The 72,089-nt window shown below is 40.1% G+C and overlaps 1 protein-coding gene across 1 annotated transcript; it reads left to right on the top strand.

Annotated features, from left to right (window-relative positions):
- The first annotated feature begins 38,103 nt into the window (after positions 1-38,103).
- LOC140226766 (protein-cysteine N-palmitoyltransferase HHAT-like) lies at positions 38,104-57,063 on the top strand. The gene is made up of 11 exons (XM_072307227.1): positions 38,104-38,335; positions 40,091-40,164; positions 45,165-45,281; positions 45,565-45,759; positions 46,817-47,074; positions 50,591-50,762; positions 51,975-52,125; positions 52,955-52,990; positions 53,186-53,384; positions 55,552-55,699; positions 56,759-57,063. The coding sequence occupies exons 1-11, from the start codon at positions 38,104-38,106 to the stop codon at positions 56,947-56,949; spliced, it is 1,773 nt and encodes a 590-aa protein (XP_072163328.1). The 3' UTR covers positions 56,950-57,063.
- Positions 57,064-72,089: the final 15,026 nt, after the last annotated feature.

The following is a 72,089-nucleotide window of genomic DNA, read 5'->3' as shown; positions in this document are numbered from 1 at the left end:
TGTAATTACGAGAGATCTTTTTGAGCCTCTCTATTTATATCTAACCAGGCACTAAATGCCCACGGAGGGAAGATGGTGAGCACTCGCAAAGGAAACAAGGACTGCTCGGCGAGATCGCTCTGGCTGCGATATTTCCCACCGAACGGTGAGTGACAGTTTCTAGACACTCGCATTCTGCAAACCCGACAGCACTCGAAGCACCATCGTTCAGGCGCTGGGTTTTGAGTTGGAAAAGTCGGCCACTGATTGAGCTGGCAGGTCTTGCATCCTCTAGACCTTCTAAGGTTACCCACCGCCACCGCTTGGGTGATGGTGAGTGAATATGGGGTGCTGAAGAATGCATTCATGATCACATATAATCTAAGATGCTACTGAAAATATTTCTTTGATAATTCAACATTGACGCTGCCATTATAGCATTTTAGTGGAATGGACAATGTGGCAGTGTGTGTATAAGTGATAAAAGGTAATGGAAGCCATGAAAAAAATCAAAAACAAACAAACAAAAAAAGCTAAGCAGCATTATCTCTAATATTGGAAAGTATTCATCATTTCTTCTGATATTCACAAGCCATCTTTACAGTGCCTGAACATTTAATATTTTTTATTCAGTTAATATGTTCCTGCATGTCTAACAATATTAAAGGCTAAGATCTCCCCCCTCAAAAAAAAAAAAAAAAAAAAAAAAAAAAAAAAAAAAAAACAAGGAAAAGAAAAAATAACTTTCCCAAAATATATGAATTTAGGTCATACGTCCTAAATAAAAAAAATGAATAAAAACATCTCTATGACAGGGATACATCATCAAGGAAACTTGGGCAGGGTATGCATAGTCAAACAAAGGTCCATCTATTCAGGGAGGGATGGCCAATCTCAAAATACAAAGTTCTTCATTCATGAGGGTAAATATTATATACACACTCTGTATTTGGGAGGGAGTGGGGTGGGGTACAGGGAAGAAAGGGTGGTAAGAGGACGCTGTCCCGAAGTGGTGAGATGTAAACGAGGAAAACAGAACATACAGTGTATACCAACTTCAAACCCTCATTACTGTGAACGGCAGGATTGTATCAAACTACATCACTATTTGTCTCTACCGGAATACAGGAAATTCACTGAAAAGTTACCAACTGCAAACCTGGGCCCTGTTTTATGAAGAGTTATAATTGATTATTAGTTGATTTCAACTGTAAGTCAATGGCAGCCTGTGTGGTGAGGATATTTAAATCAATTTTATCTTTTGATAAAATGGGGCCAAGGGAGTGTTTGCATTTTTAGTCTATTTGAAACTGACAGCACACAACTATGTTGACAGACACATCAATGTTGTAATCTTGATGTGTGCAAACAAATAATCTCTAAATCATATAATCATTTCGGATGTATTATTTCATTCTTTATCAGATTAGATCATAAAAGTATCATTTTGGATGTATAATTTTATTTTTTATCAGATATATATGAATATCATTCATCAAATTATATTTTATCACATGTTACATTAAATCATGTCATATTATCAAAAGATCTATATTAAATATTCAATTTCTTGTTTACCATAAACTTATCGATTAGACAAAAAATCTTTCCAATATGATGAGACATGATGATTCATCAAGGGTCATTACAGATGTTACAAGATTCTTCCGAAAAAACATGACTGTCCTGACGAAGTATAGCTGCTAGAAGATGATGATTTTTGCAGCCAAATTCCCAAGGACTTCAGTGGGTTAAGGGAAAGTTGTTAGAGTTCCACACCGACACAGATTCTTTTCTCCACAGTAAATTTTAACCATAAATTTTCTAGCACAACCTACATGCACCTTGTAAAAAACTGATTTATGTCTTTATAAATGACTTTATAATCATCAGCAAAATTACCGGGTCATTTTTTTAATGCAGAATACATCCATGCTTGCTGGATGGCTTTTAATCATTATCATTTGAGACATGTTTTGTAAAAAGCATGATGATAAAGCTTTCACGTCCTGTCAATATATTTAACACCATGTGACAGGATACTGCAGTGTACCCCCCCCCCCCCCCACACACACACACGCCATTGCTTCCTGGTCAAATAATGTCAAGGAATCTAGCTAGATGTATTACAGTTCCCAGAAGGCTTCTTTTCATCATATTTTCACATCATTCTCACATTTTGTCGAATGACTTCAGTGTTTGTGCAAATGGACTACAAACTACTGATAATCAAAGGTATTCAAGACTGTAAGGATTCACCACCATCAAGCACAATAGTCACATCTTTTGTGATGATTGCAAATAATGCATCGCTTTTGTAGGTTTGCGTAAAAAATTTACTTCAGGAAGCCTCCACCCACATTTACCATAAGTAATAGGGGATTGATGCAATTTAGTGTGGTTGGGGGAGGGGGAATAAAGACGTCTTGAATCTGATGATATCACAGACTAAAACTGCATTACAAAGAAAGCAGAATTGATGCAAAACTTTAAGAGTCTTGTATAGAGATTGCTGATCCTGTTTTGATATCCGCCAAACTGAAAGTATCCTTAATCTGACTAATCGTCATTCATGTTATTTGTTGCAAGAGAGTGAACTCAAAGCTTGATATTCTATTGTGTGAGGATAAAAAAAAAAAAAAAATCAGACAAATACATAATTACACAAGATATGTTTAATGCATGCAATTACTGGAATACTTCAGGAAGTTGTACAATATGCAGAATCCCACTGTGCACTATACTGCATTACACAATACATGTACTGCTATAAATAGATGCTAAACTACAGTGTAAGTATGAAGGGACTGCATGCATAAAGAGACTAAATGACAATTCATGAGGGGGAAAAACATCTGCCTGAACTCCACATTTTTTATTTCCATGTAAAACCAACAAAGAGAAATCTTGTGAGTTAGACTGCAAATTCTACTTCAGTTTTACCCACCTGATAATGCTCTTTGTTATTCTAGTTTACAAATACACAATAAACCACAAGGTGCAATGTTGCACAGTTTGTATGACAGTCATAACCCTCTAGTTGTGAACTATTGTGAACTATGCAACAACATTTAAAAAAATCGAATGAATTTATGACAAAGATAAAATTCAGTGTATTTTTTTTTTTTTTTTTTGGGGGGGGGGGCATTTTTAAAGGTGACTTCCCAAGTGTGCAGAAAATATGTACAAGCATAATTCAGTTCCTCCTGTACAAAGGAAACTTTTCTTGTTCACAATCAAGTAAAACTCTCAAGGGGATTTTATTTTTAAGCTCTACGAGTAGATTCCATTGAAAAGCAAGGGGGTTCTGCATTGTTTTAATGCTTTAAATACTGTGATCATGTTGGGTTTGGCAATAACATTAGCATGGTCTGGAGGTCTTCCATTTTGGGGGGAAATTCCAGGCGTAGAGTACAAGGAAGTTCTTGTTGGAAATGTCTCTACAGCCCAACCAATGTACAATTTTGTAACTCTTTGTACATGTACATTACATTCAGGGAAAGAAAAAGCAAGTAAACTATCAAATAGGTTACAAATATTTACATATCTCGGTAATGATTCATCCTCACTGTGAGATGTCAAAAAAAAAAAATGAACAGAGGATGAAATTATTGGCTTTGACTTCAGTGAGAATTGATTGCAATGACGGCCAAGCATTATCACTCACATCAGAGCACACATGAATATTGGGTGCCAAACATTCACTGACAGCGCCTGCAGCGTACCGAAAAAACCAGAAACATTTGTGGCATGAAACTATCATGATTGAATCTGACAGAATTTTTCTCAGTATGAAACTTTCACAAACGGGCAACTGACATTCAATGCATTGTGCACTGTTGACAACTTTTCTGTGCATTCAACTTTCACAAATTTTGACACCTCAAGAAACTTGAGGAAGTTTTATGCACGCAAAAATTTCTGCTTTTACAGCATATCCTTCCTCTTCAACAGTTAGCTCAGTTTTCCTTGCTGATTTAAAGAGACTGTACAGTTCTGGTTGAGGTGTGGATTTAGCTTTAACGTTTAGCGTGATATTCAGAAATCACTCTATGAGATGTCAAAGAGCATGCAATTCTAAGGGGAATCAAAAGTTCATTTGATGAAAATTGGAACCTTTTGAAATGGCTGAGATATCAAAAAACAAGGTGAAACAAAGAGATCCTAAGAAAAGGTGTGGCCTGTCGCCTTTTATTATACCACTTTTTTTTTTGATATCTCAGCCATTTGAAAACCAATTTTCATCATATAAATTTTGAATCCTTTTAAAAATTATATACTCTTTCATATTTCATAAGAGGTTTCTCATTATCTCTCCTAGGAATGTTATAAACCTGAATCCTCATCTCAACCAGTACTGTACAGTCCCTTTAACCACTCAGGTTGTTAACATCAAATTCACTTGGGAGAAAAAAAAAATCAGAACCATTGTGAGCTCACTCCTAAATTACACAGAGAAGGGGGGGGGGGGGGGGGGGAGACGTACCGGAAGAGGTAGTTGTGGTACAGTAAATGAACCTTGATATTCTTGCACGTTCATGTCACCACTGTAATGAATTTCATATTTTCTTTCCTACCAGCTCTGCCAATTTGCCAAAAATGAATTATACCCTGATACTATGCTGATCTGAACATATCAAATGAAAACTGAATTAATAAATAAACTGACTTGAAAATTTCATGAAACAAATTCCATCTCTTAACATCCAAGATAATAGGGCAGTGGGGTTGGGAGAAGACCCCTTGTAGCATAACCTTCCCACAGTATAACAATTTAACACAAACTGGTCTACTTCTGGGAGAATTGAAATATTGAAACAATGATTCAAACAATTAATGAAATGTTACAAAAACAGTTGGTTTTGAATTTTTCATCTCATCCAACATGAAAATCATGATGTACTACAAAGCACAACAAGCATAAAAAAAAAAACCAACAGACCTGCAGTCACAATGTAGTCTGCTAAAATGCCATAAAGTGAAACTTGTTTTACTAAGGACAGCAAAAGACAAACTAGTATTTTTTTCCCCTTCCAGCATCTCTCTGTCTCTCTAAATGGTGAAGTACTGTATGTGAGTAGTACTAGCTAACAACATTGTACATTCTACTGTCACCTGAAAACCAAACATGTAACCCCTAAAGACAAACACTGAACCAAAGGGAAAGGGTACCAAAGTGTGCGGCATGGGTGCTTCATTTTTGTTTTTGTTTAGAACTTTATTAATTTATACTGTTTTGCATATGTTTCCATTTTTGTAAACACTCTGAGCCTCATGGGAATAGTGTATTAAAATAGTAATCGTATTGCATCGTATCACAACCTCTAAAGATAAAAGGTCTGGTTTGGAATGCAATGTATGGCAAATTCATAGTACCAAATTGATGCCTACTCCAAAAGTTTACAACTGTGCATTGTAAATGCTGATGGAGCTGTAGTGACTTTCCACACTGTTACCTGATATTATTCTTCCTTCACATTAACACAAGTAACTACAAACTGGCACGTTGATATCCCATGGAGAATTGAAAGAACGGATGTATCACTTCACTGCAGTATATCATTTCTGCAAGACAGTATATTGGAGCAAATATTGATTTATCTGTCCATTGTGCATTATTAATCATGACAAACTACCTACTGTGCTTGGAGTGAAAAAAATGTATTCTCTGTTTCTTATTCATCACTTTGTTCTCATTCATTTTTCATCAACTGTTCTTGCATGCATCTACATGTATCTATCTCTTACTAACACAGCACTGTGACCTCCAGACAACCCCAGGCTAAACAGTTTTCAGTGCTGTTCTCTCAGACTAGGAAGTAATCCCACAGTCACCCTCTGCCAGAACCAAGGCTTTTCTAGTTTACTCCAGCCAGCAGGTGAAAGGGGCACCATGCTTGTGTTGTTGTAGCAAGCAGGTATATAACTTATGAGAATACATCCTTGGTTGTAGCAAGAATGATTAGCATCACACACTAGGGTACAAACAGAGATACACTACCCTAATCATTACAGGGCTCAATGTTTAAACTATAGGCCTCTCTCAACCATTTGTTGATTTGCAAGTGGCAGGGGGTTGTGAAAATGATTGCAGAATTAACATGCTGGGGGCCTGATTAGGTTTAACAGTGACTGAAAATAACTGGCCAGTTAATAATGACCACAATGATCACAGAGGACCCAACTTCCCTGCTGTGACCTCAATCAGTTACCTATCTGCCGCAGACTCTGTCATCTCTGGGTTGCCTTGGCTACCAGCACTTTGCAGCCAATAAGAAAATGGTGATTCCGCATCCTGGTGTTCGAAGTGAGGGGGTAGGGCAATTGCGTGCCTCTTGTTGCGGGGTGAGCGGAGTACACCTGCTAGGCACGAATGGGTAGCTGCAATAGAATCATCATCATCATCATCATCATCATCTTCATCAGCTTCATCATTATCATCATCATCCCCACCATCATCACGTAGGTGAAAGCGTGGGTGTCCAGAAGTCCATGCTCTACCACAGGGTGCTTCAACCATGGATGGCAGAGAGGCATTCCCGTATCGCTTGCTCTGATCAAGGGGCACGCCCTGGGTCAGGGGTTGCTCAGGTGTCAACTTCACTTGGTACCTCATGTTCTGGTCCTGTGCACAGCGATCTTCTCCTCCAGGAGAGGATGTGGGTGAGTGACTGGAGGCTGGAGGAGAGTGTCTGTGATTACCACTCAGGTGGCGGTGACGTTCCGGCTCTACGGCAGGCGCAGACTGAGGCATGAAGGTGAAGAGGGTATTTTCGTACAGTCTCTCACCGACCTCAAGTTTGTGCTGTGACGGTGGACTTTCGGGACAAGAAGGCATAGACAGCGAATTGTCAGTCACCATATTTTGAAGGGCAGGACCCTCCACTCTTGGGCACATGGAGTACAGTGCAGGCTCCATGGCCAGTGGGTACCCGGGTCTACTGTCGTCTACGTCATTCTCTGCTCGGGACACCCTGCAGGACGACTGATGCAAGGGCGCAGCGGAGGTGTTCAGCCAGTCGGAGCTGCCGCAGCTCACACCGGAGCTGCTGCAATCGACAATGCTTCCTCCCCCGCCACCTCGTCGTCCCTCCACCATCTCCATGATGCGCCCGGATTGCAGCATGCCCTCCCGCAAACCTCCGATCTTCAGCGAGATTGATATCTCGGCTGTCCAGCCTGACATTGCTCACTGCTGTAGGATGGTACACACATGGATTTCAACCACACCTTTAAGATCAACACTGCTGGCTAAATCAATCACAAATCCACTTTCCGAACAAAAAGCTCAAGGTACCTCCAATATGCCCACAACCTCAAAATGTTAATGCAACGGCATGAATGCGCACAACTTTTCTCTCCTGGCTCTACCCCCCTCCTGGGAATAGCACGTAGGATAGGATTGAAGCATGCAAACAACGCAGAAAACAATACTGTGCTCATCCCTCCTGGCACAAGAGTGCAAAGGAAGTGATTATTAGAAGCTTACCCCTAGATCCTGATACACTGCCAGTTCTGCCAGAATGCGTCCTTCCTCCCGTCCCGGCAAGAAGGGGGCAGGAACCTGAGGGGGGCAGGAGGGGGGAATCGAAGGCCTGGCTGCCGACTACTCATGACATGGTCATCTGTGCTCACATGATAGAGATATCAGGATCTTCACATCTGTGAGACAGGGGTTCCCAAGAGGCAGCTCAAGATTGAACAACTCATAAAGTACTGTAAGTGTAAAATGTATATTCGCGGCATGAAGTTTTCGCGAATTGGAGCCGACAGCCTCTTTTGTGGCATGAAATTTTCGCAAATTGCCACTGGCATGCAATGCATACAGTGTAGACAAAAACTTTCGCGTGCATTTTATTTTCGCGAATCTTGGCGCTCGCGAAATTCGCAAAATTAAAATGCACGTAAACATTCCTCGCTTTACAGTCTACAAACATGACTGATACAATGGTAATTCCTTCCCTCCTCCCTACCCTCCCCCCCCCCTTCTTTTCTTTTTTTCTTTTGGGGGGGGGGGGCGGGGGGAGAAATCCAACTCTACATGGTATGGCCTATCTCTCCAATCACACAGATGTGATTGGATAGAGAGTTTACAATGCTTATCAAGGTGCCAAGATAGGCTTGTTCACACACATGAATAAAATGTTGTTAGGATCGAAATTTAAAAATTGGTTTTATTCACTGCTCTTCTACACACATTTGAAATTGAAATCACTAATAGCTGAGAGCAAAACATTCTGAATCTCCAAAATGTGCATGCCTATACAATAAATAGAGCATGACCTTCTATATATTGCATACCCTCACTCGTGCCAAGTGTGAGGAGTTGAACCATGAACAGTGAAACATTGATCTTGTTTCGTATGATGTTTACACACATTGCTCATTGCAAATTACGAGGGTTTTTAAACAAAAACCATGACAGACCAATGCTTGCATTGTGATGAGGATAGCTAAAAATGAGTGAATTTGTGTGTGTGTGTGTGTGTGTGTGCATGCATGTATACACAAAATTTACTAGTTTTTGTATCGTGTTGCAAAAACCAGTTTTGGAAAACCCTTTTCTTTTTAGGTGTGTGCGAATGAGCCTGATGGGAGCACTTCTTCCAAACTTGTCAAGAAGCAAAACAACATTGTCCAGGTTATTTTCTCATACATGTGATGAAACACACATGGATACATTTCATTCCAAATCAATTGTCACTTTCACGTGTGAAGGTACTTTTGTGTTTGACTGACGAGATTCAAATGACATTTAGAACAGCAATTTGTAGCAAAATACCTGCACACAACTTACAGCACATCAACGATAGCATGAAAGTGCTTCAGAAGAAGAGCACTATCAAAAGCAGGATGAATACTTTCAGGTGTACATCAAATTAATCGTACACCACTTTCATGTGTGAGGGCACTTTTGTATTAGACTGACGTGATTCATATGACATGCAACACAGCAAGTTGTAGCAAAATACCTGCACACAATTTACAGCATATCAAAAATAGCACAAAAGTGTTTTACAGAAGAAGAGAACTATCAAAAGCAGGACGCATACACTTGTACTTTCAGGAGTACATCAAGGAGATATTAAGTAATTAATGTGTGTTGTTAAAGGGTCTTCTACTCTGGTAATAGAAAGTGAGTAAAGTGTAGTATGGATTTACATGTACATTGTATGTTCCTTGTGTGAAGATCAACAATGTGGGCTGTGTACAAACTGGAGCCTAAATTTACAACTCCTGCAAAAAACTCTTTTTGCTTTAATTAAAGAGTTTGTGTGTCTAGACCACTGGCCCATATGTCCAGTGTCAAAACAACAACCACTGTTGGATCAATGAGTTACAAAAATTCTCAAAACTACAATACTTTCAATAGATATGATGGAATTTCTGTTCTATAGTAACTTGAAATACATATCAATTATCACCTGTAGGTAGATTTCATCGTGATGATAAGTGCTCATAATGCTGTTCTTGAACCACACACCTTTGTATTATGTGTCGGATTTATAGCTGTACATACTGCAGAGTGAATGTGAAGTATTAGCTCCTTACTGTTGTGCTTGAACCACATTTTCATAACATCTTTCAATTCCTTGTCTGATACTTGTCATGGTCTGTACGTAGATGTATGGAAATAAATACATGTATGTTGACTGGATACCACTTTTGTTCAGAAAGTATTTTTTCATATAGCTACAGAAAAGCTTCTAAAAATGGAAAGAAAAAAGTGTTTCACAGATTTACTATTTGAAGATGAGAGAACGAATGCGAATGAATACGCATCACATAGACCATACCTGATCGTGGTTGCAATAAGTCTTTATGATTGCTTATTGATAATCAGCAAATCCGGCCACAGCAGTATCCTCCCATCTTCTGCACTACAGTAAAAAGCATGCAGCTTGTTGGAAATTGTATGATTGCTAGGGCACGTCTCACCATCATCACAAAATGTTCTACCTACCACTACTGAATGGGGAGGGTGTTTCAGGAGTAAAAATCGCATGCATAATCATAATCAAAATAACTTTTACACATAGTTTGATCTCAAAATATTCCAAAACAACTCATCATCCTGGCAAATCACGTCAGCCAGACAATTTTTTTGGTAGACCCTTTTGATTTATTGCAAGCAAATTCCTAATGGCGGAAGATGAATTGTGAGCCCTTCTGAGAACTATGCCTTGGTGTAAAGACTGACCTGGAGCTTGAGAATCTGACACAGACGGTACAACCGATTGCACGACCCAATTGCATACATCTTATTCATGATCTGAATTGTCAAGGCAACTACGACTCCCCCTTTAATCCTCGCAGACAAGCTGATGAAGGGAGGCAGTGCTGTCGAGTTCTTCACTCTCCTCTCCCCTTGCAGTCAGCCCTAATTTGAACTGCAGGTGTGTAAGGCCTTCGGCAGAGGGCGCCAGCCTATGACATCACGAGGGATTCTTAATGCCACGGACGATGTGCCTGTAACACAGATGATAAACTAATCTCTTTTCTTCCTCTCCCTTCTCTCCCCCACCACCCCTCTCCCACCCTTGTATGTGCGGTGAAAAGGATGGAAGTGTTGGTTTCTCTCCCTCCCCTCCCCCACACTATCACTATAAATAGTTCCACCACATGCAATATGTGCACTATCTCAGGATGTGTGAGGATATTTGCTGTGAAGATGATAGAATACAGCTGGATTTATGACTAAAGTGTAGGCAAGACTTGCCCATGTGCAACATAGATGTACCATACAGACAAAGAAAGATAAAGAACAAAGTGATTACATATCAAGTTGCAAGGATCTGGAATCGCTCCCTCTTTCACGACAATGCATGGCTCTGCTCAGTCTGACAGTAGTTTAATACTACCCTTAACCCGTTGGGGACGAGTCTCGAGTATACTCGGGCAGGTGTCTATGGGAAATGCGTGTTGTAGCAAAATCCCTCCGTCCTACAAAGGGGTTAAACAATGCCAATTTCACCCATTCTATCAGTTCATGGCACTTGCCATCAGAGTACACACACCTGATCCCCAGTATGTCAGTGTGTCCTAATTCAACAGGACAGTTCATAAATGTGGGGCCAGTTCCGATTTCAGTCCCAAATTCCAGCCAAGGGCCTCCACCCTACAGCTCCCACAGTAGTACAAGGAGTTGTGTTTAACAGCTGCCTCCTTATTACCTAGATGTGCTTGAGGTCTCCTCAATCAATGCACTCAAAAGATCAATAGTTTATCAACATGGTTGCATCCAATAAAGTGCTTCATCTGATTGATATAATACATACACCTTATTCTTGCAGATGGTACCCCTGAGATTAAAATGTCACCCATGCGCGCTTCGGAGACATTCTTGCAAAAACAGCCAAAAAGTAATTAATGAAATCCTTATCACAGACCCATATGGCCTGTGTACAGTAAAAGCACACATCATAGCGAAGGCAGATGCAACACATGTTCATCTGGATGAGTTTCCTGTGGTTTGGACAAATTGATTCACTTCCTTATTGGAGTGTTCTTCAGAATACTAAACAAAAACAACAATAGGTGTTTTCCTTCAGCAAACCATCCATTGACTGGCAAAAACACGGAAGCTCATACCTTACTTTAGTAGTACGTTCTGATGACTTAGAACTCCATTGCGTCTGTTACCTAAGGCAGAATGCATGATAGCCCTTCTACCTATTTCCACACCCTTCTCTTTTTCTAAAAAGATATATCCTCACATTATATTCACTGTGTATCATTTTGCACTGCAACTTTTATGAACCTTTGGCAGTATGTACTTTCTAATCTATTGTGGTATGCTCTTAAAGGGGAGCTTATGGCAAACATTAGCCTAGACTTTGTGAATATTATAAAAGAAAGAAAGCTACAACCTTGGGAAAGTTTGAAGACAATCAGACAATGACAACATTACTGCAGTGCTATATGGAATCAAATTGAATGTCACAAAAAGAAATAATCCTTGGACACCACAACAGCACTTGACTTAGCTCTTCCAGAGGGTATCAGATGATATCATTTGTCTCAACATACCTTATCAAATCAAAAAAATGCATGGGTACCTATCAAGAAGATAGGCAATCACTTCACTATTTATAGCAAATTGATGTATTCTAATAAAAGCCCTCCCCCAAAAAACAAACACACACACACAACAACAACAACAACAACAACAAATCCTTGAACTTCAAGTACTGTGCCTGTTGCTCCTCTGATTTTTCATTCATTGTCACTTGATAAAACAATCTTTTTTTGTTCACCCAGTCATATTTCCAGGGCAGTTGGGAAGTATTCACTGAAAAATTCAATGCACACACACACACACACACACACACACAAAGCAACTTCCCCCAAATCAGTAACTTCAGACACTGTCTGGTTACATAACATGCATCAATACACTCTATACATTTTATAACAATGGGACAGTCATGGTGACATTTGGATTCCCACACATCATTTGTCTAATTTGAACCATTAATAAATAAATAGTGTAGCCGGGTGCTTACCAGGAAGGCGACTGCATGACCGCCTACCCAAGGCACCTATAGACTTTTATATGGTCTACATAATTTCACACAGTGTGGCAGTCAACATGAACTTGAGGTCAATGGTGGCTGCCTTTCAAATATGCAGAAGTGCTCAAGACCATGCTCAAAACCAAAAGAGAACAAAACAAAACAAAAAGATGGCCATTCACTCCACTCTGACCAGCTGACCAGTGAAAGTAGGCCTTGTGGCCACCAACCGAGATATCACTAAGATTACTGACATGTCATACCTTTCATTAATCATGGCAGCCATTCCCTTCCAACCCCCCCCCCCAAAAAAAAAAATATTGAAGACTTCCAGATACAAATTTTGGAAGAATTCTGCCATTTTTAACAAAGTTGGCCTCTTCAATGGGTCCTTTTTAGTGTGTTTTAGCACTGCTCCTACAGAGGGGCCATAGTGCATATTTGTTTGCCCCAGCATTACCAAGTTTTTTGTTTTGTTTGTTTTGTTCCAGATCAGGAGGGACACCAAGGATGTGACACCTTCTCCAAGGATGTACGGACTGGGCGGGACTCAAACTACAAATCTCATGTTTGATGGTCCCAGTGCCACATCTGACATTTTGGTGTAATATGATGCCCCTGTGAGGTAGAATTACTGGATGAGGAGGGTACAAGTCATCATTGGACACTTTGAAAACGGTGTATGATTTTTTTTTTCTTTCTTTTTAATGAGACAAACAAAACAATTAATCAAACATACACTCTAAAAACACAAATGTTAAAGTAGCATTTAAATGGGCCGAGGAGTGACAACATTTTGAAAGTGTTGGTTTTCCTGCTAGATTCAACATTCAAAATGTTATTTTGAAAGTTGGATGCAACACTTCAAAAAATGCTGTCACTCCTCGGTCCTTTTAAATGTTGATTCAACATTTGCGTTTTTAGAGTGTACACACACATGGTTTTGTGACTTTACATGACACATACCTGAAATCTCCAAAAGGAAATCCTGAAGAAGACTGCTAAGGGTCCAGCTCAACGAGTTAGTGGTCCACACCGGCTGAAGAAAGAAGAGTCAACTCTCGTATGAGGGGGCCAGACTGCAAGAATGAAATGATATAAAATGACAGTAATACAGCAATTGATCCCACAACTGTGAAGAATATTAAATCTTTAGGGTAACACATACAACTGCAAGTTGGCAATTGCCATGTTGAATTCCAGCCATCACAATCCGAGGCACTGAATAACTGTAGTGTGTGCATTGTACTAGATTATGATGGGGTGGGGGTGGACACAGAAAGAACCCAATACCGATTATGAATGTGCACATCAATTATGCTGGAACGCAGAAAGCGCATAAAGGCCCCGGCCTATCTGAATCAAGTCCCTCATTTTTTTCATTTGAGAAATTGAAGAATGGAAGTCAGGGTAGGCTGGTTATTGATTTTTCATGGTGCAAACAAAATCTGATACATTTGGTGAAGACCTTGTCCACAGACATGAACAGGCATTTTGAAAAAATAGTACTGTAGATGGTATTATATAAGTGTTTGGCAAAAATGTTGTTTGTGTCTTGTCCTCCTTTGCGTAAAAGTGAAAATATTTACATCCTGATCAGTGATGTGCAAAAGCAATCATCGGCACTGGTTGTTTGTGTCTTGTCCTTTGCTTAACTCAAAAGAGTTACATCCTGATCTGACAAAAGCAATAGTCGGCATTGTTTGGAATGCCTGCAATAACACAAAAGATGCAGGTAATGGAAGTCTAGTTGAACTTTGACCTCTCATCACAAGCGATTTGTGATTTTCACGTCGAATCCATAGATTTTAATGTTTATCATCGTGGGTATCTAACAGGGAAATCACAAATGATGCAGAGTTTGCCTGATTGGGTAATTGGGCTATTAGCCAATAGTCATGCAAACAGACAAGTGCTTGACTACAATTCAACCTGCCAGACATGTAAATTTTAGCTTGGTTGCCGAGGGCAAGCCGAGGTGCAGGGTGGTTTCACCCCAATCAGGAGGACAGTCGGTCGGCGAAGGAGCAGCGGCGTCATTCTCTCGAACAGGTTTCGAAACAGGCACGACACCAGCACTACGCCACAGAGTAATGCGTGAAATTTTCGAGAAATTGGCGGGGTGTGCAGATGACGGCTGTGACCTTTTGATGCCGAACACTTTTAATTACAGGGAGGGCCCATCCAGAGCCGGCTCTTTCTCCACTTCCTTGTCTGGCTTGTACATCATCCTTTATCAATGTGCAACTAATCATTACAGGCTGACCTAAATAACGAGCATAGTGGACTGCGGGTGCAGCCGGGGATACAAGGCCTAACATGCCTCATTACAGAGCAATGTGTACATCAATTGTGATAGGGTTGGCTGGCAGCAAATTAGGTTTCCTCAAAGGTCCATGCCATCAAGAGATATACTGTATTTATCAGTGTCTGTACTACCTGCACTTTTTCTTTCTTTTTTTACTACAGACAAACAGACAGACAAATCCTCAGGACAGGGGTGTGGTATTAAACCAGGGAGGTGGTAACAGCAAAGTTTGTGTTCACAAAAACAGTCTGATGTCTACAGGAGATCGTCCTAACAATAAGGGGGAGGGGTCATAATTAGCATTTTGAAACATGATTAGTGCACAACATGATTGCATCCTGACTCACTTTTATATTGAAATGCTGTCTGAAGATACCAATACAAAATGCACAAAAACATGTGTTCACTATTGTCGATTCTCTCTAATCATGTTAACTGGGGAAACAGAATCTGCAAAATAATGTATGCTGAACAGCTCATTATCCAGATATATCGAGATACTGATTTATGATTTTCCACCAATGCCTAGTGCATGCTCGCAAAATTGGCTCTTTCTCGAGCTAAAGAAAAAAAATGCACGCAAAGAATACCCCAATGAACAGTGTTCTAGACCAGTGTTTCAAAACAATGATTCTGCCTTGGCAAATTGTGCATAAACACACCCTCTGTTTTGGTACCAGAAGTGCAAAAAAGGAGGAAGTCCTCCGGAGCATGTTGGGTGGCATATCAAACTATAATTATCACTGAAGGTGATTAATACCCCCACCCCTAGTGTTGCTTTATAGTATGTGATGTCATGAGGGCAATGACGTTAATACCAAGTTTGTGCACTTGCCGAATTGGAAACAGAATAATTTTGGTTTACTGTACAATTACAGAGTTGACACTGAGTATAAAACTTACAGCAAATGGAAACATGCTTTCCCCCAGCATCACTACACTTAAAGACCATAATACACACCAAATTTGACCTTCATAGTTTGAATGGTTTGTTTTGATAAAAAAATGAGTGGTTACCATGGCAACACATTTTCCTTAAACTAACACATTGGTGTCTTGCAAAACTACATTTCTAGATCATGATACATACTAAATTTGACTTTAATTGCTTGAATGATGGAAAAGTTATTCGATCTGCAAGGTTTTGGTAAAATTGTGGTTACCATGGCAACGGTTTGTGTGACAAACAAAAATTATGTGTTCCACATCTATACCTCAGGGACATAATGCCTATCAAATTTGGTTTCAATTGCTTGAAACTTTTGGAAAAAGTTCACTCCACAGGATTTAAAAAAAAAAAATGTGGTTACCATGGCAACGCATTGTCCGATACAAATACAAAGGACATTTTGCAAAACTACACTTAAAGAGCATCATACACACCAGTGAAATTTTGGTAAACAATGAGAATGTGTATAATTATTAGTCTGATTGAATACACACATGAGCACTGTCCTTAAATATTGCTCAACAGGTTTTACATAATGACAGCTTCTTCCGATAATGCAACACACAAGTGTACTTTCAAATATTTCTTCGATATCTAGATAGAGGCATGCATGAATTTGGGAACACAATTCCACTACACCATAGACCAAAGAGCATGAATTCAGAGGTATGCAGTAAATTGCAGTGCAGAATAAATCATAAGAGCTGCCGAAACAGACCACTTGGAGCTAAATAAATATCGTTGCCCCATTTTTATCACATTTCTTCCATGGGGGGGGGGGGGGAGAAGAATGCCTTTATGAAATCCTGCAACTGATCTTTCATTTTGTTGTGAGGTGAGAACATGAACTCAAACACTTGTCACGCTTCTCGCTCTCAAGTTCTCATTTAGGACTACTTTACCCAGGCATACAGCTGACATTTGATATGGTCTATTCAATGAGAGTGCACACCGGTAAATCCACTGCATACAGTTAATGCTAACTGCATTGTATGTATTGAGGTACATGTACATGACTGACATATACACATGTATGCACAGTTGTGCATAATTGGGTAGATTTTATTCTTCTTATGGGACACTGAAATTAAAGCAGATAAATTAGTGCATTGTAATGACTGTTACAGAGGCAAACACAATCATTTGTCTATCCTATTGTGCCTAAAGAGTAGCACGACTAGTGCCAAGATGGATTTTCAGATTTGTATTCATAGCAGATTCATATTCATTGAAAAAACAACTATTGATTACCATATCATCATTTTCTAGCAACCCCCCCCCCCCCCCCCCCTCCACCGGCAGGTTACTTTGTCACTGAATAAACAATTGTAAGAAATGAATGCAAAGCATCATAAAAGTTCATAATGGCATGGAACACTACCCACTTGTGTGAAGAATGTAATAACACTCTGTACAACCATGGACTGTAGGTCCATGGTACAATATAGTTGTAGCTGTTGAGACGTGAGTAATTGTATGGTTGTTGCTGCAAGAGTACTAGTGTACATTAAACTTGGCACTCAACCCCACATGTGTGGAGTTAGCACAAATGTGGCACACTATACAATGTACACAATGTATGTGTTGAATATACTATTACATGCTTGTTCATAATTTGCTAGGTTTATGAGGGACACTAATACAATGAAAGTGAAATCGGCAACTATATTTTCAATGATTGCGTCTCCATGTAATTCAGTTATCACAAGTTTGTACTTTGATACCAAAGTACAATGTAACAAAAAATTCTCAGTACTAAGCACATAATAAAACCATAAACATGTCAATTTGACAAAAGATTGAAAAATAGATCTACAGTGTATATAAAAAAACAACAACAACTAGGCAAGAAATATGTAAAGATATATGCTAAAAAGTATGTGTACTATTTGTAGGTGGACAATCTTTGGATGCATGTCTGAAAACAGACTTAAAAGGACAATTCTGGTTTTAAAAAGATAGTCTGAAAAGAAAGAATAAGATCTTATAAGCACAACAGTGAAAATTTTATCACACTCTGATAGAAATTAGGGAAATTATGAAACTCTCAAGTTTAGCTGATTTTCACAAACCAGTCAATATGAATGTGCAAATAGTAAGTTGGCAATGTCATTGCCTGACAACTTGCCAAATAGTTTGTTCATAAAATCTTGAAAATGTCACGGTTTTTTTCTTTTGTTCAGACACAATTATGCCCCAATCTTGAATCCCGATATATCGTCTGACCACTCATCATACTGAAGTTATTCAGCCAGGAATAATATGTTTTACACTTACTCAGGAGTGAATTTTGTCATCATTGTTTGTATGTGATCAATGTAAAATTGTGAGGTGATGACATTATCAGCTTACTAATTAACACATTCATATGAACTATTCGATTTAACTGTTTTACAAAACTTAGTGAATCTTTAAATTTTACAACTTCCTTACTTTTAATCCCATTTTGATGAAAACTTTGAATGTCTTGCTTGTGGAATTTTACTCAGAATTTTTTTTTTTTTTTCAGACTGATTTTGATCTGGTTCAGAAATTGTCCCTAGCAACATGGCTAGATTTTAAGATACAATTTGAGGATAAGGTCATAATGACAGAGGGTAGAGCGTGTTTCATCCTCGAGTAATTATTTTATTCAAACAGTAGGCCTACATAATCCTGATGTGGGCATACTCTTGCCTAAACGCGATTAATGCAGGCAGCTTTATCATACAGATGTACATGTACTCTGAAAATGGGGAGCACCAGAGAGCATGCATATTAAACACACTTTTCATTCATACTACAGACAGGCTAAATAAAATACAAGGTGTATCTTGAACAACTCTGTCTCTTGTATCTAGACCGTTTCCTGTGTGGTTGAGGCCCAGAAAGAAACATCTGGCTTTTCCATGGACCTGTGGGCTAGGAATTGATGAGGAAGTGTGTGTGTGTGTGTGTATGTGGATGTGTGTGTGTGCCAAAATATACAAAAACAGCACTACCCTCCCATAACAGAGAGCATCCACACATGTACAATGTATAGTATGCGAAAAATGTTGCACATTTTTTTTACATGATAGAAATTTCTTAAAGGTATACGATATTTGCACAACAACACCATCTCATTCTACAGTTGTACATACAGTACCGGCAGGTTCTGGCTTCAAATCAAAATTTGCACTTACATGTAAGTTTGGTAATATTTGACTACAGTTACTAATGTAACATCAGCATGGCAAAACATCAGTTTCTGTCTGGTATGGGGGAAAAAAACTAAAACAAGAGGGAAAAAGGGCAAGAAAATATTCAGAAAGTGACAGAACAGACACACCAATATTCCATGTTGTACGACAGAAGTGGCTAGCCGCAAATATTAAATTCAACTTTATTTGTTCCTTTAATTATTCTATTGATGGGGAAGGCAGTATAATGCAGCAGATTTTCATTTCTGAACAACTTCCTCAAAATTTACTGACAATGTCTCAACATGATGTTGGCCATACTTTCAGGTCCTTGTGTCAATATTTTGCCAGGACCTTTAAAAACAGATGCTTGATAAGTCAAGTTTCTGAATGTTTTAATGTACACCATTTAGAGTCTAAAGTTTATCGTCGCTGGGGTGACAAGACCTTGTATCTGCAATTTTGGTGAAAATGACTTTTTTGGATTAATGGTCAAATAATGGGTTAAGTGATGTCCTGTCCAAATCCCAACTGTCTTACTCCAAAAGTGAAGCCACCACGGCATGTCAAAGGAAAGGCTATCCCATTCGCCACAGTGCTTTGGCTGTCATGTTTTTTTGCTCTCCTGAACATTTGACATTTTGTAGATACGAGGTCTTGTCACCCCAGCGACTTATGCCAGTGTACATGTACATTTCTGCATGATCATTCTTTTTGATAGAAAATACTGCAATACACATTGCTTGGAAGGGCAGTACATAATTATACTGATCTCGGATGGCCTTGGCATATCACAGAACAAATACAATAATGTTGTAGTAAAATGTTGCCCTTCTGTTGTATTTGTCTTAAATTACACAATGAGATCGAGACACCACAAACAATCACGAGCAGAAGTAAGACTTCTACAGCAGCATTCCTTTGTGACTTATCCCTCCACACTAAAAGACTTGTAGATCTTCGTTTTTCTTTCTTTTTTTTTTGCATTTTTTTTTCTTGTACAATACATACACAATAATCTTCTTTTTTTTTTTTTTTTAACACTTACCTGGAGATTGAGGGGCAGACTAGATCACATCGTAAGGTTTTAAAATAACTATTGCATTTTAGTTGGCAGTTTTATGTGAGCGGTACAACAGTACTTTTCAATTCCCAAAATTATTTTAGAGGCTTTTCATACATTGTAAAGGACCCTAATTTTTATCACCACAGTACAAGAGCCATCTTCTACACATGTATGTTATTATTGACAGAATAGGCCCTGCAAATGTAACACTCACACACATACAGTGTACAGCGTACATTGTACTCATAGTGCAAGTACATTACTCCAAAGTGCCAAATGAAAGTGTACAAAGAAGTATGACTGTGTTCATAAGATTTAGAGATTTCTATATACTTTGCTGGAAGACTACTGTATCTCATGACTGAAAATCATGCTTATTGTACGTATACAATAAGATGCTAAGAAACTTTTTTTTTCCCCTCCTGGTGCATACTTTTGCTCTAGCAAGACACTTTGCCATTTCTGGGGATTAACCTACATGCTCAGCATAGTTTGCTAGTTGCCAGTTCGGCATTTGATTCCTCATGAGAGGCAACAGTCAGTTTGAAGTGCCTGTATCATTTGGCAAGATATCTCCAAACTTGCACTTCAATAATCAAACATAAAGGACACATAGTACACAAGTGTGTACTATGTGTCCTTTATGCAATGCTCTGAATTGCATAGAGCTGTGTTATCTGCAATAAAGACAAAGTGGCAAAATATCTAGATGCATATCATAGAACATTCACAAACTTTCAGGGTTATTCCTATATATATTTCAAACATGCTGGTACATCTAGGGAAAAAAAAAATGCTCTGCTGCAATAACATACTGCCATCATTTCTGCTCCATTACACTCTACAAGTAGATCATTCAAACATAATACAAGGGTCTCCTTCAAATCTATTGTATGCTCTTATAAAGCAAGTCAACTGTAGTCATGATTGATCTCTCAACATACAGTTCGACCTCGATTATCCGGCCATGTCAGGACCGGCGCTCATCCGGATAAGCGAATTGGCCGGATACGGGAGACACAATGTTAATGTATATAACTGCCGTCCAAGCTGCCGTCCCAGTGCACTGGCAGCTGTAGGCAGGTATAGCGTACCCCGCAACGGTGGTGTTATGCTAGCCTGCGCAAAATTGTAGTCCCTTCTTCATAAAACTGCTTACTTTCACGATGATAATGTGGTGTGAATTTATGTTAGTTCTGTTGGGAATATTGTAGGTAAATCGTGTGAGTTTTGTAGAAATTTTAATTGAGTTTAAAGTCATTGTTTTTTTCTCAATTTTTGGATGAAAAAAGTCCTTCACTGCGTGAACGCATCCGGATAATAGAGATTTCTGGATAAAAGGAGGCCGGATAATTGAGGTCGAACTGTACTTCTAAAAATACTGCATGTACATTACATTTACAATATATGAAGCTCCTGAGTTCACTCCTTTACAAAGGTACAGTATGTACATGCACATTTCTCTACAGCTGTGCAGTGTAATTTCATATGTGTTTTTGTTTGTTTACAAGGCTGATGACAAATCATTTTTTCCCTCACACATCACTATCCCAAGTCTCATCTTGCACTATCTTATGACACAGTTATCTCCTTCTGGTCTCTTGTTGATCATAGTCATGTATCAAAAAAAAAAAGAGTATAAGTCTCAAAGAGGAAGACTTTAAGGTGTAGCAAAAAGGATATCTATAGAGAAAAAATAATGTTTATTGACAATCAGAACAGAGTGTTATCAAATGATTCAAGTTGTTTAAAGACCATATGGATTTTGAAATGCTGAAGTATGTTCTTCATGTAATCTCCAATTATCTGCCCATAATATCTTTGGCAAACAAAACAGATATTTCAAGCATCTAATATCACATGAAATGCACTTGTTCACAGATAAAAAGGAGGCCTGAATTTGTTCAAAACAAATTTTGCAGTCTGGCTGGGCTAGACTACCAGTTTATGACAACCATGATGCATTCTTTCATGACCGGGAATCAATCGGCCAGGATATTACATTTCCATCAAGATCACACACCACAGGCCTCCAGACAGTGGAGGTGGGATTAAACGAATGCCAAAGTGCTGGGCAAACTCCACGCTTTTTCCAAGTCGCACCATTGAGAAGTGTCAATACGGGCCTGTGATGATTACGGGGAGGTTTTTTTTTTTTACATTTTATTTTAGTGATCATTGTATACAGACAGTGACTTCTTGGGCTCTAAAAATATGACAAGGCTGACTTGCTAGTGAATGCTGTGGCTCGGGGGAGACAAAATCATCACATCACAGCACACTTGGCAGCAGCAGTCATTAATGTTCACGAACAAAATGCAATGTCTATTTGCACTTTTTTTAAAACCCCTCCCCCGTGTATATTTTGGCCATGTTTTAAATACTCTCTCCGTTCTCTTTCTCTCTCTCTACCTGCCCCTCCCAAGTAGATGACATTATTAGATGTCTGTGAGTATGATGAGTCATTCCTGTCAAATAACCTAGAGTAAAAATGTCAAAGGGGGAAAATTGACTTCAGCAAATGTTGAGAGCAAAATACTATCCAAGTACTACAGTACATCATCTGATTTTTCTTCTATGGATGTGTTTGCCCTAGAGATGCTACATGAATGACCAATAAACAGTATTAAACAACACTGAAAAATATGTTGAAATCACAGTGCTTCTCCAAGCTTCATTCTTTAAAAAAAAAAAAAAAAAAAGTACTTTCATATGTATGGAAAAATTTAGCTTGCACTGTAGATCCATAAAAGTTAATTGAAGCCAACACAACTTGTAATGTAAGTTAAATAATGATAGGCAAGGAATGCTTAAAACTCATATCCCACATTTGTGTGTGTGCATGCTACAATGTTGTATGTACATTAAAGGGATGGTATAGTATTGGTAGAGATGAGGATTGGGCTTTAAACTTTTTTGTGAGATACCAAGAAGCCACTTATGAAGTAGAACAGAGCATACCATTCTAAGAGGAATTCGAAGTTCATTTGATGGAAATTGGTTTGGAATGGCTGAGACATCTAAAAACAAAGTAAAACAAAGCGATCATAATAAAAGGTGGGTCCCACCTTTTATTAGAATTACTCTGTTTTGGATATCTCAGCCATTTCAAAACCAATTTTCATCAAATAAACATTAAATTCCTCTTGGAATTACATCCTCTTTTTAAATTTCATAAAAGGTTTGTTATTATCTCACTGAAAAATGCTAGAAACCTGAAGTTAGGTCTCAACCAAAAACTACTGTACACCATCCCTTTAATGTATTTTGAATTTGTTAGTGTTCTATCAAAATTGAGCGTAAGAAGATGACCTTTAATATGGGATATAGCAGTGTAGGGGAAAGGACAGAGAATATTATTCCTTTACTTTTGCTACATACTGCCAAGTATAGGACTGCATTTTGAGAGTCCTTTGAATGTAGTCCCACCTATGCATATTTCTGTACACACTGTTTTGAATGCGGGGGGAGGAGGAGGGGGAGGGGAAGGGGAGGGGGTGGCGGCAATGAAAACTATACACAGATGACCATAATTGTCAACTCTTTGCTCAACAAACTGTGAATACATGGGCTTCTTTAGAGCTCTGTGGAAATGGAAACAGACTATGTGACCCAAAACTACAGTACATCATGCAAGACTTTTGATTATTATCACTATTATTATTATTATTTTTTTTTTTTTTTTTTTTTTTGGGGGGGGGGGGACGGGGGGGGTTATCATACATTTGTATCATCATTCCGCCACCCCCCCCCCACCTTCCTCCATCCCTGCCACAACAAAGCACCTTTCGCATTTTAGCTAATTAAAGTGTCTACAGATATCATTAGGTAACTACTTGCATTGTTGAAAAAGATATCTGTTTATGTGAAGCCACCACATCCAAGCCCACTATGCTCAGTAAAATCCAGTTTGTGTTGATAGTGCACACTGCAGTCTAATCAATGGTAGAATGCTGGTCCTACTTAGTAATGTGGTAGAGGAATAGAAGGTATGACCGCAGACTGCATGAAGGAAAAATATAGGGTAAAAGTACCGTACAAAAGGTGTACTACATGAGCAAACTATCTACGTAGTACATCATTGAAGAGACAACATAATGGTGAAACGGAGCCAATATGAGAGTTAGTAACTTTTGTCAGCAATGACATTATTCTCAATTTATGTATCTTTTCTTTTTCAATGATTTAGGAGAGAGACCAATGTCACCTGATCTACAGTGCTCTCTTAACTCTACAAGGAGCACAAAAGCTGAGAACCAGATTCTGGCTGCACAGAAATATACATGTACACTACCAGTACACAATGTATGATGTAGCACATTTGTGACACATTTTGAAATGAGCAGCCTTTAAAATCAATAACAACAACAACAACAACAACAACAACAACAATGACAATAACAACAAAAGTCCATCAAAGAAAACTAAACTGTCCACAAAAGTTTGCTACAGGGGGAACAAAATACCATGAAGCTTGCCCGAGTTTAGGCAGTACGCAGATACAGCAGTTGTGAAAAGGCTAACCTCTGGCCGAGGTGTGTCCCATTAGTATAGCCGGGTGCATGTTGTTTGGTTGTGTGAAATGCATGAGTGAGCATCCAGGTACAGTGACAATTTCTGTATTGGCAAAAGTAGGGATTCCTAGCTTTGGAAAAAAAGGGTTCACTGCAAGGTAGAAACCAGAGTACAATGTATCTTGGCAAGCATCACATCCCTCTCTGCAGATCATAGAGTCACGGGTAATCTGGTGGACAAGGATCGTCTGCAGCGGCTCTAAACACATCTTTAGCAAAATCTCAGCCAAAACGGAGTAACACTGTAACAAAAAGACACATGAGCGAATTCTATTGGTATGCCATTACCACACATGTAATTGAGCTTGCAGACAAGCAAAAATCAAAAACAGAAAGTTTGACAAAATGCAGCCCGTTCTGATCACATGCTTCAAATTAGCATCAATTAGGATAATAGACAAGACAAATATGACCACTTTTCATATACTCATGAAGGCACTGTACATAAATGTTGTATTAATTGATCTTCGTATTAGCTACTGCCTTACTAATTTTAGGCTAAGAGCAAATTTCTTGTTTCAGTCCATCAATCACACTACAGGTGCAATGTACACATACAGTACACAAAGTAACACTTCTCTTGATTGGACTACATACAAAGTGTATGGCAAAGAGGCAATTTCTGTTGTTTTATTTTTGTTTTTGTATAAAATTACAGTTGCAAAGTAGGCCACACTGGCAAAAAAAAAAAAAAAAAAAAAAATTAAGAGAGAGAAAAAACAAACAAACAAAAATAAAAAACATACAAAACAACAAATAAAATTAAATCCTATGTTTTTCCCTAGCCTACTCTTCATTTGAAACTACACAAGAACAATCCCTACAATCCCTGTTATTCTACGAAAAGATAATGACAATGCAAAATAAAAACAAATGCAAATCTGTGGAATGTTTGTTTGCTAGATGCTTATGGAGACAGCAGTATCTACATTTATTTATTTTTTTCCTGTCAAACAAATGCACAAATAGAAAAGGGCTTTAAAGCAGTGGTATACCCACCAGCTAAACACCTTTATCTTATCAATGCCGTAATATCTGGCTACAATTTCACAAAAACGGAAAAAACAAAACAAAACAAAACAACAACAACAATGAACAATTATGTTACTTAACAAAAATTGTCTCGAGCTCTGAACTATTCCATGCTATCCTACAGTGTACCAGCATCAGTCTCTTAAACTCCATTTTGGTGCCTGTGCTCACACATTGAGTAATGTGCAGACAATAACAAAACATGCTCTAATGCCTTCTACACCTTGATTTAAAAAAGAAGAAGCAGAGTACAACAAAACAAAAGTATCATGACGATGAATCAACTACCTGCAAGATTCAGCAAACCAGACTGTGTGACCATAATGAGGGTCAGGTTCCAGATTTACCTCTCAGATAAACAAGCAATAAAAAGATGCTATTACTATCAAGGTTTACCAAAAGCACAAGGAGTTAACTTCATCTGGTGTTTCAATTAGATGATTCATTTTGATGTCATTGAAGCTTACCTAAAAGTTTCTAAACTTTCTAAACTTTTATCATTGTTTACAATTATAAAGGAATAATCAAGAGTGCAGGGCAGAGGTTGAAAGTTGATATGATGCAGGTACAAAGAAAACTTAAAGGGATTCTCTCCCCTAAAATTTAAATTTGAGAGGTGTGAGAGCATGTCCTAAGAACTCTAGAGAAAATTCTTTTCCATCACAAAAAATGTCCCAAACTGTGAAATATTAAATTATAATAAATCAGCATGCACTAGTGCGCGCTGCAATAGTAGCCACACGTAGACCATTGATGTGTGCAAGTTTCCTTCGTTCGCCTCTGTCTGCACACAGCTATATCGAATACTGTCTATCGGTATCGCCTCATCGAGCCATATGCATCAGCATGAGTAGAAGCTGCCGCGGCTGCCTGGTCAGTTGCCCGGCGCGGCGCGGTAGCACCAACCTAGCTGCGTATGTGGACATTTGCGTGCGTTTGCGTGTTTTGAGAGTATCGTAGTAAACTGATCGTACAGAAAATTATCAAACTACGCAATCGAATGCAGTCGATAAGGCAAGAAGACTTCTCTTAGATCAAGGCGCATGTAATTTTTGGCATTTTAGAGATTGCTCTATGTCTCTTTATATATTGCTATATCTCTGTATTTGAGTAACATTGGACTTTTATATTTCATACCAGGGATATTACCAGTACAATATTAAACCTACAATGTCAGAAAACTAAATTTCTGTGTACAGATACGCTTTAAAGAAAAGATGAATTTTCATGCCGTTGCAGGAAAGAGCTGGTATGAAACCTGATTACGATGCAATCATCCAATCACAAATCTTCTAAAGGACTGTTTGGAGAGAGAATTTGCTCTACCAAGCAATCATCTACAATGTACTTGTACATCATTCTGGAAGACCTGTATCTCTCATGAGCCAATAGCAGAGTTTAGTGACATACTTCTTAGGAGGTCATGCTGTAATACAAACTGGTTCATGCACAGTTCAAGATGGATCTTACAGTTTCATTGATCAGTTTAGTAGCACAGCTGCACATTTAGAAATTTAAGAACATAATTGATCCCTGTTGAAAACATAGGCACCCCTACCCTGCAGACTCCATTTACAGACATTGTACAGTGTACATGAATCACTTAATCAGAGGAAGAATGCTCAGCAATCTAATAAGGAATATTCACTTCCTAAAATACTGGAGAAGTCCAGATTCATTCATACGGTTGGTAGCTACTTGTATGTTCAGACGGTAATCCTTAGCCTCAAGGACAAGTTCTATGGGGCGCCAAGTGTCGCATGGTTGATTTCATTATGAAATCAGTCATTTCGTCAACGAAATGACTCACAAATATTTCTGATTTTACACTAGTTGAAGTGACAGACAAGGCTGTAACAAAAGTTTATTGTTTAAACTAGTAAAAACAACACTTGAGTGGGTTTCTATTTCTGATATTAAAAAAAAAAAAAATTATATTTCATGTTGCAGGGTCCTGGTCAGCATGAGCCACAAATCTAAACTCCATTTTACATCTCATGCTGGGCAGGATCAGATGATTCAAAATCCTGAGAACTACTTGGTATTAATACTTAAACCCATTGAGGATGTGTCTCGAGTATACTCTGGCAGGTGTCTATGAGAAATGTATGTTGCAGCAAAATCAGTCCATCCTCAACGGGTTAAAAGCTGATACACAACTTGTCAGCAGTTCTGTTATTTTGCTTTACAATGCAGTTGTAGGTGTACAGCTGTACATGTATTAAAGACATACTACTTAGTATACTTAGAAGGCTGACACACAACATTTCAGTAGTTCTGTACTTTGCTGTATAATGCAGTACCTTTTAGGTGTATAAGACAAGTTACAGCTTAATAACTTGATTCACTATTCATTTGATGTTTCATATTCCTAGTATTAGATTTTTGGCTGAGCTCTTGATTAATTGGGTACTATGGTACTATGGTACTATGGTACCCAATTAATCTTGATTAATTGGGTACGATAATAAAGTGGCTGCAAATTCTTCTGTGTTTCAGGAAACACTTTATGTCATTGTCTGATCATGGCATATGGGGGGGGGGGGGGGAGAACTTCATTATGAATGATCAGGATCAAAATATCAGCACTAATCATCTGCTTACTAACGATCGAGAGGCTATTGAAAGAACTAAATTCACATACTGTACACAGACACTTAAGATTTCTGGCACACATTGTTTGTTTCACTCCCAGACTGCAATAGTATCCTGGTCCAGCAGCAAGTCTAAAGTGGCTTGAAATAATATAATATTAGCAGACCACTCAAAACCATTACTGGTATAGTACATTTACAGTTGTACATGACGCTTAACATACAATGTACAGTGACCAGCTGCAACTACAGTACAATGTAGTCCAGCATGTGAAAAATAGCACCATCCACCTTAGGGCAAGTCCAAGATAATGTCCCCTCAGATGCTCAAAATTCATCTTGATTTTATCAAAAAGTTATTGATATCATCTTGTAGCCAAAGAGTTAAATCATATGTTTCCAGCAAAGAAAATATTGAATTATGCAAATTTATGCAAGAAATATGGCCTTGATTTGCATAAATCAAAAACAAACCTTACGTATGGGACAAATTATAAATATTCATCTAAAATCAGTTGAATTTGTCCTTGACCTAGTTCCTTTATGGACATGACCCCTGTATGAGTTAGTATAATCTGCAATTGGTAAGACAAGGTCAGCACATTAATTATGCAAATTATGCACTTTCCCAGAACATAGTGTCCCATACGTAAGGATTTGAGTATGTTTTTTTAAGTTTTTTCTGAAGATTTGTAACATTGACCAATCATACTTTAGGAAGTTCTAATTTATTCATTTCAACTCCAGATTAGCAAAACTAAATGAGGAAATTTAATTAGTCCTTCATCTTATAACTAATTAAAGTTTGCTTACGTATGGGACAAATGCCTTACGTATGGGACATTACATGCAAAGTGAATGGGAAAACCGCCTTTTGACATGGATGCTATATGTCCTTACATTTGTTTGGTTAATGGTTATCTTTGCACCTACTCTGAAGAATATGTCTATATATCTGCCTCTCCTACTCAGATGACCTCAGGGAGAGTGTAAGGACAGCATTATTGAGTCATTCTATGATTAAGAAAGGAAAATAAAGAATATTCATTTATACTTGTAATTTCTTATTTTCATTACAGGCTGTGCAGCTGGTCTTGAATTAACATTCCCCGTTAACATTTTGATATTGGACATTTTCTTAATTCAGTTATCATTTTCAACTTTACCTCTCTACAAAATGACTTTGTCCAAGAATGGGATTCTCTGAGTGTCATTTTAGGTGCAGTACACTGTTCAGCATGTACCACAGGTTGTACAGCCTCAAAAGCGAAATCAAAACAATTGTGCTTATGGCGCGCATCAATGACAACATTATAGGTCTTACTGAAAAGAAAAATCACTTAAGGTGTGAGCAGGTAACTTTGTCATTACTTGAGTTGATAGCAAAGGAAAAACCCTATGAGAGTACACTTGTACTTTTTATTTTGATATGATTGTTAATATTTCAACTGTTCACCCTCAGAATATGTCATGACTTATCAAGGTCATGAACATGATTTCTGAAAATCCTGTAAAATGAAGACTATAGTTTACATTTGCTATAAACCACAATATCAATACTGGTTCTGTGGTTGCATGGAGTGCTAAAAACACAAATTACACAAACAAATAGGAAATTCAATTTTCTTTTCTATTTTGTGTTTGAAGAGACAGATGTGCTCTGAGACACCTTCATCAACTCATACTTACTTTGTACCCCACATCTACACAATTATCAACATACACTGCAATCTGGTAGTGTATGATCAAATGAGGTTATTAGAATTTATTCAAAATTGTAATTTGCAGATCAGTGAGTTACTTAAGTGTTTCAAATCTAGATTTGAATGTGCAAATGATAATCTTTCCTGTATCACTACACAAGCATGTATGTATGTACAAAGTAGCACAAATTTTGTCGTCTTTGGTTTCATAGACACGAAGCCAAGCAATTTGAAAAAAAAAAAAAAAACAGAAACAGCATTGGTACATACATTCTTCTATCTCCTTAAAATCTAAAACTTTCATTAAAATTTGATTGATTTTGCAGTTCAGCTAAAATTCACATGGCAAAACATGATGATTACAGAGCAAAATGAAGTACTCTTGTTGTTGTGTTTTGTGCTGCATTTCAAACAATTATAAAGCTTTATAAAAACTTAGACAACTTGCAAGGTAAGCCTAGAGCTACTGAAAGTACCCACTTCAAACTGTATCTGCAAATACATTGTACATGACATTTGATTCTAAAGTTGAAATTATCAAGACTACAAATTAGTTATTGTACATGTACATGTATGCTATATCAAGGTCACAAGCTAGAATTTGCTCATTTTTTTTTTCATTTGATGAAAAAATATTGACTAGAGTAATTACAAATGGGCTAGAAATAGAGTGTCAGTATACTATTATCTGCATGTGTAGACATCATGAGGACAGTGTTAATGCATGACGGAATCCAAACTAAGACATTTAATTGTAAATTGGTAATTACTTTTATTTGTTTTATTTTAGCTTTTGCTGGGTACCTGAACCGGGAAAGTACCCACTTAGAAGTCTATTTCATTTGTTACATGTTGTAGCATGATTTGTGGAACTGAATATGACACTATGGGGAAATTTAAAGTCATTCCCATGAATGCATTTGTGCACTAAAGACAAATGTCCCATACGTAAGTTGAGCCATGTCCCATACGTAAGGTGTACTTTCGTTAATTAAACCAACTTCATGAAAATATGCTTTATTCTTTTGCAGTGAAACTTTGCTGAAAGATACTTCAGTATTGTACCTTTCTTCACTTCCAAACAGAACTTGATCAGTAAGGTACTTTCAGAGAATTTTCAGTTCAAACTTTATTTTGAAAAATCCAGTTTTTCTCTGGTCCCATACGTAAGTTGGCATATTTTTCTTAATAAAATAATCAACCCAAGGTCAAATGACACCAAACTTAAACACAATATTCTTCTCAAGAGTACCAGTCCTCCTGATGATAAACAATAAAATCCAAGTGCTCCTTCATTACTTTTCAGAGGTTTGAAATCTCTGAATGTCCCATACGTAAGGTGCGCGATATCTTGGACTTGCCCCTTAAATGTTTCATCAGGCTTTGTAATATGTATAAAAGTTCAGCCTGTACATAGCCTGACCAGACCGCTGTGCACAGTACAGCAGTCCGACATGTACTAGTGTTTAAACGTACGTAAACGACTGTCGCTTTTGACGGCAAGACCACAAAAATGTCTTTTATTTTGTTTGATTTTAACAGTAATACCACCCACCTATATCGTATATTGCTGATGGTTGAGTTGAATTTGGTGTTTTGTTGGTATCCAAACCTTAAGTCCTTATTGTTGAATTTTTCGGAGTAGATTGTGCGATGATTCACAAAATAAACGAACAGCCACGAACGCTCAACCCTAGTACCGTGTTAGCATTTTACGTACGCCCGTGCGTTTCGTGTGTTACGTATAAGCTTGTCGTCTTCTACCATGTATTTCCGCGCGTGCTGCTCTCATGATATGACGTCACTCCGACTACCTACGTTGTAGCATAGGAGAGTGATTGCCATTCAATAACACGCAGAAGATGAGGAGTGAAGCAATACGGACGCTCACAGACCTGATTTTAAGGATGGATTTCGGTAGGTTTTTGACGTAATTAAAAAAAAAATACGCATACCGATTATTGGATGATTACCATAGATTACGGGGATTCCTTACATTTTAGTTTTCCACGATTAAAAAAGATATTCATGAAGGAGTCGCACAACCACCACTGAAAAATGACAACGTCTGCGAAGGAGTAGATGTGCAGCCCTGTCGCTTTGCGACAGCGGCTGCGTGTAGTTAGCCTGTACACTGATATATAACCCTTGACAAGCATAAATCCTTACTTTAGTTTGAAACAACCCTAGAATGAATACATCCAGAACTTACTTGCATGTGTATGTCCGATTCAATATCAATACGTGTACTTCTATGAAATGGCACCAGAATTCACAACCACTGATGATGATGATGATGATAATTCTTAGCCATGTGTGGTCCATGGCTAAGAATTTTTTTTTTTTTTCAATTAAAACACACACACAGATAGAAAACAACCTGTCAGGACTTCAGTTTTCTCCCTGAATGGGAACATTGCCAATAAATTGTCATAAAAAACAAAAATTTGAGAGGCTATGGGTGCGTTCGAATGCTCTAAAGCGAACCAAAGCGAACTGAACCAAAGCGTACCGTACCGAACTGTGCCAGTTTTGGAGCGTTCAAGTGCTCTGTCGAGAAAGCGTACTTCATGAGTTATTTTTAGAAAAGGTCACGCTTGTTTGTAGCAAGAATGTCATTCACCTGTCGCTCGAACTACTTACAGCTGTCCCGAACAAAGAGAATGTTGTCTTTGCATTGTGATGTAATCATGCGCATGCTTTACAACGAACTTTTGGTATGCTTTGATATGCTTTTAGAGCACATCGGGAAGTGGTCCACTTTTGGCTTGGTACAGTACGGTACGGTACACTTTAGGAGTGTTCGAGCGCTCCTCTGGCGCGGGTACGGTACGGTACAGTTCGCTTTAGGAGAGCGCTCGAACGCACCCTATGATACAGTCTTGCACTTGTTTCTTTTCTTTAGCTCATACTCTAATAGTCATTCACAACTTTGGGAAGTTTCAAAGACAAAGATGGTCAAAAGGTAAGGAACTGGTGGCACATTTGGCCTGAACTTAAATCCTTGGGATAAAGGAAATAGACAAAGAAAACAAATTATTTTCTACAAACATGCTGATATTTGAAGAAGCTAGGATTGCAGCCTGTACATTGCTGGGTCTGCAATACAGGGCATTGTTTTGAAGAGTTTTCACGGTTGAAAGAAATTAACTGTGGATTAATCGGTAGTGTCGACCACAGCCGTGAACATGCCAGTCGAAGAATTGTGGAAAAGGGAAAATTCTTGTGTCTCATTCAGTCACTACATGGTTCTCAATACAATCATGAAAATACTTGGTAATCCCATTTCGTGAGGTTGACTACTGTATTGTACTTAGTACTCGCTAATTTCATGCCATAATTCATAAATTGCATGCAGTGCCACACAGTAAGCAGTAGACACTGCGATTTCTAAATATATTTTCTTTTCTAAATAAAATCATATTCGTGAGTTGACAGAAAGATTGGTCTGTATCTTGTCATCAGGGATATATTCTGCACAGATTAGAGTTCACAATGTCTGGGCCCGACTGTAACTACACGCAGCCGCTGTCGCAAAGCGACGCGGCTGCACCTCTATTCCTTCGCAGACGTTGTCATTTTTCAGTGTGGTTGTGCGACTCCTTCATGAATATCTTTATTAATCGTGGAAAACTAAAATACAAGGAATTATCGTAATCTATGATAATCATTCAATAATCGGTATGCGATTTTTTGTTTAATTACGTCAAAAACTCACCGAAATCTGTGGCTGAAATCAGGTCTGTAAACGTCCTCATTGCTTCACTCCTCATCTGCGTGTTATTTGAATGGCATTCACTCTCGTATACTACAACGTACAACGTACAAAAGTAGGTAGTCGGAGAGGCTAGCTCTCCGACTACCTACGTTGTACGTTGTAGTATACGAGAGTGAATGCCATTCAAATAACACGCAGATGAGGAGTGAAGCAATAAGGACGTTTACAGACCTGATTTCAGCCACAGATTTCGGTGAGTTTTTGACGTAATTAAACAAAAAATCGCATACCGATTATTGAATGATTATCATAGATTACGATTATTCCTTGTATTTCAGTTTTCCACGATTAATAAAGATATTCATGAAGGAGTCGCACAACCACACTGAAAAATTACAACGTCTGCGAAGGAATAGAGGTGCAGCCGCTGTCGCTACAGCGGCTGCGTGTAGCTAGGCCCGACTGGGGGTCTGGCTTCACTGAATCCCCTCCTACGTAAAAAGTTTTTTTTTTTTTTAAATGATAAAAAAATCCTCCGCACAGACAGATTTTCTGTCTAATCAGTGAGCTGTGCATGTGTTCTCTAACAGTTACATGTGTAACGTTAGGCCTACAATAGCTACATACATAAATTTGTCATTACTGAACATCACCAACCAACACTTAAATTAAACACTAAAACAGGAGGGAGGTTGCAAGAGTTAAAATAAGGGAACATCATTCTGCAAAAAGGCTTGTCGTCCTAGATTGAATAGAAGAATGGTTTCTTCTTCCAAGTTAGTGCATCCCTCTTGCAGAGTAATTTATTAGAAATGTCGTCCCTTGAAATACATATTACAAAACAATCAAATCGATCGATATAATTTGCTTGTTTGTCTTGTTTCTTCAGATTGAAAAGGATGTCCATAAAACGTCAGTTCAACTCCTACTTAAGATCAGAGTATAAAAAAAAGGAAGGAAAACAGACGGAAGTCTAACTCTACCTAGAAGGCGCAAGGGCAGCTAGATCTATGTTGTCTACACATAGGCCTAAGACTAGAGTAAGAGTAACAGTTACCGGTATTTTAAATAGAACTAGGAGTAGGAATCCTAGGACTAAATACTGAGTACAGTACATGAACACTAACCACATTCAGTTCACTGCGTCTCCAAATCCCTCATCCTCAATAGACAGAAGTCTAAAATTGGATTTATTACACCGTACAAGTAGATCTTCAAGTACAACGCGTTGTCTAATTACCTTCGCCCCAACATGCACTAGTTAAGTGGATGAAAAGCCGTTCATGAAATCTGAGGAGACGTCCACAATTTTCGCCAGTTTCTGCACACAAACTGACCAGGCCAAGTCGTTCCGTTGGAGACTTGCTGTGTTGATGCTCAGTACTTCCGCTTCTTCACATATTACACACCACACACATACAGTATCTCATCGGCCCTCTCGCTCGCTCAGATCCTCCTATCCTCTCGCGCTCACCCCAACCAGTTGGACGTGGGGGCGAGTGAGGCACACAGAACAGTAGGGGACGCACAGTACAGCTAGCTCACGGTTCGGGGTGGCATGTAGGAAACACTAGCGGTACGTGCAACCGGTAACCTATCGTGTGTGATAGTTGTGTGTGTGTTGATTATTTTGCGAATACACGTACACACACACACACACACACATACACACAGAGCTAGAGCTAGCCAGCTTTCCATGATCGATCGTGGCAGAATATCAGACATAATCGATGCCAGAGATTAAAACTTTTTTTTTTCATACTGACTCAATAAGAAAACCATTGTATTATAATTGATATATTGTTTACTTAGAAATAATTGTAATCCAATATAAGTTTATAAAAAAAGTATTGATTCATTATAAATATTTTTATACCAAATCATTAATGAAATGATATAAGTATTAAGGAAAGAGCCTATAGCTATAAGGGAGGCAGGGAAGGAGCGTCGACTGCTGCCAGTGATGAAAATCCATGGTAAAGTAGACTCTTTTCCATATTCTGACTTATATGTGGCACGCAATTATCGCCCTAAATCATATTAACCTTACCCCATCACTAGCACTACACAACGACAGGCTAAAACTCTGTTCTTTGTACAGATTCTCGTACGCACGACCACATTTGCTACGTGCAAATGCCCATCGTATCGCCCAACTGCCACACTGCAGCTGCATGCACTGCCTGCCATGCCATGCCCTGGCCTGGCACAGAGATGTGCCTGTGCTGTGGCTGTGGAAGCAGCTAGCTGCGCGCAGCAGCATGTGCAGGCAAGGGCTGTAGGCCTGTATGTGTAGTGGTACCAGTAAACATGGTAAAGTGCATCAACAAAATAGGTAAACAAATTCAATAATGAGTCCCTCTGCTGAGTTGTGTCTGAACGTGAGTACTAGTGGCATAGTGAAGTGTATACTTGGGTGACCCTAGCCCGACCAGACGCTGTTAATACGCTACGCGAATCACAGCGGCGACTGGGCTGTGTATCGGGTGACCCACACCTCGCCATAGTTAACGTCAATTACCGTATGATCGCCACTTGTGTGTAATTCTTGTGCACGTCGGGCTGGCGAACTAATATCGGCACTGAATTAGTTCGCCGCCCCTAGCTGGCCACACTGTATTAGCGTGTGTGTTATACATACGCTTCAATGGAGGAGGCATTGTCGGTCACCGCGTTTGAAAATCTCCCTTAATCTGCCACCTGAAATCCATTCTAAATCAAAAACATCCTCGCATTTAAAATGGTTTTATCACCTGTTACATATGGTGAAGTATATTTTGATTAAAATTATTGGTGTTTTTACGGAGGAAAAAGGTGAACTACGAATGTATTTTGAGAGTGATGAAAATCCGTCGCCCAACCTGATCTCTGATCGCGGCGTGCGTTACATGCGATGTGAATGTCTGGCGACCTTACCGCAGTGGCGACCATACCATAATTGACGTTAATATGTTTATGAATATTTGAATCACATTTCATCACTGAAATTCTACAAAATCCCATTTTGGCATTTACATACTGGGAAAATGCTGAAGATTCCAATGGAACCACAAATTCACTGTTCGATACCGGAAATTTGCAGCCATCGTCCTCAAATGCGAATGATGTGAAAAAGTTGCGCGCTAAGAAAGGGGCCCGCAACTCGCCACCCGCGCTCCTATAGACAAAGCACGTAAAAGACGTGTGCGGCCATGCGGGTGACCGTGATGCTCCCATGCATAGACAAGATGCGTGCGGGTTACCATGATGATACCTATAACATGTATTCCTAATATAAATTTCAAATTTTCGCAAAAAACTGCTCGTTTTTCACCACACTTTCCTTGTTTGTGGTATAAAACCCTGCCAAGTTTCAGGTTTTTTAAGGGATACTGAACACAGTCCCGGGCATAATTTGGTGTTAAGTGTGCTTGTAACAATTTAAAGCCGGTGGTGGTATTCGGGCCACATAGACGGATATTTCATTTGTATGAAATTTAAAGTTTAATAAAACTTAAATTATCTGTACAAAAAGCCAAATTGTGTCGAAGCAAATGACATGATTCAACTCGGTCTAGTTTCAGGTTTACTGAATAGCGGTGGGGAGTGCTTTAGAGGGGGTTTGCATTCATCCCCCTCCCCTTCCAGGAAAAAGTGAGGGAAAAAACATCACATCAAAACCCATGACTTTCCAAGGGTTCTGTTGAAGTGGGGGAGGAAGAGACAATATTTTGTATGCATTTCTACTCATCTTCATTTAAAGTTTTATTGGGTTTTTTTCTTACCTTGTTTAACAAAGTTCTGTGCTTTTTCAAGGTCCCACACAACTTTCCATGTTTACATCAACCTGGTTCAATTTTTGTAATTAACAATGTAGATCCTCTCGGCCCTACATGCCCCCCCCCCCCCCCCCCGAGGGGTTTGTGTTAGATGTGAATGGTTTGTGAAAATAAGGTGAAATTGAAATTGAATTGAAATTGAAATTAGTGGATACCATTGGTTATTGTGTTTAGGGCCTCAATAGTATGACTGATTTCACTATCTATTCTTATATCAAAATGGCAGTCTGACCTGATGGCTTCTGACATGACAGCTACATGTTCACTGAAGTAAGCACACCTTCAACTACCAAGGTACCGTACTTCTATGTATGAAGGGGCACAGTGCCTTACAATAACTTCCTTATTCAAATAATTCTTACACTTCACTGTCATTTTATCTTCTTCATAAAGTTTGACTCCTTCAAATTTCTGTTGTTTGATTGGTAAGCAGTGTCATGTGAAAAAAAAATCCATAATTTCTTGTGATGAAGCATTTTGAAGCAAAGTTTCAAAGTGATAGCTTCACAAAACCTTTGCATTGCACCTGTGTACCCTGAAATAAAAAGTGTTTGTGAGTTTGCGATCTGTCTCTCACACAACTCTACATGCATGCTGTCTATTGACTGGATTTGTGTCGAGAGGTTTTTTTTTTTTTTTTTTTTTTTTTTTTTGTCTTTCTAGGTCTGTGAAGAAAAATAATGAAGATGAGCTCACAGCACCAGTCTGGGGAGACAGAGATGAGAGGGCATGTCGAGAATGAGCAGACTTCAGCTGAGGAAAGAGTGGCATCCCGAGCATGTAACCAAGGCAACCCTGATGTGAAACGGCCAGTAGTATCCGCTGTTTTGCTGCCAAAGTGGGAACTGTTTCTCTATGCATTGGTGGTAGTAACCACCTATGGGTATGCCACGTACAGACTATTCAGAGAGTCTCAAGGTATGATTCTAACTGCAGTCATTATAATCATTACATTGCATTTGTTATTGTAATAATAATAATATTCCTATTATTCCTATGATTATTATTATTATTATTATTATTATTGTTATTATTATTATTACTTTTAATAATTGTTAGAAGTTATTATTATAGGTATCATTGTCAACATCATGATTCAACATTCTAAAACAATACAAAGTCAGTATATCTGTTGTATTAGGGATGTGCCAGGAAGAGCATGCCTGTTTGAAAAGTACTTGTGTGTCTTGATCCTTCCTTATTCTGGTATTCTTGAGCCATCAGGATACTGCAGTGAGCACTGCAACTACAAGCTGTGTACATGTTTTGATAGCCCTCAGTATTGGATTTGATGCTTGCCTAAAACATGCTTAGAAGGTTGTATGTTTTGTATTTGTCACTAAGGGATCTGATTTTTGTGGCATTTAAAGCCCCCATCCCTTCATATGTATTTTTTTTTCAAAGATCAAATTTTATTTCACATAATGATTTTCAATTAATAGGGCATGTTTGCAATACAGTACTTGATATTACAAGGAGATGTGTTTAAAGACAACTGCTAAGATGTCCTCAGGAAAACATTTTATGAGAAGTAGGCATTTGCTGTAATATGCAAAATCTTTATTCCAAATGCAGTTATAATAAACATAAATTTTTAGATCAGAATAAAAATTAAAAGAAAAATATTCAAGTCATACATTAAAAGAAGTGTTTAACCAAGTTGATATTTCAGTTCTGTAATCCAGATTTTTTTTTTTTTTTTTTTTTTTTATAGCATACTAGTACATCATATGAGTGAACATGCACCCAATTTTTTTTTTAAATCCTCGGTCATATTTCCTGAATTAGGGTTGATGTCTTCAAAATAAACATAAGTTAACAGACTCAAACAGCAAAAATGGAAGAACATTCTTGCTTCATAAGCTTTAGTACTGAGAGATAACTTGAATTAGATTTATCATGTACTTAGCTGTTGCAAGATGCTACCCTTGCATTCATTTATGTAGAAGTTTCTGAGTTCGTAAGTGACAAATTGGAAATCAAAAGGCGTGCACTAGAAGCTCAGGATGGTGATAATGATTTACAGTAGCTGTGTCAGGAATCTTTTTCCCTCTTACACTTCCCTCCTCCCATCCTGCAATAATTCATTCACAATAAACAGGAATTCATCCATCACATTGCCACTCGGTATGCATTGACTTGATCTGTTTCAAGCATGTAACTGCATAATGTACAGTTTTATCCCGAGTTTGAACACTGCAGACGGCTTTATACCTATAGTACATTAGCAAGACTCACTCCACTGTTTGTAGGATGAGATGAATTTGCTTGTCTTGTAATACAGAAATGATGGTTAAGGGGTTTCAAATGTGTGAACATCGACACCCTGTTCTGGAATGATAGCAGTTCAGAATCGTTGCTGTCCGCTCATCTTGTTCTACCTAGTTTGAATGATTCTTGATGATGTGAACATTGTGGTGTCATAGTTTTGTGCCCAGATCAGTGATTTTTACCCCCAGTGATGTCTATCGGTCCCAGACTTGAGTGATGTGACATCCTTGGCAGTCACTTTCTTGATTCTGGTGCAGGAATTGCCAGAGGATGGGATGCATGCCAAGTTAACAGTGTATAAAGTGATTACGTAACATAGCAGTCCGTCAGTCACAGACCCCACAGTGAGGGGCAGTCATTCAACTAATCATGCCTGAAAACTTTCCCATTTTCCTGTCCAAGATTTCCAGAGAAGGACAGCCACAGGAAATGGATATCTACAGCCAGGATGGAGTCTACTTGGGGATAGATATCAGGTATGTGTGAGCAAGTGCCTGTCTTTGGGTTTGGGAAACTTGGCAAAACTAATGTAGACCAAATCAACTGCCCACAAGCGTTCACTGTGGTTTAAAAGTGAACATAATGACACATGTGATAGTGAAAGAGGTTTTATAACAGTGGATGCTTTCAGACCAAACTCTTTGCTCTGCTGATTTGATACTTAAAACCAAATCTTACTAAAAGTAGATTAGAAAATTACTCCATCTGTGTTGGATGTTTACAAGAATATGTGGTATTTTCAAAAGTTTTTATGATGTGGGGGATATTCCAAATTCCAGAGACTACACATTTGTAAATTCTTTTCAATTATAGCACTTGCACAAAAGCACAGGGTCACTACAAATGTGATGACAACCCAACAGACAACAAGAAATGTATCGATGTAGTCTGTAGTCATCACCTGAATTTTTCCTAATTTTCAGTTTCTGAACATAGAAGTAAACTAGAAATGTCGCTTTGGCGACTGGTATGCCTCCGCCATAATGCATGATTTTCCCAATAGGTCTAGATAGTACATGTGGACACTGTGTGATTACATTTTCACAAAATTGGCAAAATATTGAAATGACAAGTTTGTCACAAATGTGTTGAATGTTCACCTTCCTTGACGTAGGTTTAATTGGATGAATAGGAGAGCATGTATCTAGGGATTTAAGGACTTTAACTTGACTTTGACCCATTCATACATTTAGGCATTGAGTAATTTTCAAGGTACAGGTGTGGAGAAAAAGTGCAATTTCTGAATTGAATAGTAAATTGTTACCATTTTCATCTGGCCCTTGACCCTAAAATTCATAAGATAATTACTTTCAGGTAGAACATGCATAATATGTACTAAGTTTCAAGGTAACTTGAGCCACTTCCGAGATATGGAGGAAAAAGTTAGTTCAGCACTTTCACTTGATCTTTGACCTTTTGACCTTTGAGGCAAAAAGAGAAAAAAAAAACTTTCCAGAGAATTTCTATTAGGTTACACACGCATACACCAAGTGTAAAAAAAATAACCCTGCTGGCATTGCATAAATATGAGGGTAATAGTAAAATTTTGAAGTCTTGCAATTGACCTTTGACCCCATGAACCCTACATTCTCTAGATAATCACTTCCAGTCAGTACATGTATATACTATGTTCCATGAAGATACCTTGAACAATTTTCCAAGATATGGAGAAAAAAAAAGAAGTTTTAATATTTCTACTTGACCTTTTGACCTTTGACCTTTGACCTCATGACCCAAACTTTCACCAGAGAATCTTAATTGGGTAATACATGTATACACTAAGTTTCAAGAAAATCTCTTCAGGCATTCAATAGATATGGTGGAAATAGTGAAATTTTATGTATTTGACCCTGACCTTTTGACCTTTGACCTTTGACCTCATGACCCAAACTTTCACCAGAGAATCTTAATTGGGTAAAACATGTATACACTAAGTTTCAAGAAAATATCTTCAGGCATTCAATAGATATGGTGGAAATAGTGAAATTTTATGTATTTGACCTTGACCTTTGACCTTGAGCATGTGCACCCAAAAGTTGAGAGGCACAACTTCACCCCCTAATACACATACATGCCAAGTTTCATTAGGATACCTCAACAGGTTTCGATAGTTACCTTGTCCACAAAATTCATTACGGACGGACGGAAGGACGGACGGACGGACAGACAACCCGAAAACATAATGCCTCCGGCACCACTTCGTGGCTGAGGCATAAAAACAAGTTCATAAAGAGTTGTCATGTTGGTCGTGTTTTCACTCTCTTTTAAATCAGTAAAAGGAATAAAAAAATAAATCTTTCCGTTTGCACAATTTTGTGCAAGTATTCTTCGCCATTCTCTTGCCGTTGCTTTGTTCTTTCATTGTTAATTTAAAATACACAGGAATTTCCTCTTTTGTTTAGTGTGTAGGAAAAGGCGAGTCTCTTAAAATAATATTTGTAATACAGTCCAAAGACTTTGATTTGTTGGAACTGAACCAGTATTTGAGTAAGATTTTAAACTTGTAAGAAGTGGCTTTCAAATTTTCGTATTGTTCTTTGGAGAGATCAGAACGCGGTCAGAGTTGATCAAGTCACTGCTGCCCACACGTTTTATACAGTTGATGTGTTCGTGGTACCTCAAGAATGATGTAGCATGCATTATACAACACCTATTTAGAATGTAGCTATCCGATTGGTCGATTGCCCATCACGTGACATTTAGAGAAAAGTTCCATCGCACGCTGTGGCTTTCACCCGTGCAATTTTGTTGGAGCAAAAATGGATAGTGCATGGCTGACATTACCCATTTCCATTGACTCCTGTGTTAAACTCGAGATTGATTTGGAGTTTTTGTTCCATTGCACGGCTCTGATGTCACAATGAACAAACGTTTGCAGCGCACGCTCAACAATTGCAAGGGCACTTACAAGTACGTACTTTTGTCACTCATTTTTGTAAACAACTTCGTTTCGCATACATACGTACACGGTGACTGGGACTGTGCGGCTACTCGTTCGTCTTTCAGGGAAAATGGTTGCCATTTTTGTGCTAAATTCAAGAATCTGTGTGGACCAAATCTGTTGACATTCGAGGTGCTGTATATAGAACAAATAGTGTATGGTCTTTACTCATGCAATGGAACAAGATTTCGCACTCGGTGAAAGATGAGGCGCACTATTCAACTCAGCTTCGCCTCGTTGAATAGAGCACCACTATCTTTCACCTCCTGCGAAATCTTGTACCATCGCACTCGTGACCATTCACTATTTGTATAATATCATCATCTCACTGATGCTTCCGAATGTTGTTGTTGGGGTTTTTTTTCTCGTATAAGTGGCACAATAACTTTATGGAAAAAAGAACAGCTTTATTGTTTCCATTCCTAGCTAACTGTCATATCAGTGGCTTACTTATTGCAATGCAGAATGAAAATGTGTCATATGTTACCTGTGCATCAAGGAAACATATAAATGACCTGTATTTATATTTATGCTTATGGAGAATAAACAGAAAAACAAAAGGAACATCATGAAATTCAATTATTCCCGCATTCACATTAGTCCCTGCATCGCGGGGAAAGTCCCGCGCCGCAGAACCTTCCCCTCTGAAACCATAGCGTGGATGCTCACTGGGACTTGTCCCCCATCCCCGCAAACAAGTCAGGTCTGGGGACAAAATTTGGAAGGGAGAGGGACCTTAGGTCACAGATAATAACACTCAGCTGTGTTCATCAAATGTGCGCATGCATGCAGTCTAGTTTCAAGTGGTAGGGCTCGCCCCAAGCCCCAATTGCCCCCGCTGCTCAGGGACAGTTGAGATAGCAGCGTGGACAGTCAGTCATAAATGAGATAAGATCACTGGTGACTGTCCCCGCAGCAACGGATTACGGGAAAGACTCTCAATCCACATGGACTAGATGGTGATTAGCTTGGCATGATGCCTCAGTTCATTTTAGATTAATGTCATTCTTCTTGGAAATTTTCTCTAATTTTGCATTCAATTTTGAGAGACAACAATTGGCATACTGAGCATAAACATTTTCGTTTAATGGATTGTGATTGACATGCAAAGCAATAAGGAAAATCAGGGGGAAGTAGCAGCCTGCAATCCTCTCGGCAGGAAGTGAACCGGAGAAAATCGATGTGGCCAGTTTCCTTCCTGATTCAATGCGTGTGCAGGATGAAATATCATATCTTGGTGAAATCAGACACCTGTCCAAGTGTTATATCAATAGATACCAAGGCTTTCAGTTACTATTAGATGGTAGATACGTACATACAGTACAAAGATAGTTAGATAGATAGAGAAGGAGAGAGAGAGAGAGAGAGAGATGTGTGTAGATATATATTTTCTCACAATTTACAGTAATAAAAACTAAATTTCACAATATAGATTTTTCTCTCTTTAAAGTCCATTAACAGCAAGAGGAGCATAAATGTGAAGATTAAAAGTGGTAGATTGTGGGAAAAAGGGGGGAAAAATGATGTTGAACATAGAAGAGAAATTATGGATAAGACATAGAAAAGATATCCTGTAATACTTGGTTTACAATGTCAACATTTCCTCAAAAGTAAATATGTGTGAAAACACATCTTGGACAACTTTCTCTGACAATAGGGAATTCAACATCACTGCTCGCTAAAGTGTAAGTGCATGGGGTAATTTAAAGACATTCAAGCCTGCCCTAGCAGCCACCTGTCTTTACCAGTCACCTGCTATATACAACCACTAAAAAAAAGCCATGTTGGAGACCTTGTCTATAGTGGACACTTGTCTAAAACAGCCCCTTTTCATCTCCTGTGCATGGCCGCTTTAGGCAAGATTTGAGTGAACTTGTGTAGTTTTTATGATATCAAGCACACGAAAGCTCATGCAAAAGAATATGTCTATTAACCCGTTGAGGACGAGTCCTGAGTATACTCGGGCAAGCGTCTATGGAAAATGTGTGTTGTAGCAAAATCAAATCGTCCTCAATGGGCTAACTTCTGGGGAATATATACAATGTGTATATGTGGCAGAGTTTTATTTGCAAATGCATTACATCAAGAGATTCAGTCGAAGAGAGTAAGGAGAAGTAGAACATTATGTGAATGCGAGAACAAAGTGAACCAATCTTGCGTTTCGTAAATCACACACACAAAAAAATATATGATTCTGCTGTGGTCCAGTCCACAAAGGATGACAGACACACAATACACACTTTAGTATGTTTCAGTGCACACCCCTACACTTCTTGATTTTCTTGGTTTGAATGCGTATTTTATAGCGGCAGCTGTTCATAAAATTTTTGTATTCCTGGCTGTCTCTACATTCTATTACATTTCATTTGTGATGCCAATTTGAATATGTGTACCTGTTCTTATGTCTGAATATGTTTTTATCGGAGTGACTGAAATAAATATGACATTTATAAATTGTATGTTTGAATACATTATTCATCAATGCATCCTCTTATGTTTGTTTATTTTACCCAATTTACAAATCAAACTGCGCAGGATATCATGCCACATGAGTGGAGCCACTGGAAACATTTCACCCTCAACCCGACTGCGCTTGCCGTCTACGCTGGTCACGTGACGGGGGGCTTTTTTTTTTCCAAATTCTCTCCTCGGGTGAGTCTTGGGCCTAAAACTACCGATTCAATGGTTTGAATGAGGAGACATTTTTTGTGTGATCTTTGGACTGGTAAAAATGTGTGTCCTAGTCATGAAGTCCTTATACAGTCCAACCTCTGTTATTCGGCCATGTCAGGACTGGTGCACCCATCTGGACAAAGCAATTTCTATCTCATTAATTTCAATATGTATATTTTCTGTTTTATATGAATCCCATGTGATTGACTGAAATCAAACTAGAAGTGAACCTGGATTTTTCTTTTTCTTTAAACCTGCACAGCACAGAAAATGGTTTCTCCTCATGTCTTCCCTGGCTGGTACAGCGGTCATCATCGGTCACATGGTGTTTCTTGCAATACTACTCCACGCCCTCCTGGCCTTTGTTGCCGTGTCCACTGGACGGGTGTGGGTGGTGTGGGCAGTGTGTCTATCACAACTGGCTTCCCTCATCAATCAAACTTCCTTGTCACTTCAGGTAAGTGTGTGTGTGTGTGTGCGTGTGTATGTGTGTGTTTGTGTGTGTGTGTGTCCCAATTATGTTTGTTATATGTTTGTTTGCTTGTGAATGTGTTTCTGAAATGGCAAATGTATTTAAGCAATTGTTCTTATTCTGGCATAATATAGGTTTGTATGCAAGCTGTGTGTGTGTGTGTTTGTGTGTTTGTTTGTTTGTGTGATTGTTTGTTTAACTCTCTTTAAAACCAAAACATAGTTCTCAGAAAGGCTTAAAATTCTTCCTTCCTCATTTGGAATTTGCTTGCAATACATTGAAAGAGTCTACCAAGAAACTTGTCTGGCTGACACAATTTGCCATGAAAATAAGTTGTTTAGGTGTATTTTGAGATCAAAAGTGTAAAATGATTTCAATTATATACCGAGTACATTTTTCTATCCCTAAGTGCCCTCCTCATTATTAAAGTAGGGGGCAGGTAAAATGTTATGTGATGATTGATCTTTCCTTTGTTAGCAATCATATTTCTCAGCAAGCTACATGTGATTGACTCTTGCATGGAACATTGGTAGATACTGCTGTGGCCAATTTGTCAAGTATCAATAATCGATTATAATAAATTAGGTAGCAACTACAATCACGTATCCTATCAGAATGTAGTACTTCTTGTGAAACTTTCTGACCAATATCTAACATTTTTGTTGTTACTCAAGTGAAATCGCAGTTAAACTTCACACATTTTGTCTGCAAAAGTGTCGCATTTTAGGGCAAATATTAATGGTTTTTGCAGGTGTATGGAAACTATACTTTACCTTTAATTTTTTTTTAATTCATCCTGGCAGATGAAGTTTATATTTGTGTGTTTGTTTTTCTTTTTTAATAAAAAAAAGTTTTGTACTTTGTAAGGGTTTATTTTCAGTTTACCCATTGTCAGTTTTCAATTAAAGTTGTTCCCATCCAAGCATTCTGACAGTGGTTTTTATCATTCAGTAGGTGGCCCTTCTGTGACTGCCAGAAATCTGGTTACTCCCAAGCATCCAGCAGCTCATACGTTCCCACATGTTTTCACATCACCATCCAGCTGTCCTTCATACCCAAGGATGATCCGCTCAGCCACAGCAAGTTTCTGATCTGCTTAGCATTCTGCAGCCTCCGTTTCATAGCCTTCGGCGCAGCCCATGCCAATAGACTGCCAAAGAAGGAAGCGGAAAAGAACGTCAGGGAGGATGGAAATGGAGGAGAAGAGGCGTGGACATTTTGGGATTTTCTACTGTATGTCTTCTATCTTCCAACAAGCGCACACGGACCCATTACTTCACCGAAGGGGTTTTTCCATCAGGTAAGACATTTCAGGTAGGGCCTTTGCAATATCTCTGCCTCGGTTTTCATTTTCACATTCTTGCATCACACAGATCACATGGCACTCAAGACAAAAACTTCGACATTGGAGTGATTGAGGTGAAACACATGACAATCAATTCAGTTCATCCCTGAAATGATGTGATGGCTTGGTAATGAGAAAATTCGAAACTGAGGTTGCTAGAGTGTTCCAGTGAACAGTAATTGAGATGGATGCCTTTAAAATGATTCTCTCACGTAGTCGTATATGCTGACTGATTTTCCTTTCCCCTTGTATGTGCTGGTATGGAATTCCTGTAAGTGCTGAAAGCAAAAAGTATGCAAAGAGAAAGTGAAACTGCAATGTATCAAGGCGATGTCCCCAGAAGAGCATGGCATCTTCCAATCAATCAAAACTTGTGCATTAGTAACCTGTCGCTGTCCGGTCCCGTGATAAAGGGCTTTTAGTTGTAAATGGGGCTATCATTATTTCATACTACATAACTAACTTTGCATGATGAAGCAGAGATACAGAAATGACATTAATGCAAACACTGAATTTGTTCGAACAATTATTTTCATTCAAGCAAGCCACAATCGCCATTCCGAAAGTAATCTGTATGGGTTAGATTTGTATCCGACTTTGGTTGCTGCTCTGAAAACCCAAGTGGCTGTGAGTGGATAAATGACCCCGCAGTTTTGTCTCAATGCTGCCTGGAATCCTGCCAAGGTCTTTCAATAGTGTACTTGGAATCACACGATTGTCATTTCAGTTTCCTAATCATTCAAAGGTATCGGTCGATCTTAGCTGAGAAACTTTTGCAAATGAATGCATCAAGCAAGTGCAGCATTTATTGGGGGCAGTTCATCAGAAGTCCATGTGTAATCTAGTCACACATACGAATATTCAATGTTTATGAGTGGGATGGTTCCAAATGTTAAATGAGTGTGCAAGTTTAACCATTCTATATAGAACGGCAAAACTTGCACCGAACATAATATTTGAATCGTAGCACTAATGATAAAACATTGAATATTTGTTTTATACAACACACGATATAGGCCTGATCTAGACCAAAGTAGATCTAACATTAAGCCTTTCTAGGAGGAGGACTAACAGTTTGGCCTAGATCTAGCTCTGGCTCTAGGTCTTGCTGGCAGCGCAAATGGGTGCGTGCATGCATCATTGCTTAAAATACGCAAGGTCAGTGTGTCCTATAACTTTAAATCTATTTCACTGCTGGCTCGCTTGATTTACCATTCAATAGATGTCTATTGCACTGCCAATATGAGTGAGCGTGGGATAGCTGATTCTTCTGAATGTCCTGTGACCCGCATTCATCTAATCAGATGGCAAGGATCTATACATGTGTTGTATAATTCTGGATGATGCTTGATCATGAGAATGAGAAAGATCATAGGAAGTTCAATAGAACAAATCCTGAAAGTGCAATGCCGCACAATATTCAAAGATGGCTTTTGTAAACAGAGTAAAATCAATTATGTAAAAGTGGAAATTTTCATGGTGTTGAAATTTTTGCTCATTTGACGCAACCAGAAACTAGTGCGAAAATAAAAACATGCAAATATTTTTGCTTGCCGTATGTTTCTGTACTTGGTGTCTTGATTCCGCGGAATTAAAAACACACGAGACTCTTCTCAACCGGCCAAGCGCGAAAAATTAGTCACACGAAAATATCCATTTTTACAGTAAGCAGATGGTAAAGGGTTACTTGCCCAATAGTCTTGGGAATCCAAAAACCCTGTTTGTTTCCAGGACTCAACAGACAGGAATACCAATGGCAAACACATTTGTGTATTTGTTGAGGTGATGATATCATAAACTCACAAATCTTCCTTTGACCTACAAAATATAATACCGATATAGATCTTCATTAGATTGAATTTCCCTTTCAAATATTTGATCATAAAGTTTAAGTTTGTATCCTTTGCATCAAATTTTTTGTGGTGTTATAATAATGTGGCAGTAATGACTTATTGTTTGTTGGTCACCAAAAGCATAAATATTCATCTTTTTAGAATTATTATTATCTCACAGGCAAAGTAGTGGGAAAGTCATGAGTTGAAGACATTATGACCTCAGCTAATTTCCATTATTGTGTGGTTTTGTCTGATATCACTTATCTGATGAAAACCTTTGAAAGTTAACATTTCATTGCTTTAAACATTTGGTGCCTCCCCCCCCCCCCCCCCCCCCCCGAACTGTGTGCTTCACACTATATGATAATTGCCACAGAATGACAGCTAGTGAAAGTAAGTTTTCTGAACAGGAATAGATTGTGTACATTTTCTTCTCGGGCCTACAGAACTTTGACACTATGTGTAGTAATGAGAGGATGTTTCCAGTGTACAACATCATTTTTTAAATACCTGCAAATAACTCGACCACATCAAATTTGTCTGATGTGAGTACAGTTCCAATGTTCCTTCTGTGCAGATTTGATTAATTTGATTAACATTTCTTGGTTTGTCAGCGGCCAGAAAACTTTATGATGCGAATACAGTTGTAATCAATCAGTCACAACAACTTGCCATGTCATTGCTAGTTGACTGTCACATGATTTTTAGAACTCTGTATTTGTTGTGTAGGCAGAACATCATTAGTGAGGGAGACGAGTAAAAGACACTTGAGAATGCCATCGTTTATCACGACCATGAGCACGCTGGATGATGAATGACATGTTCCTACTTTTAATAGATATCACTGTTTGTGTTTGCCGTTGACTTTCCGTGTTGTCACTCAAGGAAGAAGACGCAGTTCGCATGGACACTTTGTGCAGCAGTGCTGCCAGTGGAGTCTGTAAAGTGACGTTCCTAAACCATTTTGTCAAGTTTACTTTACCAGATAGGTCTTTTTTTTTAAGTGAGTAACTGCAATCCCCTTCCCTTTGTATTTTATGAATTTGCATGTATCTGGGATAAACAGTAATGTAGGTAGAGAAAGTATCAGCTTTTCAGCTATGATGATGATCATATCTGGGTTGACTAGACTCCTGTTGACTTGTACAGAGCATTGTCACTTTAGAAGTTGGAAAGTTTTGAGTTGATAACAGCGTCACTTCTGCTCATTTGCATAAGCGGTTATGACCAATCTTACAATTCTGTGAAAATGTGTGAAACTTACAAATTCTGCATATTTCTTCTTTTCTGTGAGATTTCCATGAATGGTTCCACCTGTTTGTTTGATTTGCTTGGTATTTTCATCATCGGCATGAATTGGCAATTTACACTTTGAAGAAGAGATGACTTGTGACATTAAAAACTACTTTGTCATTGTGATATATGAAAACAATCTTTACCATGGTTTTAGACATTGTATCTACATCAATAAGCCATCTGTTTTATGGATACCTTTGGCATTGAGAACTAAACTCTTGTTGTAGCTGTAAGCCAAATGTCCTTGTTTGAAGTCAATCGGCAAAACATCTATGGCAGCATGTCCATGGAATAGGACTGCAAACATTTACTTCTCTGTACCTCATTATTGCCCATCCAGATTAAACAGCCCTACTACCCACAGGATGAGAAGGGCGTGAGGTGGGTGTGTCTGCAGTGGCTCCGACCACTCCTCAATGCCATCTTCCTGGAATGGCTCCACCACTACCTCTACATCTCCACGTTCCTCAGCCTTCGGCGAAAGCTCAGCCAGCTCTCGGTGGTGGCGCTCAGTAAGTTGGCGCTTTAGCTTGTCTCCATCATGTCCCCTTTGAGCGCATGCCTGGAGAAACATTCGTCTTTCGGAGAGTTGCGGCTTTAAATCATGGGGGGAAACAGAAAGCGCCATCAAACATGCAAAGTATCATCTGAAACAGCAAATGCGGTTCCATTTATATCGGTCTACCATGATCCACAGATATCATTATAATTAGTCCTTTCATGTTCATATGAATTACATGTATGCTCCCATTGTATGAAGGTGAAACCAAAATTGAAGGATAAATTACTTGGACATTTTTGACAACTGGAAAGGTTCTACAGCAATGAAAAGTTCACTTGAAGTCAGATTTTAGTTCATGTGAGTGATCCAGAAATCATAATGCCATAATTAATGTAAGCATAGGTAATGATAGGACATGCACACTTATTTTCCAACATTGGAATTTTTTTCTTTAATTTTTGTTGGAATTTGATTCACAGTTTAATACATAATGCTTCTGGTCCCAATCTCTGTAGCACTTTAAAGCCTTTTAACCCGTTGAGGACGGTTTGATTTTGCTACAACACGCATTTCCCATAGACTCTTGCCCGAGTATACTCGGGACTCGTCCTCAACGGGTTAAAGTTGTTTTTACTGCAACTGCTTGACAATTGCCCATCAGGGACAAAAATACACACCAATTTTTCGATATTTTTGAGTAGGAGCCATGATAAAAATTATGAGCATACACACTTAGGTGGGATTCAAACCCATAACGTCCTGATTGCTACTGAGGCGTCATATCCACTGGACTACCAAGCTTCCGCCCGGTAGCCAGTGATGGTTCTGATCTCTTGTGGCAGCGCGTACTGCATATTTATTCAAATGATTCAAAATGGGCATATGTGTTTGACTGGGTTCTTTTTTGGAAAAGGGACACCAAAGTGCACTCCAGATTATTTTACATTTTAAGTATAATTCTTAATGTAATAGTTCTGACGCTTCAAATCTTGTCAAGCCCCATTCAGTTCTATTGAAATGTAAAATCTGTTTGTACATTCGGTACCATTAAAAATTTTTGATGTTTTGTAGGGAGGGGGTTAGATTGTGGGGCCATATGTGCAGCTCCTTTTCAGGGATTCTATACACTTAAATTAATCTCCTTAAAATCACTTTAATACCTGCTGTTCAATAATTCCTTTCTGTTTTGTTTTTTGTTTTTGTTTTGTTTTTTTCTCTCTAGTTGCCCTGGGTGAATGGGTCATACTCATCTTTCAGATCCAGTACATGGTGTACTATGGTTTTGCCAAAGCCCTTGCCATATTTGACGGAGTTCTGCTACCAGCCCTGCCAATTTGCTTTCAGACGATAACTTCCTTTCACGACGGATGGAGGTAGGCCGAACATTTTGCAAAATACTTTGTGTTTGAAATGTCAATTTTGAAAATATCGAGAATTTGGAATGTTTGTGTATGAGCATCGTTTCAGAGAATGAAGTTGATGTGATTTTCTTATGCCAGCTATGATATATTACAGTTTGATATCAGTCACCAAAATACGGGGAACCTGAGATTTTTCCTTAAAAATCTGCACTTGATGACATCGTGCAAGGAGACTTATCAGTAATGTTTATGAAAATGGCAACATAATTGTGATTGATTATTTCTGTATTGATATTGCTTCCTGAAATCTGTTTAAAGTTATTTCAGACTTTCAGATGGAATTCTTATTGTACAGTTGAGCAACTGTGAGAAACATAAATTCATATACCGTGGTTGGACCTTTTTCTTAGGAATAATTTCGGTTATTGTACAAGTAGATACTCAGTATTCAAGGGTAGGTTTACCCAGGGAGAGGTACAAGTTTTTGTTTTCATTGCCTCATCTGTTTAAATTCATTATGTTGGGCTTTTTCCCTTAAAATTTCGTAGGACATTTTCCAGTACCTCACATTTCATTTGAAACTGCACCAAATCTGCATGCACATCTTCATCTGAACACATTGATTATGATGAAGTGTTTCTCTCTATGTTGTGGTTGTGGTCAGTGTTACCGAGAGTGACTGTCGGATCATTAAATTCATGTGAACATGAATTGTTGTTTTTATCCAAGCGAGGGATAAAACTTTATCTTTATCGTAATCAGGATTTTATGGTGTTGAAAAGTCATCTACAAAACTCATCACATTATCTAATGATTTGGTTCACCTTATATGTCTTGTCAGGTATTTTGACAGAGGAGAGCACCAGTTCATCTTGAGGTACGTTCAGACATGTCATCATTTTGGGCCTGTGGGACTATGGAGTGTGTGTGTATGTGTAAATCATATTCAGGGATGATTTGCCAGTCTGCTTTTGTCATTATATTGGGTGTGCCTCATGCAGCATTATCATCTTATATTTAAGTATGTATTTTTGTTCTGATACATGATGCTTATGATTCCTCTAATGGACAGGAACATCTACATCCCCGTCGGGGGATCGCAGCACGGTGCGCTGAGACGATCCTTGGCCCTTGCGACGTGTTTTGCCTTCAGCTGCTTCTGGCACGGCGGCGGCCCCAACATCGTAGCGATGATGGGGATGCATGTTGTGGGAATCCAGTGCGAGGTGTCTGCACCCGTCCTGCTGAAGAAACTGGGCATCGCCCAACTGGTAAAAGCAAAAACAGAAGCAAAGCAAAGCAAAAAACAAAACAAAACAAAACAAAACAAAAAACAGAGAGTGCACTCTAAGGCTGCAGTCACACTATGCGAAACTATATGTAGTATACTTCTCAATTACTATCAGAAGTTTTGGCATGTGATAATACACTGTACCACAGACTAATTTAGTGCAGTTCAAGTGATGCAAAACTACCCACAGATTAGGTCTTTAACATGCATGCCCCACAAAGGGAAAATTGTATGCCCTCCAGAGTCTGAAATATGCAAACGTGTAACAGCTTACAAAAGAATACACAATGCGCATGAACAACATGAAATGGATATCGTCCAGTGACAAACCTCTTGAAGTTTCATCTTAGGAGGTCACACTACACAAAACAAAGCATTCATTGTTTTGCAAGAAGAGAGGAAGTTCCCAAGTGCATGCAGGGAGTTTTGTTGGGAAATTTTGCCGGTAACTCCTCAAGAGATCTGCTTGCACACTGTCCAGATTACGTGAAGCGAAATACTGGGTAGTGAAACAATGCATATAGTTTCAGTGTTACCAAGGCTGATTTTATGTTGATGAATGCAGTCACATGCTATCCCAAGTGAGGCCAATCGGGCCTGTAGCATTATTCTAATTTATTAGAATCATAATCAAACTAGAGAAGCACTCTGAGAGCGCAGACCTCCGCCAAACAGCTCATTTCCACCATTGATCTTGTTCTTCCATGGAGGTCAGTGATATCCACCCATACGCATGAATGCTGAAAATTGCCTGATTTCCCAATATAGAAGCCTTTTGTTACGTCAACTTCCAGCTGCGTGGGGCGCCTTGCCCTAGCAGAAACTAGAGTGCGCACTTTATTGACCGTATGCAAACATAAAAAAATGCGCAGGTTGAACTCCCAAGTTTATTGTGACCCTACCTGCCAAAATATCCAAAATCCTTCATAAAATCCATAATATTTCCAGGATGTCTACCAAAATGCAAGTATCTGTTCCTTGTGTCATTCTCAACCTTTTCTGTATGTTTCATCCAAATCAATTCACAACTTTTTGAGTTATTTTGCACATGAACAAACAAACAAATGCTGATGGAAACATAACCTCCTCCCTTGGCGGAGGTGAAAACTATGAAACCTGTGTATCATATGCACAATACATAACTTGCACTGATATCAAACCACAAGGTGAAGCAGACACAGCAACAAATCCAAAACCCCAACTGTCACTACACTCGAGCTGACTACACTTATATGTGTTGTGGTGGGAACTCCTTTGCTGCGTTCAGTCGATGGCAAAGGCTTTGTATCAAAAGTCAGCATCACCAGCAATCAGTGGGCTCATTCAAATAAAGTAGGATGGGCGTTATTTGCACGTCTGCTTACCAAATTTTAAAAGAAGATAAAGAGCATGTTGGACGAGTCATTATTTCTAGTCGCTTTTAGATCAACTAGCTCAAAACCCTGTGAGACATGTTATGGTTATTAATACTAATGACTGAATCGTCCTCTGCAGTCTCATTGAGATGAATGCATTTTCGTATGTATGATAGTCTCATAATAGGAGCCAAACATGGTTGTAATGCAAATACATACTAGTTCACACATGCCCCCCAAAAATAATAAAAAAATGTATGTGATGCATGACATATGTGACCCGCTACAACAAAACGATCCTAAAGTCGCTGACGGGCGAGCCAAGCATGGCCCAGAAAAATGCTTTTTTTCAGGCCTGTCCTTTGATCATTTAGCTTCAAAATTTCGGCAGATGATAGAAGATACATTAGACTACAGAATTATATCAAAAACAGAAATCTGAACGTTTTGACAGATTTTGGTGATCTGACTTCAAACTCGATTTTCACGGCTCACCCGTCAGCGACTTTAGGATCCTTTTGTTGTAGCGGGTCACATATGTTCATCCTATACAATGCTGTCTGTGTTTGACTTAGCAATGCATAAAAGTAGAGCTGCCATCCAATATATGTTTATAATACTTAATTATCTTTGCTTTCCTGTGAAGATACAAAAATATGTGCTTGATTTTTGAAACCAGAAATATGTTATTTTTGATATCTGATGTAGCATGCCATTGCTCTGCAGAGGTTGACAGCCCGTGTAAAAGGTGTTCATAAATTACTATTTGTTCACCCCCTCCCCCACCCCAAGGTCAGCCAGCACTGTTCTACCCTCACTCAGCGCAGGATTAGAGGCCTGGTGGCCGGTGCCAAATACCCACTGCTGGTCTGGACCTTGCTTCTCTTCCTGGAGGGCTTCTCCACTGCTGCCATTTTTGTTAGGAGAATCTTTGGAGAAGGTCAGCACACACAGTTTGTTACTGCTTGGAGTGTGATGGGGGCTTTTTGCTCTATTCATTGTACTTATTTGCGAGAATCAGGTAATATTGTAAAAGTGGAGATTTTTGTGCATTTTGCTCGACATGAATTAGCACAAAGATATATTGTGCACAAATTGTTTCCTTGGTATACATAGTACCATTTTACATTTTTGATTTCAAGTTGGGTGTATTGTAGGGGTATAACTGCCAGGTATTTATAGCTGTCTTCATGTTCTCTAGTCCTGTAGCGTGAGTGAATTTTGCTGCCATAATGCTGACCAGTTACCTTTCAGCGTAGTATGTGTTGCCAAAATCTGAGCTGCCAGGACAGCAGTGAGCAGTTTGAAGTGTTTGCTCAATCGTGATTGTCTGTTAAATTCAAGACAATCAAAATTCATCTTTCCTGGCCGAGCACAGAAAATTACTTTCTAGAATGTTTCTGCTGTTAAGGTAATTGTATGCATTTTACTAGGAGAGGGTGTGTGAGTGATCCTCCGCATAACTGACTACAGTGGAGGCAATGAGACAAATGCTAGTAATGCCTTCCGTTGGAACACTGAGTTAGGTATCTTGTAAACACTAACACCTCTGTCTTGAGTGTGAACACTGACCATAATGGAAATACCTGAATATTTGTAGTTCCTTTCCTTCCCCGGAAAGTGTATTTGCTTACCAGTATTTCATAAGTCGCTATATTGCTTGTTCTATTAATGGTTTTTGTGATAGCATGCTTCTTGGCTTTGCTCTTGTTTCATCAAACATTTGTGTACCAGTACCTTTGCAATGGGTAACAAAGTACAGATAACTGTAAAAGAACAGAAGAAACAAGAATAATGAGCATGTTAATGGCTAAAATTAATTGGGGAATTTGAAGTGGGGAATTAGAAGAAGTGAAAGAGGAAATTCAGGAAGAACAACTTGAAACTTTTATGTATTGATTATCCTGTTTAATGTAGTACCCACTTTCACTTCACTACGTGAGGAAGTAATTACTTTCAACATTCTTAACCGCCTTTATTAACTTTTCTGCCAATGCAGAGGCATACTGGGTGGTTCCCAGTCTGGTAGCCGTTCACTACTGCAGCTTGCAGGTGGTGGAGGAGCTGAACCAGCGATGGGGCAGGAACTACCTCCACAAGAAACTCTACATGGACGCTCCAAGTGTAGCAGACGAGGAGGTCAGGGACAGACACGCAGACACACAGACGGCGGACAGACAGACAGAGTGAGATGAGAGATGGACGAGAGAACTGTCCCTGTGAGTGGAGTGAAAGTAAATGATGAACAAAAATTTTGGATGTATTGTTTATGTGATACACAAGGAGGCCTGTTTTAGATGTAAAGCTTCTTTGGAGTGATTCATGTAACATCTAATGTAATGAAGTCAAAAAGGATGGTTGAGTTTTCAGATCTTAGCAGAATCTTTGTCAGAGGCAAAGTGACAAACATATACACGTTAAGCGGACATATATCGTCAATGGTCACACAAACCAACGAATCGGTCCCTCTGTGAAAAACGCATCTGAAATTTAGGTGGGTTTCAAATGCCCTTTTCTAATACATTTAAACTCGCCTAAGTCGATGTCGCATATGTCGAATAATCGCGCAAGTCGAAGATTTTAAAAAGTCCCGATTTTTCCCCATTGACTTACGTGTATTAATTCACTCACAAGTCGAATTTTTTTAAGTCGAATACTCGCCTAAGTCGATGAAATTCCAAGAACACTTTCATGGAAAAACCATTGAATTCACTGTGCCTAAGTCGAATAAGATTTTATTGTGTAATAAATCACTGTCAAAATCACGAGACGCCAGTTTTTGTTTACATACAGTATATACAAAAAGAAACTTTGCGTTAATAAACATTAACGTTTCATTAACGCAAGCGGTTTCACCTGAATCGTTATTAACGCCAACTAATGATCGGGAAAATTAACGTTTGTAGTAACGATGAGTAACGATCCCAAGCGCAAATTAACGATGTTTCGTTGACATTAACAATAGGTAACGCAAGAACTCACGCGAGATTTTGGTTTCCGTTACCCAGACCTGGTAGCCCCTGCCGAGTGTAGCGATCTATGCCTTATATACTTAGCGTTAGCGGAGCCTTTTCGCAAATCGAATCACGATTTCGCGAATGGTTAATATACGACCGGGGTCACCAAAAACGCACGGCGGGCCACCAAAAAAAGAAAAGAAAAAAAGCCGGATGTTTGCCTTCAGTTTTGGAAATGAACAGCGGTAACAATCGGCTCCATAAGATGGTAGAATAAATGTCAGATGTTTGCTCTTATTTTTGGAAGTGAATAACGGCAATATTCAATGTGGATAAAGTGTCTTGCTGAAGGGCAAATATCGGGCACACCGCTCCAGCTCTCGGCTCCAGAGTAGACAACATACATGTACATTATACATGTGTACGCGTGGTGTAACTGTAAGTCGATTTTTTCGACTTACGCACAAGTCGAAACTCGCCTTAGTCGATGTGTTTTGCTCAGTCCCGAGAAGATCGACTTATGCGAGTTTAACTGTACTTGTATGTTGAAAAAGAACATGTCTAGTAAGAATGCCTTGCAATTCTAGCGCTCAATTCGATGTTAGCTTAAACCCAATACAGCCGAAGGTTTTATCATTTCAATCAACGAAAAGTGGACGTGGTCACATGCACAGTGGTAAATTTAGTGATTCAATGGTTAATTTCACTGTACAGCTAATGTGCACAGTCTCCAAACCATAAAATCACTTCAGTTCAACAGTTCTGTGATTGCACTTTTAACGTGCGCAATCACCAAGTTCAAATTGAATCAGGATGTCGCACACATCAGTGGAGCCTTCTTTGCTTTCTCTTTCACTATTTTACGGGACTACATGAGGGCAGCATTAAAGGATGATGCAATACAAAGGCACAGCTAATAGTTTATCACTTGCAGATAAGATGATCATTACTGATCCTCCTTTTATATATGTATATATAATACTTTTTTTCTGCCTTCAAGGGCTCTTTTCCTCTCAGGAAACTATAGTCAGTCATGATTTCTTCTCCTGGGAGGATACTTCTGTTTAAAAAAAAAAAGAGAGAGAGAAAAAAAAATATAATGAATATTCCACTACACAGAGTTCCAGAAGAACTTGATATACATTATAAGCAAATAGGTGGAAGAGAGTTTGAATACCTTCAACTGATCACAGGGATCATATCGAAAACTTTTGCCCTAATTCCTACAGAAAATCCCCAGGTTCACACCGAACAGACGCTTGAACAAAGGGAAATGCATGTGTGACGCTTCCTTAGCCAGGGCTCCACACTAACTTTTTTTTTTTTGGTGGCCCGATGGGGCCACCAAAATCATTTTTGGACTTTTTTGAAATTTGGTGGCCCGACTCTCATTTTTGGTGGCCCCAGGCCACCGGGCCACCGTTAGTGTCGAGCCCTGCCTTAGCTCAATACAGTATATTAACTTCTGCCAAAAAAGCACAGGTGTGGTTTCTCTCTGACTTTGATTACTCTTTCCTCGGCATTCAATTCCCTGCGGGTTCCGAGATTGATAATCTTCCCAGCCGCTGACCATCAGTGGGTTCTGCTGTGCTATCAATACTGTAAAATAGACAATTGAAATGAACTGATAGAGAAAAGTGACACATCACCAAAGTTGAGGCACTACCATATTCTGACATGAAAGTGAGCAACAAGGTACTGATGGATAGATTCTGATTGTGACGAAAGGAACAGAGAGAAGCAATTTGAAGATTTGAGTGTGATTTATCAATATCAGCGGCAGTATTTGATGTTTGACTTGTCTCAAGCAGAGAAAGAGTAAAGCATGTTCCTACATCTGTAGTTGATGATATTAAACATTAGATAGTGTTGTAGCACTCCTACCCTGGCCGGAGATGCCAAGAATTGGCGGGGAGTAAGCGCTATTGGTATACTATACTAATTAAGAATATTGCAAGGGGATAGCTTACACTTACAGTTTTGTGTAATTGTGAGCAGCTGCTCACCAAGGATTGGAGACGAAGGACGGGGCACAGTAAAGGTTGTGGGGATGCTATGTTATCTAGTCCTGAGTCTCATGTCTGTCTGTCTCTCTGTCTCTGTTTTGCCCTCCAAGTGAACTTTCTGTGCGTGCTACCGGAGCGTGCATGCGCGTTTGTTGGGTTTTGTGCTGTCCATCAGCCTGTGCTGGCACATATGCCACTTTATACCGGAGGGTATTGACCGATTCGGGTTCGTTGAGGGCAGCAGACATTTTATGGCACTGGGTGCAGCCATGAGCTCAAATTGCGGTGTCTCAGCCGACCCCCCCTGCTCTCCCCCACCCCACGGGCAACATGTTTATCGCGCACTTGTAACAAAGGTTCGCGCACTAAGCAAGCATTCGCGCACTCAGTACGAGACGCCCATTGGCTAAAACAACCATGCATCAGTTTCTCATTAAGCGCGCGTGAGAGGGGTGGGGAGAGAGAAGGGGGGGTCGGCTGAGACACCGCAGTAATGGCGCTGCCCATGCCAAAAATACACATAGCGCGTCACAGAATCGGTCAATACAGCTGTATGACCAATCCCAATACTATAGTGTATGTGTGGCGATGGACAGTGCTACGCTGCAATGCACCGGTAAATATATTATGTACTGCCGCACCGGTATTGGCTTGTTATTCCTGGTGGCAGATATTTAACGGCCAACCATACATATTATATACTCCTGGTGGCAGATATAATCGCCATCCATACAACCAAACCGAGCGCTGAGCACGAAGTTTGACCTGTTTTACTATAGTGTTTTACTCCATTATTCTACTCTTAAAAATTTAGGAATATTGGATCGCTGCCATGAGGTCAATGCAGTGTACTGTACCTTGTGCTGAAAAAGCACAGGTGTGGTTTCTCTTGAAGTTTTACCCCTTTTTCCTTGTCATCAAGTTCTTTTTGGTTCCCATGGTTGATGAGACTGCCCAGCTTTTGACCTTCTTTAGCTTCTGCTGTGCTATCAATACTGTAGAATAGAACATTGAAATGAACTGATAGAGAAAATCGACATATCACCAAAGTTAAGGCAATAACCTCATTCTGATGTAGGAATGAGCAATGAGGTACTGATGGATGGATTCTGATTGTGCAGAAGGAATGTAAAGAAGCAATTTTAAAATTTGAGAGTGATTTATGAATACCGGCAGCATTTCATGTTGGCTTATCTCAAGCAGAGAGTGAGTAAAGCATGTACATGTACCTACATTTGTAGTTGATAATTAAACACTTTAAAAGTGTTTTACTCCATTATTTTGCATCAAAATTTGTGGAATATGGGATCACTGCCTTGGGTTCAACACAGTGTCCTCTACCTTATGCTAAAAAAGAACAGGTGTGGTTTGGGTCTCTGGGGCCTTGATTACTCCTGCCGTGGCATCCATTTCTCTCTAAGCCACTTCTCTCTAATATGGGGGGGGGGGGGGGGATCTGATGTTGCTGTCATATATTGGAGGACATCCTCCGTTTCATCCAATTTCAGAGTCTGACTTCTCTACGTCTGCATCACAGTTGTAAAGGAATTTGACATGTCTAAATGCACTGTGATACTAATAGACACCAACATTGCATGGAAAGCGTATTTCAAAAAGCAACAATTGAATTGGCAAGAAAATAAGAATGTTTGATTAAAATGGATAATATGGAGTGCTGCAACCTGTTAAAGTAGCTTTCTATGTGCAAGACAACCAAGTTAAAATTAAAAATATGTGAGTTCATGACATGAGGCCATTCATTAAATTCAGTAAACATATTAGAAAGGTCAAAACCTTCTGCCTCACATCTAGCATATAGGGTTTTGTCTTCAGGTTGTTCTGTACTTATTTAAGTCGCTGTCCCAGCGACCAATGGGTTTAAGTGTGCACTGTCGTAAAAATACTAGTTCCTAAAAATACCATTGCTAATTGGCGTCAATTGAGAGATATTTACATATTCAACTTCTTTCTACCAATTATCAAGAACCATTGTCTGCACCATTACAGAAGTGCTCCCTCGTATATACAACACAATCAGAATTAATCAAATGTTATTTACAAATCCAAACTGTGCATCGATGGGTAACATCGTCCCAGTTACAACATATCACTCTTCACTGCATATGCAGGCACGGTCTCTGGGTATGTTGTTTCTATCACATGCTTCATCAGATGGATCTGTCCATACACCTCTGTGTACCACTCTGACTCAACTGTAACTTTTGTCACCACCCAATTCTCCGCCGCTTAACACTGATTAGTGATTACTGATTCGGCTATAGTGTAGGCCCTATATTTTTCTTTCTTTGCTCATGTCAGATGTGCATTTTATGAATGTGATAAGGAATATTAGCAAATATGTAAATGAAAACGTATACACTTTCATATGCATATTGTGGCGATTTTGGGTACTTGACCTTTATGCTGTGCTACTTGTCGCTGGAGTAAGTAGTAGGCTCCAACTCAGCACTCATAATCCCTTGTACACACGCACTTCACCTCAGGTTCATCACTGACCAACATTAATAGATGCACTCTTCATTCACATGCATTCTGACATGGCACACGTTACACATTCATAAGAGAATGCTTTACAATAATAATCTGCACCGGAAGCAACTGATACATACCGTCTCAAATGTCTTTATTGGGCCGGTGGTAGCAATCAGGCCAAGCCAAGTGGTTACATGCATGAAAGGAGCAGTCGTAGCTGGAAGCTGAATAAATCACAGCGTACACAAACTCCAAAGCGCTTTCTCTACTAACTACAGAACTAGAAGTACATGGATGTTCTGTAACTCGCGTCTACACTGCACTACTGCGGGACTGCCATCTGCTGTCTTGTGTCTCAACTCCTATCTGGAATAACTACTGGAGAACTGAACTTTTACCACACACACATGACCTTTTATACCCCAGGCCAAGTGGCAAGGGGTGCTAGCCACACTTGACACACACGAATTCATGTGTACACGCGTGTGTCTATCCTCCATTGGTTCTACACAGTACAGGAGATTTTCTAACTGTCTGCTGCCCTCTCAGGCCAAAGGTCAATTTTGTTACACAACCCCCCCACCTAAACTGAAACATCCTTGTTTCAACAAAAACAATAGAAAAAGAACAAAATTGAACGGTTATGTAATTTATACAAATATACCGAGTTAAATGTATGAAAGCTATACTGACGAACACAATCATTTACATAACGCTATGAAACCCAATATGATCCTGAGGCATATTCATCGCAAAGTAACAAAACATCAATCTTTGGTACAGATAAATGGCAGGAATGTTTCTGTGTTTGGCATAGCTTCCTACACAAAGACATCAATAGCACATGTTCTTCTATAGCTTAGCTGTCAAGCTCTTCTTTCTCAAACCCATGAAGAGAAAACTTACACATTTGGCAAAATCTTATGTAAAACAAATGCAAGTCATGTTAAAAGCACATAACAGTGAATGGTCACAGCTCAAAACATAAAACAATGATATTAAAACACCATTTTATGCAACTCTATAGCCTAACACACAGTACCTGTCTACTGTAGTTATGTGTACATCCTGATATCCAAGTGATATCCAGTTTGCCTTGCATAGAAAATATTGCATAAAACAGGTCCTAAGGATGAACGTCCTTAGTCCCTGACTAGAGAAAATACAATACGTCTATCACAACAAAACACTTGCATTATGCTTGTATGTCCGTAAGTCCAAATCTGGACATACAGTGAATACACCAAGAAATTTAGCACTCATGTTAATATTACACAACAATACGAAGTAGCAATATTAGTACATTCTCTTATCACCTTAGAGAACTTGTACAACAAACACATTGCTGTCCTCAGTTACAACCAGTCATAGGTGGTATTTTCATACACCGACCTGTAGGAGGGAAAGGGAGTACAGATAGAGGGATAGAGAAGGAGCCAAAGTGTAGATACAGCTGCAGATATGGACAGGTTTAGGAGGATCTGAAACGGGTCAAAAAGCAGTAATCTGATAGAGGGAGAAACATAGGACAAGAAAAATAGAGATGCCACCAGACAGCTAAAATTTTGAATCTCGATACACACTGATATGACATTACATAGAAGAAAAACATTATTCGTTATACTTCTTTCTCCACTCATTTCTCCGAGAATGAGTCTGCAGGACACATTGTAAATAAAAACGTAGAGCTTTATAGCTCAAGTACTTCAATCTGAACAGTACTGTTTCTTTACCTTGCAGCATGCAAGTTAAGCAAGACTAGGCACCTGCAACTGTGTGTATGAAAAATAATTATAACTATTTACAGAGGTCATGCATAGTTGTAGCTACATGTATGCATAAAAATGTACTTTGTTTCCGTAAATGCTCTGAATACTTGCACTGACTAGGGTGTCTTTCCCTTTCTGTCTCTTGTCAGCATTTAAATACAATACCATGACATACAAAAATTAAAAACAACTAAATCATTCACTTCTATATGTGTATAAGTTTGATGCCATATCACCATCTAATCTTCAAAACATAATATTAAATCAGAGTTTCCTTTTTCTTTCTTCCTTTTCGGCAAAGGAACTGTCCCCAACAAACATTATATTATTCAAATTCATGAAATTCTTCCGTCGAGATTTATGTCGATGTAGGGCAATTTGTCAATCAGTTGCAAAACATGTTATTTCCTGAATGTAGAGCCCAAAATCTGATGTAAAAGGTTATCATTTTAACAAAGGTTCTCTAAAACACTGATATTACAGTGCTCACCCATTAATCGGGAACCGCTTTAACGGGAACCTCGTTTAATTGCAACAAAACTTCATGCAACAAAATTTTCATGTGTTATTTCCACCACTTTATTGGAAGCATGAACCGCTTTATCGGGACAAATCTGGCTGAAACACTTCCATTGTCAGTGTATCAATGTGTAAAAATAATAAGTTAATCCATAGAAAAAATTGCAGGGATTTGATTTTCTGACAAGAAGAATTATTATCTCACCAGTTCCCAATAGATTATGTCGACTGCAGTCTAAACATTTGCCACTAGACCCAAGACAGTGAGACGTAGCGCAGTAAAGGCGGTCTTATTGAGTGTCATCTTATCAAGCTTCATCAGCTTCTACTCAAGCACTTTCACTGATCGAGTCCACTGATCTCACCAGCCAGCCAGCTACAGATGTAGCTACAACTCATGCGTGATTGTGTGTGCTACACAAATGCACGCCACACACACACACAGAGTCCACTATAGGGGCGGTCAGACTGGCAAAAGATCGAGAAGTTTAAGATCACGATCTTTAAGATCTCGAAGTTTTGCCAGTGTGACCACAAACTTCCCGCGAAACTTCTTGCAAAACTTCTTGATCTGTTTGCGAGCGGTCGTGCCTCCGAAGCGCATGGCCATTGTCATATACAGACGTGCATTTTTACGTCATAATCACTAGCTATCGGACGGCGCACCCTTGCTTGCGCGCGTACCAATGGCCCAAACTTCGCGATCTTAAACTTCTTGATCTTTTGCCAGTCTGACCGCGCCTTATGTGTGTGTGCCAACACATGCAGTGCACTGTGTGAAACTTCAGCCTTGATTTTAATATCAATTGCCCCTTCCCTGGGCCCCATTCATGCAATCTACAAGCGCGTAGGCAGATTCCTTTCAGCCTGGCCAGGTGGCTGGCATGCTTGTTAGGTGTCAGACTGTCAGTTTCCCTCTATCTCCCATCAGGTTTGGTTTTTTTTCTTATTCTTCACCTTACATGAGATGCATTTACCTGCATGGCTGCGAGCAAGTGGTTTGTTGTTTAATCATGGAAGTTTTCTTGTTTTTCTCTGTCATTCATGGGATCGGGCCAGGGCGAGGGATATCAAAAGAAGAAAGTCTGCTCAAGCCAAGTTGCCTCTTGCCCCATCCCATCTAATGTTAATTGTCATTACGATCGCTAATCTTTTCTTTTTTAAAGTCCCAAATTCATGTTGCGTCTTATACAAGGGTGCGTCTATGCACGGAACTTTACAGTATGTATTTTCAACTCTAGAAATACAAAAATGGGTTATTTTGTGGATCAAATGAATGGAGGTTTGTTCCAATAATACATTTGCCAAACTAATAAGACTGCCGTGTCCTTTCTTATCGCCGTTTTGTGTCTGCGTGTCGTAGCTTGCGTGTATTTATCACTGTGGTTATCGTCAGGTTTGATAACTGTACACAGTGTCCTCGCCAGAATTTTTTTCACGCGTGGCGGATGAGTGCTGTCGGATCGCCTGAAATATTTACCCGTGGCGGCTCGAAATTGACGCGTGGTCGGGTTCCCCCACTTGACTGCTGCACTTTTAATCACCTAAATCACGACTCGCACCATCCCTCACATGTACCGAGAGTGCATAAAATGATTGTGGTGATGACTCATCACTGGAATCCTTTCAAATTAAGCATCCTTATCGTATGAATGCAAGCTGGAATCGCGGAGGGTGATTTGAATCATAATTCCAATTGTGTTTCAAATGATGGTCCGCAGGTGTTTGCACATGTCACCAGCAGAATTACGAAACAAAACAATCGCATAAACGGATCACCAATCGTGTTCTGGTTGTTGCGGAATATCACGGTGGGTGATCTCGATCGATCACAATCTTAATTTCAACTAGTCACTTAAATTCCGCATGCGCAGAAAAAGACTGTGCGTCTCAAATGCTCGCACTGCATGCAGTCAAAGCTCACGCTTTTTACGTTTGGGTACAACTCAAAAAAGAAGCCACAACCTCCCCTCTTCGCACTCTGAAATTCAAACTGCAGAATCCACGTAGACTTCCTCGGTCGTATGAAGAAAATGATTCGAATCACAATTTAATGTGTATTTATTTGTACTTCATTCAACATGACATTTACGTTTCTCAGTGTGAAAAATATCTTGTTCGTAGCACTTATACGATGTGGAAATGTCATTAAGCTTTGCTGACATTATTTGAATGGTTGATAATACCCTGAAACAAGACTTAAGGCTGCGTCAGTCACGATTCCGAGGACGTAGTTGGTTTGTACTCACTCGTTTTCTCTTTTCGAATTAACAAACCATATTTCATTTGTGTGTAACCCTCCCTTGGAGTAGGGTGGGGCTAGATGAAGAATGTTTGAAGGGAGTCGAGTCTGTAAAACAGGAGGCAAGAGACGAGGAATGGTTAAGGTGATACCAACGTCGGACGAACTGCGATAAGTCGCCGAGTGGTGTTCTTGACTTCCGGTGGGGGATATTTGCATATTTTAAACAATTCAATACCAGACCAATTACCATAAAATAAGGGCTTCATAAAGGCAGTTCACGACGACGTGTGGTCACGTGACCGGCGAAAGAGAAGGTTCTAGAATCCCGTTCACACGTGATTCAAAATGCGGAAAAGGGGAACATGTTAAACATTTAAAATTCTATTCTCGTTACCAGCCGCCTGGTTACACTCTCCCCCTCTTTGAAACTATGCCGCCCACGGCATTAAATAATACTATCGGAACACCAGCTCTGGTCAACGTCAAATCCTTAGATTTAATTATTATCAATGCTTAATTACAATTCCAAGTCTGGCTCGCTCGGCAGCCATGGCCGGACTCATCCAATGCGCCCACAATCGTCGACCAACTTCCAGCTTTCGTTGGTAGACGGACACTGCATTTATGCGGCCAAGTGCAGTGTATTGTAGCCGGTCAATGGGTTTTGGGTGCCTGGTGCTACGTCGTGGCTGGGGTGTGTCTTCGGTCCCTTCAACCTGGCCGGCCGTCGTCCTGTCTTCCGGAGGAGTTTCCTGCCCCGCAGGCTGGCGATCTTCCGGGAGGGAAGGTGTGTCCGATCTAGAGGCTTCAACATGTGGCGTGGTAGGGTCTGATTCGGTCATCCCCAAGGCTTGCGTGATCTGGAGCGACAGACAGAGGTCCTTCAGCCTGCGAAATACCTGATTCCTCCTCTGGGACGTTTCGGTCAGGATCTAGGTCTTCTTCAACCGGGAGGAACATGCATGGTGTTAGTAGGTTCCTGTGAACAGTCCTCTCACGACTACCATCCACCTTCTCTATACGGTAGATCGGTAGGTCTGGGTGCTTATTTCTTATGACATATGGGATGGGTTCCCATTTGTCTGCAAGCTTACGTCCGCCTACCGTTTTGTCCATGACCAGCACCCGGTCACCTGGGAGCAAGGGTGATAACTTCGCCCTCTTGTCATGCTGGGCCTTTTGGTGGAGCTTGGAGGAGGCTGACGCCGCCGCGGCAACTTCGTATGCCCTTTGCAGCCCATCACGGAAGTTAGAAACATACTCATCGTGGGTTTGCTCCTCTTGAGTCTCTTGTAGGCCGAACATCACATCGACAGGGAGGTTTGGATGTCTTCCAAACATCAAGTGGAATGGTGCATATCCCGTCGATTCAAGCCGTGTTGCATTATAGGCATGGGTAAGACGACCAAGGTGCTCCTTCCAGTCAGCCTTATCCTCCGGTGACAGAGTGCCCAGCATGTCAATCAAGGTTCTGTTGAACCTTTCGGTAGTTCCGTTGCCCTGGGGATGGTAGGCTGTGGTCCTACTTCTTTGCACACCCGCAACTTTACAGAGTTCCGCCATAAGCTTGCTCTGAAAGTTGCGTCCCTGATCTGAATGGATCCGCCAGGGGAATCCGTAGTGCACAAAGAAATTTTTCCACAGAGTTCGTGCAACCGTAGTGGCGTGCTGGTCTCTGGTCAGGTAGGCTTGTGCGTAGCGGGTAAAATGGTCAGTGACTACGAGCACATTTTCCACTCCACCCTTCGACTTCTCCAACCTTAGGTAGTCAATGCAGACTAATTCCAGGGGCTGCGAGGTGTGGATGCTGTTCAAGGGGGCACGATTGTTGGCAGTTGGCGTCTTCCGGAGGCAACACCGCCTACATGTGATGCACCATGCCCTAACATCCCTCGCCATCTTCACCCAGAAGAAACGCTGCCGTACTGAGTCCAGAGTCCTCTCGAATCCTGGATGACCGATGTCATCATGGAGGTGTCCGAGTACCAACCTATGGTAACAGTGTGGTAGGACGAGCTGGAAGCACGTTTTTCCTGCCTGATCCTGATATCGCCGGTAGAGTACGCCATCCCTGAAAACTAGACGTTTTACTTGTTGGAGCAGTGTCCGAGCGTGCGGGGTCATTTTACTCAAGTCGGACCTCCGCGGTTTCGCTCCTTGCTCGAGCAGTCTGATGATCTCAGATAGGTCAGGGTCCGCTAATTGTTGCCGGCGCAGTGTGTCTGGGGACAGATTGTCAATGGAGGGTGTACCTGGTGGAGGGTCATCATTGCGTCTCACTATTGATGGGTCTCCAATGAGGTTGGCTGCGAGTTGGGGACAGGTCAGGTAGGGTGCATCACTGTCAGGCTGCTGCAGCACGGTCATGACAACTTTTGGATCACACATAGAGTTACTCATTGGTTCTGCTGAGGTTTGTTCTGGCAACCGGGAAAGGGCGTCAGCTGCGCTGTTAGATCGTCCACTCCGGTACTCTATGCTAAAGTCGAAGTCGGCAAGGGCCGAGGCCCGATGCTGGCCTGTAGCATCTAGTTTTGCGGAGGTGGTCACATACAGTAGTGGGTTGCTATCGGTAAGCACGTGGAAGCGCCGTCCGAGGAGATACTCCCTAAACTTGTCTGTCACCGCCCATTTTAGCCCTAGAAACTCCAGTTTATGTGCGGGGTACTTCCTCTCTGATGGCGTTAGACTCTTGCTTCCATAGGCGACAACCCGCTTCTTCCCATCTTGCATCTGGGAGAGCACAGCCCCAAGGCCTGACCGGGACGCATCCACCCCCACAAGAAAGGTCTCGTTGAAGTCTGGGAAGCCAAGAATTGGTGGTGATGTTAACCGATCCTTTAGGGTCCTAAAGGCCTCCTCCTGCACCGGGGTCCATTCAAAGGGAGGTGGTGGTTTCCTGGACTTCCTCTTCTTTCCTCCTCCTTCTGTCAGTTCGTACAGGGGCTTCGCTATTGTGGAGTAATCTTTAACAAACTGCCTGTAATATCCCGTAAATCCCAGAAAGCGGCGAACATCCCGACTGGTCTGGGGGCGTGGCCAGTCTGCAACTGCCTGGATTTTCTCCGGGTCTGTTGCGATTCCATCTTGGCTGATGACATGACCAAGGTAGTGTACCTCCCTCTGCAAGAGGTGGCACTTTCGCGGCTTCAGTTTTAGTCCATGTTGTCTCAGTCGGTTGAAAACAAGTCTCAGTCGGGTCATGTGTTCGTCAAATGTCTCCGAAAAGACAATGACATCGTCAAGGTAAATGAGGACTGACTGAAAGTTTCGGTCACCTAAGCAGTTGGTCATCAGCCTCTGAAAGGTCGCTGGGGCGTTCTGTAGCCCAAAGGGCATACGAATGCATTCGTAGAGGCCCATTGGGGTGGTGAAGGCTGTCTTCGGTCGATCCTGGTCTGCTACCCGGACCTGCCAGTATCCGCTGGTCAAGTCAAGGGTAGAAAAATATCTTGCTTTGCCAAGGGAGTCAAGGGCTTCATCAATCCGGGGCATCGGGAAGGCGTCTCTGCGGGTTTTACTATTGAGGCGTCGGTAGTCGATGCACAATCGTATGGTACCATCCTTCTTACGCACGACTACAATGGGGGATGCATAGGGGCTAGTGCTCTTCTGGATAACGCCGGCCTCCTCCATCTCTTGGATGTGTTTCCGGACGTCCTGATATTGTGCGGGAGGGATTTGACGGTAGGGTAGCCGGAAGGGTTCATCGTCGACAAGCGGGATCTCATGTTCGACCCCCATTGCACATCCTTAAGCAAAATAGTGTTGGGAGAAGACATCTGCATGTTGTTGAAGGAGGGAGACCATCTCTACTTCCTCTTCTGTGTTGGCGAAGAGGGCATTAGACAAATCTAGCACAGGGGTTGCATTCATTGGGCCACGTGTAGAAGGGGAATCCGCTGCTAAACTGTTCAGTCTAGCAGACTTACAGTCCTGGGGATGACGGGGGTCTTCGTAGGCATGGGCGACGTATAGTTGTGCTATTTGTGTTTTCGGGTTTACTCGGAGGGGCTGGTCAGAAAAGTTGAGTACCCTAAGTGGGACACTCTTACCTGGTGAGACGTCGACCATAGTCCGTCCTACAGCCACATGGAGACCCGATCGGGTCGGGTCGAGTGGTTCGACCAGGGCGGTACACGCTTGCCAAGGTCCCATCGGTGGGTGGCAGGGAAGGTCAACCTCTTCACCCGGTTGGATTACTCTCGGGGCTCCCAAGTAGGCGAGGGTTCCAAGTCTTCCCTGGTCGTCACCAGGCATCGCGTCGTCCATAGCGGCACAGGCAAGGTACCACGCGGTGCTGACCTCCCCCACATGGGAAAGGTAGGCCGCTCCCCGCATGCACCGCTGCTCGTTCCGAAAAGCCCGGATCAGGTTCGTCCCGATCAGAGCTTCGACGCCATGCCCGTAGCTGTCCGGAGGGACAACCAATGCTGGCACATCTGGGTAGTGATGTCCCTGTAGAGCAACATCAATGGGGATAACACCGAAGTGAGGAAGGGTGTGGCCACCGGCGCCTTTAATTTCTATTGTAGAGTGGGAAAGGGGTATTTTTGAGAGAACTGGATGGGATTTAACAAAGGAAGATGACACAGTCATTACTTGGGATCCGGAGTCAATAAGGGCTGTACAAGGGGTGCTATTTATGGACAGGGAATCTACGTTGCTGGGCCCCAGTACTGAAATTTTGTTGCCCACACTCAGCCTGTCTACTGCTGGTGTGGGCCTTGCTGGGCCCCAGTACTGAAATTTTGTTGCCCACACTCAGCCTGTCTACTGCTGGTGTGGGCCTTGCCCGTTTAACTGCTGGGCCTGATGAAGGGCGTCCCTCCGGCCCTGGAGTGCCGCACTCTCCCCTGGCGTCATTCGTGTCGGACAATTCCTCCGCCAGTGTCCTGGTTGGCCGCACTCCCAGCACTCCTGGCGTTGACCAACGGACCCCTTGGGGCTACTTGACGCTAGTTCCAGGGCCTCAAGCCTCCCCTCAAGCGCCGCCACCCTCTCCGTGGTCCTTCTCTGTGTGGCGACCACCTCTTTCAGCAGGGACAGCATGTCTTCCGATGACTTGCTGATTTGGAGGAGTCTGGCCCTGGTGTCCTCGGTGTGGTCAGGAGTTGCGGCAGCATGGGCAAAGCTAGCAGCGGGCCGGCGCGTCTTTCCCTGTCGCTCCCGCGTGAATCTCCTAACCTCCTCGCGCAGACCCCGGAATGACATGGTGCGAGGTCTCATGGGGGCAAGCCGAAGTCGAAACTCCTCGTCCCTCAAGCCGCGCATAAATTGGTTAACGAGGATACACTCCCCTTGCCCATCATGGACGGCCTGCGGATAATCTTCGGCGATT

The sequence above is a fragment of the Diadema setosum genome, chromosome 1 (assembly GCF_964275005.1).
Source record: "Diadema setosum chromosome 1, eeDiaSeto1, whole genome shotgun sequence".
NCBI lineage: Eukaryota > Metazoa > Echinodermata > Echinoidea > Diadematoida > Diadematidae > Diadema > Diadema setosum.
The sequence above is the reverse complement of the archived record's forward strand: the minus strand, read 5'-3'. Positions and strand labels throughout refer to the sequence as shown.

Excerpts from the sequence above, each read along its gene's own strand:
- LOC140226766 (XM_072307227.1), top strand. The coding sequence starts at position 38,104 with ATGAGCTCACAGCACCAGTCTGGGGAGACAGAGATGAGAGGGCATGTC. Across the intron at positions 45,760-46,816 it reads AAACTTCCTTGTCACTTCAG|CTGTCCTTCATACCCAAGGA; the intron begins GTAAGTGTGTGT and ends ATCACCATCCAG. Across the intron at positions 52,991-53,185 it reads GAGCACCAGTTCATCTTGAG|GAACATCTACATCCCCGTCG; the intron begins GTACGTTCAGAC and ends TCTAATGGACAG.